Consider the following 60948-nt stretch of genomic DNA (forward strand, 5'->3'; position numbering starts at 1 on the left):
GCTAGCTAAGTCAATCCGAGCCTGAAACATTTTCAATTTTGCCGTTTTGGGCGATATTTAGGGTTTCTGTTATCAATTCCACGTTTAGTATTGCTACATGACACAAATAGATTTTTCATAATCATTACCGTGAAAGAACAATGATTAAAGAGCAAATCAATTTCTTTACAAATGCAGACAACAATTTTACGACTTTTAAAATCACTTATAGCGCAGCGAGTAAAAATCATTTAAATATTCATTTGTGTTTATGTGAATCGTATAGTAAATAAAATGTTTTTCATGGTTAATATAATTATAGAAAGAGAACTGTAGGCATACATTACTTTGCATTTGCAACGGATTCTAAAATCTGCTTTAAACTGTAGTCCTTTTTTTCGACTTGGAACTGGTGCCAGAATTGACAATTGAAGAAAAATGTAAGATTTATGTCATTCATAATAAAAATATGAACATATTTAGGTAGAGTTTTGCCTTCCGTACTCCCGGTTGTTGTAAACCTGACTTTTTAATCATGGCGTAGACGAGATAACGCCAGAAAACGAAATAGCTTGCAACTGAAGCCCGCTCTAATACAAGCAACTTCCAAGGTTATGCAAAGTGTTTGATAAAACGGCTTATAAACTAACGAAGATTCAATATTCTGTGGAAAGCTTATATTTTTCCCCGTAGACTGGTGCATAGCCCAAAGACATTGGTACAAAAATAAAATATTTACGGCTATTTTCTTTTCCGAATCGAGCAACATTTGTCTTGGAAATGATGCCGAAAATGACGTCATAGTCACGTGGTATTGCCACACTGTAATATACAAGAAAAAGAATCAAACACCGGCAATTGATACAGACGGGAATATCTAGCTCTCGGGTAACTGTTTCGCAGAAACTCGACAGAGCCTCGTTACCGCCGCAAACAATTACCCTCGAGCTAGATATTCCGGTCTGTACTGGCAGCCGGTGTAAGATTCTTCTATAACAAAACTTAATTTTGTCAAAGAATCGAAGCTACTTACAATTCAAGTCCATGATAATAATAAAGTGTTTGATGAAAATTCAACCAGAATAGTTGAATATGCTTTGAAACAATAGAATTTATATCAGACGAACATCAATCACGGATAAATGAGCTAGAAAATGGTACTTTGTAGATGGCGATAAGATATCACGCTTATATTAAAAATATTAACCAATTGAATTTCGGCAACACTTGTCCATACACAAATAAAAACAATTTCAATTTCGCGGAGGTCAATTTTGAATTTTGGTGGTAAAATTTGTGAGTATTAACAAAACTATTAGCCTGGTTGTACTATCCACTGGGAATGTAAGCCTTATCTGGCCAACCATCATATGATACAGAAAAAAATTCTGGGATAAGATAGTTATTTGTTATAGAAGCTACCATTTTTTAGATAAGAATAACGATTATCCAAACGAAATTTTAACAACATATCAAAACGAATGTTCTGTAAATAATCTCATATGAGTGGCAAACATATCTTAATACCGGGAGTGACTTTAAAACAATCAATAAAAAGTTAAAAACATATGTAAATGGTCCATTATTGCTAATGATACTAAAGTTCTATTCAATATTTATCAATTATCACACAGTAAAAGGGTAAAATTTGATAAGCATTTGCACACACATTCAAAATATCATGTTGGTTCCAAATCGTGTGCAATACTACTGGTTTTAAGGGGTCGGTATACTTTGCAGACAAGTTAAACATAGAGGGATTTTGTAGACAAACAAAGAAGGGTTTTAGATTTTGCACACAATTAAATCTCTTGTCATAAGGTTTGAATGGGAAGATACTGATTTAATTAATACATAAGAAAGTATTGTAGTATTTACAAAATCTTATATGTAAAAGAACAAAATTAATTTGTTATGCATGATAAGGGAAAATTAGGAACTTCTTCCAGTACCGTCCATGAACAGGCTCAATCAAACCGAGCCTGCAACATTTTTAATTTTGCCGTGTTGGGCTTTCTTTAGGGATTCTGTATTTCTCCAATTTATCGTCACACCCGTGTTATTTATGCCGTGTGGCGGCTGTAAAAAGTCTCCCCGTACATTTAATCAATGATGTTATATTTTCGATCCCTGAAGATCGTTCAGCACGACATTATTGTTGTGTATACATGTTTTGTTGTACTTTTAGTTTCTTCTTTTTGGCCTTTTTCAACTTGGGTGGTTCCAGTATTCCTACTTGAATACTGTATAATCACCCTTAGGATATGTTGCCTGCTTTTTAAATTTGTCTTTTGACGTTATATCTGTGACATGCAGGCTTCATAACCTCAGATCCCCATTCAAAATTCCATTTTATTTAGTTCCGCCCATTGTTTTCTCGTTTAGGGCACACGCATTTTTTTTACTTGGGGACCATATGCCGCTTTTCATGGAATGGCACTTACGTGTCACATTGAAGGTTCCATGATAACCGCCATATGAACACATCTGCGGATGTTTCAAAATTCTATATTTTACCAGTTCATGTTGAATTCTGCTTAAGCCGGTGCTAGGGGGCGTGGACGGTAACTTGCACTTTCCAGTACCGTCTATGAACAGGCTCAATCAAACCGAGCCTGCAACATTTTCAATTTTGCCGTGTTGGGCTTTCTTTAGGGATTCTGTATTTCTCTTTTTTCTTATTTTGCAGACATAATCTAGATTGATTTTTTTTTCTAAAAAGTTGCATAAGAAACAAAATATGAAATGATAGCTGAAAAAAAAAATCTATTTGAAAGACCCTGGTGAAAATGAGAAAATCGGATTTTCATTATTTCATCACTCATTTCAATTTTTTACACTATCCCAACACTGTGCTGCATGGGTCCCTGTGCATTTAAGGTATCAAAATATGTAAAAATTCATTTTGCGATACTACCGCCTGATGGCATTTAAATACCTTTAGGTTGTTATCTAAAATACTCTTCTTACTTGTATTTGGAGGCTTAGCGGGAAATAACGTAACTTGGGTGTCCAATACTTCTGATTTAAATTGTTAAACGTATGTACAATACAGTAGGTTTGAAGTAACTTGAATTGCTAATGATATATGTAAGTTAACCTTTGGTTTTGAAAATTAATATTAGCTTATTTAATTTGGCTTGAACGGTTTGATTCACTTTTACCGATTATCCAACGTAAACAAAAACGATTTACACGATTTACTGTTTTTACAGACAGTTCATCTGGAGGATAAAGATCTATATAGATCAAGCCTAATACTTTTAAGAAAATATTTAAGGACTGATCATAGACTTTCAGTTTTTGCATGATAGTTCTAACATATGTATTAAGTCTTTTAAAAAAATGAAAAGTGTACATCCCCGGGTGGTTGGGGTGGATATTTTTGGGAGATCTTTAGAAAACACTTCAGCAATGTCTTTTGTTGAATTTTTATATGTGTTCTGCACATAATATCTTTTTATCAATATTTACAGTTCAGCAGGGATAGATAAGCTGATGTATTACACCTGTTGTGTTTCAGGTGAATCAAAAGCAGGGACACACGTTTTTTAAAAGTAAAAATTTTATGTTGTAAGTGTCTATACAAAATAGAGTGAAATAAGAATCCCTAAAGAAACGCCAACGCGGCAAAATTTATAATGATGCAGGCTCGGTTTGATTGAGCCTGTTCATGGACGGTACTGTCAAGTGCAAACTACCGTCCACGCCCCCTAGCACCGGCTTAAGCAGAATTCAACATTTAACATGAACTGGTAAAATTTAGAATTTTGAAACATCCGCAGATGTGTTCATATGGCGGTTATCATGGAACCTTCAATGTGACACGTTAGTGCCATTCCATGCAAAGCAGCATATGGTCCCCAAGTAAAAAAATGCGTGTGCCCTAAACCATAAAATAATGGGCAGAACTAAATAAAATAGAATTTTAACCCCTGGTCTCATATACAGTGCAAATAATTAGAATGGATTCTGACACATGATAAATTGATTATTTGGAAAATGTGCATAAGCTGCTTCTGGTGATTTCCTATATTTTGTTGGTTTGTTTTTATTTCTTTCAGTTTTTGCTGGGTCGTGTGGGGGTTGTGTTCATTGAACGCCGCCTTCCCTTGTTGATCTTGTTTATCATACTGATTGTTCAAAGTACATAAAATATAAGGCCAAATAAAAAAATATGTCTGGTTCAGGAAACATTGGCCCAAAAATGAGGGTAGGGATTTTCATTTTTTTTTTTAAATGTCTTATTTTCCATTTTCAGATGTGTTGCTTGCATAACATACTTAAACAGAGATTGAAGCAGCTCTCGTAAATGAATCACTTTTATCAAACAAATGCCCTAAAACATGTTACTTCACCTTTCAAAATGTTGCTCCTTGGATGGCCGTTGACATTTTGAGATTGGCCAAACATTAAGTTCTACAATGCATGTACATAAAAGTTTATTTAGTAACTCATATCATATATTTGAAACAATGAACAGCAAAATTCATTGCTTTTTCATATTCAAAAATATTGAAGCTTATTAAACTTTTCGTTCCCAAAAAATTTCGTAGCAAAAATCCAAAAAAAAGTTTAGGGTAGGGGGTAAAAAAATAGGGTAGGTCGGGTTCCCTGAACCAGACATATTTTTTATTTTGGCCTAAGTCAAATTTGGGACAAATATTTTTTTGTCCCAGATACAGTGTAAATGTTAGTAGAAAGGATTCTCAATTTGACACATGATAAATTAAATTGATTATTTAAAAAATGTGCTTGTTGGTTTGTTTTTATTTATTTCATTAAATGTTTTTTTTTTACATTGGGACAGTTAAAAAGACATTGTAAAATAAAATGGCCTTTGTATTAAATGCCCATGATTTAATGTGTTTCTATTATTATTCCCCTACCGGTTTAATCGGAGGGGACTTTAGGTTTACCCTCCGTCCGTCTGTCTGTCCGTCCGTCTGTCAGTCCACAAAACTGGATCCCGCGATAACTCGAAAAGTACTAAAAATATTTTTATGAAACTTGATATATTGATAGATGGCAGTATGGAGATTATGCACATCATTTTCTTTTGTTCCTATGTTGAAAATTCTGGTTGCTATGGCAACAAATAGTCTGAAAATATGGCAAATTTAACACATAAACTGGATCCAGTGATAACTCAAAAAAGTACTGAAAATATTTTTATGAAACTTGAAATATGGGTAGATGGCAGTCTGGAGATTATGCACATCTTTTTCTTTTCTTCCTATGTTGAAAATTCTGGTTGCTATGGCAACAAATAGCCTGAATTTCAAGATTTCTGATTTAAATTTTTCAGCTTTTTCACTATAAGTTCTTTATTTCTTAAGGTGTTTACTTCAAACTTTAAATATAAGTTTCTGGTCATCAACCACATCATATGTGACAAGGTTTACAACTCTAGCACAAAAATTATCAGTATTACCTCCCTTGAACTTAGAATTTTTATGAAAAAAATATTGTCTTTTTTAAATAACTTCTTTATTTCCTAATGTATCTACTTCAAACTTCATATATATGTTTCTTATTATCACTCAACATTTTTGAGAAGGTTAAATACTCTAGCAAGACTATTTCCAGAATTATGTCCCCCTTGAACTTAGATTTTTTTCGAGAAATTGGTATTTTTTACTCCAACTTCTTCAGTCCTTATAGGATTTACTTTAAAATAGCACATCGTAATAATATGACAAGGCTGTATAAACATAATTTCCTTACTAGGCAGGGAAACTTAACACATTACTGTGATATAGACAAACTTAGAACTCAAAAGATTTAAGTTCATTCATGTCATTCATTCACTTGGTAAAATTGAATGGCAAATGGCCCATCAGAATGTTGCTGGGGTTCTAACCGGTAGGGGACTTATGGATTGCTTGCAATACTATGATAATTGCTTGTTATTATTAATTTACCCTCATGTATTTATGAGTGATATATAATTAATCTTACAAACACATATCTGGCACAAGAACTGGGATTTAGATTTTAATTTTTTATCGAGACTAGTACTACAATTCAAGTATGGAGAAAAAAGTATCATACTGTTGTTTTTTTTTACGATGATTGACAATAAAAGAAAAATAAGTAATAAAAATATATATACATTAAATTTTGTGCTCTTATTTCATGTTGCCATTCTTACCCTACAACAGAGACCTTACATTTCATTTAATATTAAAGATAACACGAAGCTCCAGTGAAGACAAAGGATTTGTTATTTATTAAAACATGTCTTTTATCTCTTTATCAGTTCAGATAATTACAATTAGCAAATAAGTAATAAACATGTGGTCCAATTAAACCCTCCGGAATGTCACATGATGCCCTAGGGGTGGTATATTGTATTTGAAAAAGATAGTAGTGATATGGAGTTAAAAGTTTACCTCTTTCCAAGTTACTGTAGCACAATGGCGCTGAAAATTGTTTCCTTGAAGGGCTTTCAGCGTTATTCATTCTTGCTGATGTATGGCTGTCGATGTTATCATTAAAAAGAGGTGAACAGCTGATGACGTTACTAAAATATTGATGACACTCCAACTTAAATACCCTATAACTTTAACAGAAAAGCGTTTTTGGAGGTATGGTTTGGAATATTTAATGACGAAATGTTGACGTTTACGAATCGTATGATAAAAAAGGATTTATTATCATGAGAAAATATAAGTTTTTGTGTCGCCTTGAAAAGGTGACATATAGGGGTTACTTTTGTCGGCGGCGTCTGTGTCGTTGTTGGCGTCGGCGTCGTTGTCAGCGTCCCCTAAAGCTTGTCCGGAGCATAACTCAGTCACTATAAGTCTGATTGACTTTAAACTTGGTATGCATGCTTCTTTCAATAACCCGAAGTGCAGTGCACAAGGACCGGTACTCTGCAGTTCTTATTTTTTTGAGTTATTGCCCTTTGTTAATTTTCATACTTTAATTTTGTCCGGGCCATTTCTCTTCAACTAAAAAAGCTATTGACTTGAAACTTCATAGGATAATAGATCTCATTAAGAAGAAGTGCAGTGCACAAGAACCGTACTCTGCACTTCCTAATTTTTTTGTTATTGCCCTTTGTTTATTTTCATACTTTATTTTTGTCTAGGACATTTCTCCTAAAGTATAAAAGCCATGGACTTGAAACTTCATAGGATGATAGGTCTCATTAAGAAGAAGTGCAGTGCACAAGAACAGTTACTCTGCATTTCTTATTTTTTGAGTTATTGCCATTTGTTAATTTTCATACTTTAATTTTGTCCTGGCCATTTCTCCTTAAGTATAAAAGCTATGGACTTGAAACTTCATAGGATGATAGATCTCATTAAGAAGAAGTGCAGTGTACAAGAATCGGTACTCTGCATTTCTTAATTTTTGAGTTATGGCCCTTTGTTAATTTTCATACTTAATTTTTGTACAGGCCATTTCTCCGAAAGTATAAAAGTTATGGACTTGAAACTTCATAGGATGATAGATCTCATGAAGAAAAAGTGCAGTGCATAAGAACTGATACTCTGCATTTCTTATTTTTTTGAGTTATTGCCCTTTGTTGATTTTCTTACTTTATTTTGTCCTGGTCATTTCTCCTCAAGTATGAAAGCTATGGACTTGAAACATCATAGAATGATAGATCTTATTGATAAGAAGTGCAGTGCACAGAAACTGCTGCTCTGCACTTATTATTTTTTTAGTTATTGCCCATTGTTATTTTTCATATTTCATTTTTGTCCTGGCCATTTCTCCTAAACTACATTGTTCACAAGGCGACACATCCGACTCGCGGAGTTCTAGTTGTGACTTAAAAATAAAAATGCCACATCTCTTCGGATAGTGTGGTTATTTTCAGACAAAATTCACGTGAAGTAAAGCTTGCACAGGGCCAGAAGTTTGTTAGTATGCTCCTTTGGATGTTGACTATGAATCCATAACATTGATTTACTCAACACAGTTGGGATATGTTAGAAATAGATGAATACTTACCGTCCGTCAATTGTGTTTCGTGCGCCGACATGAATATACTGGTACAGCTGTTGAGGTTGGAACTGCTGTCTGCCCATTTGATTGTACGGTGTGAGTAAAGTGCCCGGATATCCCACCTGACCAATTATAACCTAATATGAAATTAGGCAAAGCTTATATACGGGGAAGTCAGTTAAAATAATAGTTCATTTTTTATTTTACATTTCTGTTTTAAAGGTGGTATTCGGTATTTCAGGCACAGAAACTTGGGATTTGGAGCTCAAAACACCTTTAAAAAGCAAATAAAATGTATATATTATATACTCAACATCACTAATTCCGCGTCATCACTTATTTCATGGTAGTGGCATATTTTCATGTGACCAGTGTTAAAATTGGTCAGAATTGACATATTTTATTCATACACCTATACTACAAAGTTTTTGTGCAAAATATTTTAAATCTCTAGATTTTTACGTAAAACAGAACAACATTTTACAAATTTCTGCAAAATAGTCCATTGAATTTGTGCGTATGTCTGAAATAATCATCATTTTCTAAATGTTCTTGTTTGTTGAAAAAATAAATTTTGAGTTACAAAGTAAGGATAATTGTAATATTTAAAATCAAGCAAAATAACATGTAGAAATTTTAACTGAAACATGAAAAAACTTAAATGTAACACCATTACCGCGCATGACGCATAAGGTTGACAAGTGTGAAAAATAGCTTTTACAGTTAACACTGTTGCAGGTGTATTTCAAGGACCTAATGACAAGCAGATTTTGAGATTTTGGTGATATTTATGCGAGAAAAATTGGGGAAATCACCCCCAAGAATGATTCCTGTCAGTGTATACAATAGCATCTATCAATATATATTTCATTAAAGAAATAATTGAATCAATCTGAAAACCGCTTACATTGCAGAAATTTTGGATAGGCAATGGTAGATTGTTGTTTTATTTAATATCATACCAATTACCACACTAGAAATTAATTTGATTGATGTTAGTGATCTGTCAACATAGTTTGATAATTTGTTTTCATTGTTTACAGATAAATTTTGCAGTATAGATTGAGCAGGTACAAATTTTGTGAGAATAATGGCCTACAAAGATACTCATCGTATGTTTCTACAGTCTTTCATGTCCAGGGGAATCTTAAATGCAAATGATGTCTTCAAATTGCTAGAAAGTTGCTGTGACAAGTATGGAGGTACAAAAATAATATAAACTTTGTCATATTCCTCAGATCAAAATGAGTTTGCTTTTCATATTTATAATCAAGTTACAGGGACTGTTTCATTATTATATATAGAATTTGGGATTTATAATCTGTGAATCATTTTCATGTTGGGAGTATACATTGTATTTGACAACCTTACAGATCTATGCAGGTTCATGGTACAACTCGAGACGTGCCTGCTTGTGCCTGAGGATTTTTTCCAGGATTTTGTAAACATGACCCATACCAATTGAATTGAGAATTGTTTTGTTAAAATTTTGGGAAAAATGCATAAATTAAATTTTGCAGTGATTAAATGAATGCAAAGAATCACTGTCTAGGATGGCATCTTCAAACATTCAAGCACCATAATATGGAAGAAGACCATATTTTCAAAAAATTTAGAGTTTGTTATTCATTATTTTTAACCAGGTTTTCCAAAGGAAAAAACTGGTTATTAGATTAAGGTATGTCGGCGGGCGGGCGGGCGGGCGTAACCAATTTCTTCTGTGCGCAACTCCTTCTACATTTCTCAACTGATTTTTGACCAAACTTTCACAGAAGCTTTGTTATCAAGTGCCCTGGCGCATATTGTCAGGGTTTTTGATTGGATAATATTTGACCTAATTATGGCCCTTTGTTTTTTTTTCCTTATATAGAATATATAGTGAACAATTTCTTCTGTGCCCAACTCCTCCTACATTTCTCAATGGATTTTGACCAAACTTTCACAGAAGCTTTGTCATCAAGTGCCCTGGGGCATATTGTCGGGGTTTTGCGATTGGATAATATTTGACCTAATTATGGCCCTTTGTTTTTTTTCCTTATATAGAATATATAGTGAACAATTTCTTCTGTGCGCAACTCCTCCTAAATTTCTCAACGGATTTTAACCAAACTTTCACAGAAGCTTTGTCATCAAGTGCCCTGGGGCATATTGTCGGGTTTTGTGATTGGATAATATTTGACCTAATTATGGCCCTTTGTTTTTTTCCTTTAATAGAATATATAGTGAACAATTTCTTTCGTGCGCAACTCCTACATTTCTCAACGGATTTTGACCAAACTTTCTCAGAAGCTTTGTTATCAAGTGCCCTGGCACTTATTGTCGGGGTTTTGTGATTGGATAATATTTGACCTAATTATGGCCCTTTGTTTTTTTCCTTTAATAGAATATATAGTGAACAATTTCTTTCATGCGCAACTCCTACATTTCTCAACGGATTTTGACCAAACTTTCACAGAAGCTTTGTTATCAAGTGCCCTGGCGCATATTGTCGGGGTTTTGCGATTGGATAATATTTGACCTAATTATGGCCCTTTGTTTTTTTTCCTTATACAGAATTATCAATATATATATAGTGAACAAATTCTTCTGTGCTGAACTTGTCCTACATTTCTCAACGGATTATGTTCAAACTTTCACAGAAGCTTTGTCATCAAGTGCCCTGGCGCATATTGTCGGGGTTTTGTGATTGGATATTTTAGTCCCCTACCGGTTTAACCGGAGGGGACTTTAGGTTTACCCTCCGTCCGTCTGTCCGTCCATCTGTCTATCCGTCTGTCAGTCTGTCTGTCAGTCCGTCAGTCCGTCCACAAAACTGGATCCCGCGATAACGCAAAAAGTACTGAAAATATTTTTATGAAACTTGATATATGGATAGATGGCAGTATGGAGATTATGCACGTCTTTTTCTTTTCTTCCTATAGTGAAAATTCTGGTTGCTATAATTGGCAACAAATAGTCTGAAAATATGGCAAATTTAACACATAAACTGGATCCGGTGATAACTCAAAAAATACTGAAAATATTTTTATGAAACTTGAAATATGGGTAGATGGCAGTCTGGAGATTATGCACATCTTTTTCTTTTCTTCCTATGTTGAAAATTCTGGTTGCTATGGCAACAAATAGTCTGAAAATATGGCAAATTTAACACATAAACTGGATCCGGTGATAACTCAAAAAGTACTGAAAATATTTTTATGAAACTTGAAATATGGGTAGATGGCAGTCTGGAGATTATGCACATCTTTTTCTTTTCTTCCTATGTTGAAAATTCTGGTTGCTATGGCAACAAATAGCCTGAATTTCAAGATTTCTGATTTAAATTTTTCAGCTTTTTCTCTATTAGTTCTTTATTTCTTAAGGTGTTTACTTCAAACTTTTAATATAAGTTTCTGGTCATCAACCACATCATATGTGACAAGGTTTACAACTCTAGCACAAAAATTATCAATATTACCTCCCTTTAACTTAGAATTTTTATGAAAAAAAAATGTTTCTTTTTTTAAATAACTTCTTTATTTCCTAATGTATCTACTTCAAACTTCATATATATGTTTCTTTTTATCACTCAACATTTTTGAGAAGGTCAAATACTCTAGCAAGACTATTTCCAGAATTATGTCCACCTTGAACTTTTTTTTAAGAAATTGGTATTTTTCACTCCACCTTCTTCATTCCTTATAGGATTTACTTTAAAATCCCACATAGTAATAATATGGCAAGGTTGTATAAACATAATTTCCTTACTAGGCAGGGAAACTTAACACATTACTGTGATATAGACAAACTTAGAACTCAAAAGATTTAAGTTCATTCATGTCATTCGTTCACTGGTAAAATCGAATGGCCAATGGCCCATCAGAATGTTGCTGGGGTTCTAACCAGTAGGGGACTTATGGATTGCTTGCAATACTATGATAATTGCTTGTTTTACCTAATTATGGCCCTTTGTTTTTTTCCTTATACAGAATATATAGTGAACACTTCTTCTGTGGCAATTCCTCCTACATTATTCATGTTTTACATTGCACATAGTTACATTGTTTGTTGCTTGTATTTGTATTTCAAATACAACATATTTATCTACAATGGTGATAATTGAAAACCTGGTTTCGTGGCATTGCCAATTGTTTCTTGTTATTTTGTAACTTTCAATTGGGATTTTTTTCCTGTGGATTTGGCAAAAAATATACCATTTAAAATAATTTTCAATTCATGGGAATATGACCAAATATTGGCTAAAAATAAGCCCAAAAAATATCTCTGGGCCCTGAAATAATGCACAACTGGGCACCTTAGGTCTTCCTCCAGTAAAGCTGGAAAGACACTAGTGTTTATAATCTGTTAAACTGTTATGCTTTGTTTAAACTTAAATAATCAGATAATATAGGATCAGTTTTAATAAATGTGTCTTAATATATAATATTTTCTTGTGGGCTAAAGTTACTGGTTACTATTGGTTTCTTTTTGCATTGACAGAGGTGATTGAAGATAAAATACAGCATTTGTTGAGATATCTTCACAGCATCAATGATGTTATAAGAGTTTTTGGGATGGAAATACGAAACGTAATTGATGAAGTGGATAGTACCAAGCATTATGGTCTTGTAAGTATAAATAAATTTGTAGTTCAAGTAAACTATTATATCAGCTTTTATTTTATTATATTGACCAATATCATATGTTTAATAGGTAGACAATGGGACTGAAATCAATAATATTGAATTGGAAGGATATTATTTATAGTAACTAACGATTATTTAAAATTCGAACAAAAGTTCTAGTCACTTTAAAAAATACAAAAAAAACAACTAAAGAATAAAGAATACTTAAGTTCAAGAAAAAATGTGTATGCAACAGAATCTAGAAGAACAATTTATTTTCACGGAATGAAATTGTAGCTAGTATTTTTCTTTATATATCAGTAAAGCTGTGTTTGTTGAAATTACACTTATTATCTATTGATCAAATCAAGTTATTTGTGCTTCAATCCTAATTTTACTGTTTTGATGACGCAAAATGTGACATCATTGTTTCAGTTTTTGCACACACTCATGTTCAGCGGGCCGATTATGATAATCAGTTATTAGCACCGGGCCGCAAAATGTTAATCAGTCACATGACACTCATAATCAGTTGAAATCTTAGGCTATTTTGTTACTATATATAGTAACAAGTGTAATAATTGTTGTAAATAAATCATATTGGTGCTTATTGTTGTTATCATAGTTGTTGATAATTTTATCTTCCCAAATAGCCCTTGTTTTTGTGTAATGGATTTGCCTTTGCCCAGTATTGAATTTTGAACAGTCAGATTGAATTTTTAATTAAGGGTTTCATTCATATTAAACATTATGACATTGCATGTTTGTAACATTACTTTTCATTGGATAATCATGATGTTTATAAAGATTTATATATACATTGTACACAGCTGCTGTAAATTTTTGAAGAAATCTCCCTTTTTTTCTCTGAAAACAGATGCTTGTTGTATTATAAATTCATTATAAATATTTCTAGCAGGTTATATGGCCGTATATAAACAGTTGTTTGCAATATAACCCCACCTTGTGGCTTAGGTTATATTTCCAAACAAAGTGTATATATGGCCATAGTACTTGTCAAAAATCTTTATAACTAATAAAATACCAAACTGATCAGATTGCACATATGTGTAGGCTAACCTGGCTCTAGGCTCTATACTGATGACAATTTCACAAAGGTTATAAAACTTTTGGTTCAGAATCTTAGAAGTTAATAAGTTCATTTGTATATTTTGACAGGTTAACACCACAGAAACCAGCATTACCCTCTTAGCTTCATCATACACCGAAAACGAATTGGAATTTTTCAAGAAATTAGTAAGTCTTCTCTTATATACATGTTTAGTATTGAAAAGTTTTTGGATTTGATTCTTTGCTCATAATATACTCAACATCACTAATTCCGCGTCATCATTTATCTCACGGTAATGGCATATTTTCATGTGACCATTGTTATAATTGGTCAGAATTGACATATTTTATTCAAATACCTTAACAACAAAGTTTTTGTGCAAAATAATTTAAATCTATAGATTTTTATGTAAAACTGAACAACATTTTACAAACTTCTGCAAAAAACAACAAAAGTCAATTAAATTTGTGCATACGTCTGAAACAATCATCTTTTTCTAAATGTTCTTGTTTGTTGAAAAAATAAATTTTGAGTTACAATGTAAAAATACTTTTATTATTTAAAATTATGCAAAATAACTTACAGAAATTTTAACTGAAACATGAAAAAAAACTGAAATAAAACACCATTACCGCGAGGTAAATGATGACATACTGTTTTCAAAATGGCCGACACACGGTTTACATCTGACAAATTAAAACTAATTTTGATTGAATATATTGTTGTTTCCTTGTGTCATATAGCAGAAAAATGACTTAATGATACAGTTTATGACAGTTTTTGTAGTGTGAGTTTATTGTTTGTGTTCTTTACTGTTTTAAAGTGTTAAGTACCGTGAGCTAAGAGGAGCACAGTATAGTTGAGAGGAATATGCTGTAATTTGTAATTTTGTCAACAGTTTACTATAGTGACAGAAATATAACAACATTGTACTTAAAAAAATGATGCCAGTTATTTTACTGGAGATTAATTTTGTAAACACAATTTTCTTAGCTATTGGTCTTAAAGTATTATTAGTAGATATATGGATGCTGTTAAAAAAGTACTATGCTCATCTTGGGTAAAATACTTTTATTGCAGAAATTTATATAAATCTTAGAAATACGGATTATCATATTTTCATATTTATATACCAGTAAGAGAATATACAAACTGTGTATGGGAAGCTGCATTTCCTATTATTAGTGAAGCTAAATTTGTCCTTTTTTTGGCCTGTTTACTTATCAACATATATATTTATACTGTGTTTATCTTTAGTGTGTAGAGATTAAAATGTAACACATATTCTCTGTGTATACTCAAAAGATGTTATTTTAATTTTAAAAAGAGACTGTATAGCAATTATCAGTATTTTCAAATATAAAAATTGAGCATAATGTGATTATTGATGGTAAAAACCTTTAGTCCACAGGTGTAAGTTGCTGTCGTTAACACTGTTGACATAACTTTATTTACAGATAAGTCAGATTGTATTATCAGACAATGGTTCCATAGGATCTATGGCTGCCGTTAACATTGTTGACAGTTTAACAAAGAAAATGTCCAAAAGTGACGCAGAATATCTATTGGAAAGATTGATAAGAGATAGATGGATTGGAAAGGTAACGAATATCTGACTTTAAATATCTATTTAACATGTTGTATAATAATAGGATTCAGATTGTAATATCTAGATCTGGAACTTGTTTTTCATTTGAGTGGATTTTACTCGAATAGAATCTCACGAGTTTCACTTGCACCGCCGAGAGTGATCTGTTCTAGTAAAATCCATGAGAGCCAAGTACAAGTAACAGATCAAGGTACTCCTAAGGTAATACTTTGATTATATACCATGTTAAATTTAAACTATATATTCAATGGTCACATTATTGGCATAACACCAGCAAAACTACTCTGGTTCACACTTGAATGTGATTCAACTATCTTTTTTTTTCCAGTTGAGTCATATTTGTGCATATAGAAAAAAGTGCAGGCATATAATAAATGTTGTTTTTTTTTAAATACATATTGATTTTCCAGAAAATCAATTTCTGAGATTTGAACCATTTTGCAGCATTTATTCGCCCCATCCTTATGGACTTTGTGTCCAATTATCCATAAATTTGTCATTTATGTGCAAGATCTAGGTCTGTAGCTGTATAGTCAAGGTCACACTTTGACTTCAAAGCAAAGTTTTCACTAAAAAAAATGTCAGAACTGAGAGCATATGTGTTCACTTATGCAGAATTTTGTTTTAAGTTTATGTAATAATATTTAGAAATATTTTTAAAAAATCAAGTTGTGTGACATTGGTTTGCTGTTGGAGCACCTCAGACAATTTGCATTGTCATTCAATGAAAGCTGTGAAACAAGGTTGTCCTTGTCTGATAAGATTATATATTATTAATTAAGTTTGTATTTGTTGTTGTAGTCAGAAAATGGTCATGTGTACATTGGCACCAGAGGTGTCTTGGAACTAGAGCAGTATATACTAGAAATGTTTGAAACTGCAGTGAGGTGTAATATGTGCAAGAAACTGTGTGTTCAGGTAACCATGTATTCTTTTTAAAGATATCTTTATCAGGCCATTCTTGATTTATACTTGTGTGCAACCTTAACTTTCTATAAGAAGAGCTGTGGAAGATAGGCATTTGTTTTGTTCATCAATAAAGAACAATTAATTTAAGGGCAAAATTTTAAAAAATAAACCGAGAAGATTGATTTTGTAGTAAGTCAGGTATGTATCTGAAAACTAGCAATTTTTAAGGATGTCTTGATTATCGTTTCTTTAATATTCTTTACATATATATGTTTAAATTAATTTCAGTATTTTTTAAAATACAACAGTATTCATGTTAAGTCTGATAAGTTAATACATAATGTACAATAATTTTGGAAATGTTCATACTGTTTTAACAATTTTCATCAACATTGGGGAAAACTTGTCGGAGCTCATGAACATTGCCTGCTGTTTTAAAAAGGACATACAGTATGTCAGTATTACTCTATGACAGTATACCTTAATGCTAGGTAGTATTAAACATTTGGTTTAAGAATGATAAAGATGTTAGGGAACATTTTCTTTGCTTGGCTGTAATGGCAAGGGCTGTATTCAGTTAAAATGGATAATAATAATGTAAAGAAATACAATGATTATTGTATCAGTTTTTTCTTCCAAAAAGAGGCAATAATGCTTCATGTGATACATAAAGAATGATGCCATATACCACTATGGTATTGATCACTCTGTTCTTTATATTTTAATTTTGTTAAGTTTGACAAAGTCTTGGTGCTATGTATCATCCGTCTTAATATTAGAAATGTATACACTAAGGGGAGACAAATAGTTTATCTTAAACAGACTATATTGATGATTGGATTACTTCCCTTTTATGAAAAGATTTCAGGTTTGATTATGAAATACAGACTAATAAAATAAATAAATAGGGTTTTTGATAAAAATTATTTGCAGGGTGAAAGTTGCAGCAATTGTGAAGTAAAGATACATTATCATTGTGCTTCTAAATTCTTTAAAGATGGCTCCATGATGAAATGTCCGGAGTGTCAAAATCCATGGACAAGTATGTACTTTACTTATTTGTCACTATTAAATTATTTGTGTAATTCTGCTCATTCTTTAATATTATAGTATTTGTCATTATCATGAATAACCTCTGTAGAGTAATGCTCTTTTCTGGCAAAACTATGAATACTTGTTTGGAGCCTCCATGGCGAAGTAGCTACGGCTGCTGACTTCATTTCACATGCCCCTGATGGCTGTTGGTTCAAATCTCATCTGGAACTTTGAAGGTTTCATGTGAGAAAGCTATATAGCTAGCTTATTGAAATTCATTGGTTCTACTCAGATGCCCTCTTGTACCTGAAATAATACTCCTTAGTTGTTCCTGCGCCAGTCAAGCCGGAAAATTGCAATATAACCTATATAGCGGCTGCATGTCTAAAAAAAGCTGGGCAAAACAATCAAAGACAAACAATTGTTGTTGCCTTTTCATGTGTGAATACTCTTCTGTGAACAACTTCTCAGACTTTGTTCAAGGGATTTGATCCTTGATTTAAGGATGAAAAAACCATGAGATATTTGTAATAAAGATGGTGATACTTAGTCCATATTCGATTGTCCATTATTCTAGCACTGCCTGGTTACATCATCTGAAATTACAGGTACTTAAGATATATGGTCAGAAACATCCTTGTCTGTTTCTCTATCAAATTACTGAATATCAAAGGCCGTTGGCTCTTCAGTGGTCAGTCTAGTCAAAACTAGGAAGAAAATCCTTGAAATGGCTTTAATAGAACCAATTTTAATATATTTGACGTATGTTTTAAAATTTCATTTATTAAAATTGGAAATTCTTTGATCTCATATAGCAGTAACAAAAGCTTGAAGGTAGATTTAGGACATCTGTTGCCAAGTGTTCCTTACTGCTGGGATCCAAATCCAAGTAGGGACCTTGGATTCTGTCATGCGAGGAAACTATCCAGCTAGCTTACAGAACATCTGTGGTTCTACTCAGGTGTCTATGTCTGAAATAATCCACAGAGACCTGAGTAAAATACATAAAAGAAAGAAAAAAAAGGTAGACTAAAAGGTCAGGTGAGCAATTTCATCAATTATCTCCCTTAATAATTGCCCATCTATCAGTTTCTTACGTTTTTCAATATTTTTGATATTGCAGTTACAAGTAATTCTGCATCAACATCATCATCAGCTGCAGTGGGAGGAGCTTCTACTGAATCATCACCCCCATCATCATCTGCAGCATCATCATCACAGTCAAGGAAGAGAAAAGCTAGACATGAATGAAACAAACATTCCTATTAAATGTGTATCCCTGTCATATCCAACAGGCCACAGCAAAACCATCCATCATAATACTGTAATTGTGTTGGATTGTATGGATTTTGTGTTGATTAAATTAACTGTGGAGACTTTATTAGGTTGACTGTACAAAGTATTGTAATGGTGAGAGACTTAATTAATCACCTTGGCATAAAAAGATTATGTACAGTTACGTATTTTATTCTATTTTCTTAACATACTTAATTAGACCTACTGTCTCTTCAGACAGCCATTGTTGTTAATAAAATTAAAGATATACTATGCTCATCCTTGAGTAAAATATTTTAATCACAAAAATATATTGAAATGTATGAAAGTCTTTCTAAGTATGTCTAATTTGAATAAAAAGAGCAAATAAACTAAGGATGGGAAGCTGCGTTCCTTTTTGCAGGTTTAGTAAAGTTGACCTTTTCTTAAAAAACTGACAGTTTTTTTTATGACACTACATGTATATATTTATAAATTGTTAAAGTTTAAAGTATAATATATCTACTTTGTGTGAAGTCGAAACATGTTTATTTATATTTATAAAAGGACCATGTAGCAATTATCAAATTTGAGCATAGTATATCTTTAATTGTTTAAATTATCCTGTTAATTTTTGTTTGTTGAGAAGTTGTTACTGATATATAACATGTACATTATAATATTCCTAATTATGATTTTTGACAGGTTATATAGCCCTATATAAATGGTTGTTCAAAAAAAAAAAAGGCGAGGGTTTTAATGCAAAAAAAAGCTTACATACAGACATATAACTGTTGGAAATATTTATATCGAATTTATAATACAGCAAGCATCTTTTTTAAATCGAACAAATTTTAAGTGAGATTTCTTCATAAATTGACAACAGTCATGTAAATAAGTCTATATAATGTCATGATTATCCAATGAAAAGCTACGTTACAAACATGCAGTATTATAAACCCCTTTTATATGCATGTTTATGTTACATTTTGTCTTTGTGTAGATCTGTGTTCTTAGTTATAAGACTCGAAAGTTAAATGATCTGTCATAAGCATTGTTCTTACTGCTGTGAAAGTACAAGTCAGATTGACTTCTAATTACTGTGAATCATTATTGTGACGTCTTTACTGCAGGAGGGATATACACCAATTGGGCCTTTTACAGGGATTTATAGAAAGTCCTCCCTTTCACCAATAATTTTATTTGAAACATCACCAAACTTGGTTTATGTCATCCCTATATGGGTTTTACATATTGTGACAGCAGAGAAAGGGAAAGCGACAGAAATGTCATATTCAGATGTTCGTTCATTGGTTCATTTTTGCCGGGGTTTCATATTGTGACAACAGGGAACGTGCTTTTATGTTTGACTATGATACAAAAGAGAAAGAACACCAAAACACTTGGAAATCTGATTAATTCGGGGGCTACGCCCTCTCGTACAAATCAAATAGCCTCGTGTTTCAGTGCTCTTTCTATTACTAATTGTGTTGGATTGTATGGATTTTGTGTTGATTAAACTTTATTAATAACCATGGCATAAAAAGATTATGTACAGTAACGTATTTTATTCTTTTTTCTTAACATACTTAATTAGACCTACTGTCTCTTTAGACAGCCATTGCTGTCAATAAAATTAAAGATATACTATGCTCATCCTTGAGTAAAATATTTTTAATCACAAAAATATATTGAAATCTATGAAAGTCTTTCTAAATATGTCTAATTTGAATAAAAAGAGCAAATAAACTAAGGATTGGAATCTGCATTCCTTTTTGCAGGTTAAGTAAAGTTGACCTTTTCTTAAAAAACTGACAGTTTTTTTTATGACACTACATGTATATATTTATAAATTGTTAAAGTTTAAAGTATAATATATCTACTTTGTGTGAAGTCGAAACATGTTTATTTATATTTATAAAAGGACCATGTAGCAATTATCAAATTTGAGCATAGTATATCTTTAATTGTTTAAATTATTCTGTTAATTTTGTTTGTTGAGAAGTTGTTACTGATATATAACATGTACATTATAATGTTCCTAATTATGATTTTTGACAGGTTATATAGCCCTATATAAATGGTTGTTCGAAAAAAAAAAGGCGAGGGTTTTAATGCAAAAAAAAGCTTACATACAGACATATAACTGTTAGAAATATTTATATCGAATTTATAATACAGCAAGCTTCTTTTTTTAATCGAACAAATTTTAAGTGAGATTTCTTCATAAATTGACAACAGTCATGTAAATAAGTCTATATAATGTCATGATTATCAAATGAAAAGCTACGTTACAAACGTGCAGTATTATAAACCCCTTTTATATGCATGTTTATGTTACATTATGTCTTTGTGTAAGTCTGTGTTGTTAGTTATAAGACTCAAAAGTTAAATGATCTGTCATAAGCATTGTTCTTACTGCTGTGAAAGTACAAGTCAGATTGACTTCAAATTATTGTGAATCATTATTGTGACGTCCTTACTGCAGGAGGGATATACACCAATTGGGCCTTTTACCAGGTTACCAGAAAGTCCTCCCTTTCACCAATAATTTTATATGAAACATCACCAAACTTGGTTTATGTCATCCCTATAATTATGGTCCTTGTATTTGATAAGTTCTTTTCAGGGGTTTGAAATTGCTAAACAAATGACTTAATCACACAAAGCAATGGATCCATGTAATATAATCATTAGCATCTGTAGATGAACTTTTAGCAAATATGGTCAAATATATTTAGTTGGCTTTCATTAGGATCTGCAAGAGAAATAAGTAGTCATACATTTAATCAACCTTGTGAGAACCAGTGAAATTATACAGTCATTAGTTTAAACTGTAGTATGTTTGATGTTTAGTCATTGTACAAATAAATATGGTACACATTAATGAGCTGAAACCAGAGCTAAACAAAACATGCTAATATGACTCATTTAGGTGGCTCATTCATCTATGTTTTTGTATCTAAGGCTTTAAATTTCAGTGAACCAACACAAAAGTTTGGCATTGTACTGACTAATTCTTCAACTGTTGAATTTGTGTAATGGATCTGACAAGTTTTGATTATAAAACAGTATGTTCCAAGTTTAAGGGATCAAAAGATATTAATTAATATATTGGGCTACCAGCAATATAGAGCATGGTGGGACAGCATGGATCTGCAGGTGGGTTTGGTTCTGTACTTATGGTAAAGGCAAATCTCTTCCAGCAGGTTACCCTAAAAACATAGATATATAAGCGTTGATTATGAAAACACTAAAAACAAGCTGTGGTTATTTTAACTTAGTTTTCTTTATTTTATACATTTATTACATGATCTATAAATTAAAAAACGATATAACATCCATCAAACACAGAGTTCTTTTCCTTAAATACTTAACATACTTAATATCAGCTTAAACTCAGTAACACAATATTCTATTTTGTCAAGTCTGGAGGTTTAATAGTTATTTTTAGATTTTTTTGCACGTCGACATCTTTTATCCTTTTATGTGGTAAAAAACTTAAAATAACTTGTATAGACATATAAATAACAGGTACAAAATTATACCTTTTTTTGTCATTTTAGTGCAAACATGTCTAAAACATTTGTACACTCTGTGTTTGTACAAACATTAGCCACATTTATCCTTGTCTCCTCTTTTACCTTTAATAATGTATAAACATGAAACATAATGTAATACAAGATATTTTTACACATTTTTTATTACGTCTGTCATGTAAGGAGAAACTATAATAAGTTATAATAAGCAGGGATTTTTGGGTCACGTATGTTGCGTCATTTTGATTCGGGCCATTAGCTAACCAATAATTATGCATGTTAATAGTTATTAATTGTTTGTAATTGACAGTTGTGATTGACACACAGTTTGACAAGATAACCATCCTTATATTGATTATTCACGTTCTATATAAAAATATAACATACATGTAAACAAGGTCAAAATGTCAGGAAAAATGTATTTTTCAACTAAATTTGTGTCAAGTAATACATGAGGAGGGTTGAAATAGAGTAATTAGTGAATAACATGCTATTTTTAGAAAAGACGTACATGTGATATTTTATGATTATTGTTATGTTTTTACTACATACTGCTAAATGATATTTACATCTGTTATAAATCTCATTTTTTTCTAAATCTTTTTAAATTTATAAGTGAAAATTAAACTTCAGAGTCATCACTTCTATAGTAAAAATGTTTAACATGAAACAGAACAGGCTGCTAAGATTGTAACCTTACTCTCACTGTTAAATGCTCAATTTTGATATTTGAAAAATTAATCCTTTATGGTTAATCATACGGCAGTTATGAATGCGTTATATAGGAGATTTTAGCACTCTTAGCGTACTCAAAATTAATTGAAATCAGACGTAAAATCGTATTGTCTGTTTAATTAATATCAACTTTAGATAATTTGTGTCCATTGTTTCAAAATTTCCACCTCAAGAGTTGGAGGAGTTTTTTCATGGAATAAATAAAATGATAAGTTTGCATTTTACAACAGTGAAAAGTGTTTTTCATCGTAAATTTTATATTTGATTTAACTTCATTCAAAATGCATACAAGTGTAACCCTTTACCAGCTGGAACAGAATGTGATTAGCCTTTGTCACTAGTTGTGCTAGGTGCTGATCATCTTTAAATATTGATCCTGATACATGTATCCCCAAAATTGGTAGTGGACATTCCCGAAAATGGAAGCTGGACATAACTGTATATAAAAGTCATAAGTTTTACAGTGGGGTTAAACTTGTAGATGACCCAACTGTTTCCCGGTACACCTTGCAGTCTTTGTCAACTTTCTTTTCCATTACAAAACTTTGTGTTTCTTCCAGTAAATACTCTTTATCATCTTAGTATCTTTAAAGTGGATAGGTCTACAATGGGCACATTTTCTTTAATTTTTTCAAATATTGATAAAAACAATAGAAATGTATCTTTTCGATATTTTTATAGAAAGTTGTTTGGGAAAAAAGTTGATATTGTTCTAAGTTACTTAGAATAAACATTTATATGATGAATAATATTATTTTGTTCAGGAACAATTAATTATCTGCTATATAAATATATAATATCGGATCATTTATCTCACACTTGCAAACAACTTCCATATATAGGTCTTTTGTGGGTTTGTTGTTATGTCCAATACGAAATACTTTCACATCATTTAAGTATTATTACTTATTCATTGTATTACAAACTTTCCATCATAGACCAATTCATTTTAAAGAACAGAATAAATATTTTTTTTTAAAGAATGAATCTATTGTTAAAAGAATAAATGAATAAATGTTTTGTTTACAGAATAAATCACAATAAAACTGAACTTGTTTTTATGTTTATGACCCATCATTTGATGATTTTAATTCCACATAGTTTCTATTACAGTGGCTATTGGGAATGCTACAATTATGTATCATGATCTCTTTTTCATGACATTGTTCCGGAAGCAGTGCCTCGAAATATTCTTTGTCATATCAACAGCAGTAATTCTATATTTGGATTCAATTAAAGTATGCATATTTGAATGCATTATTGAATTATTAATCAACAATGATAAGGCTATGCCACTAATTAAGTAGAATATGTTACATCAAGAATGCTTGCTATGCTGCATTCTAATGTTATTTATTCTACATCAAATAAATTTGAAGGAAGTATTATAATCATTTGTAATTTAAATTATTATTGCTGTTTTAATCAGCATCAGCCTATTCATTGTGTTTTTTCTGAGAATATAAATATTTTGCATAAGTGTAATTGTTGGTTTTCTATGAAAACTATTTACAAAATGCTATAAGATTATGTTAGCAATGCTTTGTTAAGTCTTAATGTGTAAATCTAGTAACCTCCCTTGATGATAACATGGCCAACGATTGGTAGATAAAAGTGCAGGGAAAAACAGCAAAGTTTATGGGACATAAGGTGCTTTGATGAAAATGTTTTGTTTTGAGAATAAAAAACTAATATAGTAATTGATATTGCATCGTTTCCTTATTTTTTAGCTCACCTGTCACAAAGTGACAGGGTGAGCTTTTGTGATCGCTTTTCGTCCGTCGTCCGTCCGTTGTCCGTAAACTTTTACTTTAAATGACATCTCCTCATAAACCACAAGGCCAATTTCATCCAAACTTCACAGGAATGTTCCTTTGGTGGTCACCTTTAAAAATTGTTCAAAGAATTTAATTCCATGCAGAACTCGGGTTGCCATGGCAACCGAAAGAAAAAACTTTAAATATCTTCTTTTAAAAAACCATAAGAGCTAGAGCTTAGATATTTGGCATGAAACATCTTCTAGTGAGTGTCTACCAAGTTTGTACAAATAAAAGCCCTGGGGTCAAAATTGGCCCCGCCCCGGGGGGTCATTGATTTTCCCGGTATGCATATAGTAAAAACTTAAAAAATCTTCTTTTAAAGAACTCAAAGAGCTATGGCTAAGATATTGAGCATCAAACATGTTCTAATAGGTGTCTACCAAGTTTGTTCAAAGAAAAGCCCTGGGGTCAAAATTGGCCCCGCCCCGGGGGGTCATTGATTTTCCCTATATGCATATAGTAAAAACTTAAATAAATCTTCTTTTAAAGAACCAAAAGAGTTAGAGCTAAGATATTTAGCATGAAACATGTTCTAATAAGTGTTTACCAAGTTTGTTCAAATAAAAGCCCTGGGGTCAAAATTTTCCCCGCCCCGGGGGGTCATTGATTTTCCCTATATATGCATATAGTAAAAACTTAAAAAATCTTCTTTTAAAGAACTCAAAGAGCTATGGTTAAGATATTAAGCATCAAACATGTTCTAATAGGTGTCTACCAAGTTTGTTCAAATAAAAGCCCTGGGGTCAAAATTGGCCCCGCCCCGGGGTCATTGATTTTCCTTATATGTGTATAGCAAAAACTTAAAAAATCTTTTTTGAAAAAACCCAAATAGCTAGAGTTAAGATATTAAGCATGAAACATCTTTTAGTGAGTGTCTACAAAGTTTGTTCAAATAAAAGACATGGGGTCAAAATTGGCCCCGCCCTGGGGTCATTGATTTTCCTTATATGTGTATAGCAAAAACTTAAAATCTTCTTTGAAAAAACCCGAATAGCTAGAGTTTAGATATTAAGCATGAAACATATTCTAGTAAGTGTCTACAAAGTTTGTTCAAATAAAAACCCTGGGGTCATAACTGGCCCGGCCCCAGGAGTGTCATTGTTTTTAACTATATGTGTATAGTAAAAACTTAAAAAAATCTTCTTTTAAATAGCCCAAGGAGCTAGAGCTTAGATGTTTAGCATGAAACATCTTCTTATGGGTGTCTACCAAGTTTGTGCAAATAAAAGCCCTTTGGTTAAATTGGCCCTGCAACGTTTGGGGGGGGGGGGTGGGGGTTGGGGGGGGCCTATATACAGGTGAGCGGCCTCAGGGCCATCATGGCCCTCTTGTTTCATATTTACATTTGAAAAAAAATGTCAGTCCTGTGATCAGCAGAAAAGTTCAGAGAAAAGGGTGTATTCCTTTTTGAAGTCCTCTTGCAAAGAAATTTTGGTTGCTTACTCTTTAATGTTTTGCATTTCATTTTCCTAGAATAATTACGATGAAAAGTAATTTTAAGGTAGGTTTAGGGACCATTTCTCATAATGTAAGTCTATGGGAAAATCAGTACGATAGTCTGGGCTTAACTTGCCTGTATTCCCTACAAAATTCTAATGTTTATTGTAAGCATGTTCGTGCATTAAAGCGGATTGCCCCCAGATTTATTTTTATTTCATAAAATTTTTAAAAGTACAAAGTACAAATATTGTCAAGTGAGCAAAAAGATAAAAACAGCACTTGAAATCTACAAAAATTACCAAAAAAGGGCCTTTACTGCTTAAGTTACTGAGAAGAAATATGGTGATAAGTAATGCGCGATCTGTCATTAATTGCAAATAACATGCACATTATGTATTGAATTGTGAATATTTTAACTTTTCTTAAAGTCTTGGTACATTTTTCACAAGGTTTATTTTCTTGAAATATTTTGGCTCATCTTGAGGCTTGAAGCTTGAAACGAAACAAATGCACATTAAGGAAAGAAACTACATGTAGTTCATGAACTTTTCCGCCACTTGTAAGCAAGGTTAGAACAGTTTCAAACTTATAAATTTTCAAAGCCAATTGATTTTATTCATCTGTCTAACACTGAGAGTAGTGATGTATGCAGTTCTGTGGTATTCTCAAATTGGTTATATAATTTAAGCTGTTCTTTTAAAGGGTTGCAGCTAAAGATAAGAAATATTTATTATGGAAACATAACCCCATGCGTTAGAAAGTGTTGTTAAAGTTTATTTTAAAAAGTAAAAATTAGAATTACACCGAATCTTTGGTTCCGGCGAGCCAACATCACATGTTATAACAAACTTCTCATAGGGATTGGCTAGCGAAGAAGAACCACTGTCTAGGAGTTTGGTGTGTGTGTGTGTGTGTGTGTGTGCGTGCGTGCGTGTGTGCGTGCGTGCGTGTGTGTGTGTCCTCCAGAAGAGTATTAGTCATTTTATTTTTTGGAGGATAGTGCAATTACAGTAAGATGCCCAAATTCCAGAAGTTTCTCCTGGTTCTTTAGCGCGCCAAGTGTTAAAGCACCCATACACGGGACCTCGATTTAAAGTCTCATCCTAAAGACTGATTAGTAATTTTCGTTGGCTAGCCCGGGAATCGAACCCACAATGTCGAGATTACAAGTCTCGCGCTCTAACCGATTGAGCTATGTCGGCTGGTTTGTTTGATGTGATAACTGATATTGGCATATAAAGTGTGTGATCAGCTTTAGTAATGACCAATCAAATTTCCCAATGCCGATACGGCGTAGTGTGTACATGCCAACAATTATGGACGCTTCCTCATTGTTATTAACAATGCAAATGGACAAAGGTTGGTATTTCACCATACTTAACATATAACCTTGGTTTGTTCATCTTGTGAACTGTCTCAACCACCAGGAAAGAAGAGTAACATTGCAACAATCAAAATTATAATTAAATACTTCTCAATCACTTCTTTTTGACGAATAAATGCATGTTTAATAAAGGTGTATTATCAGAACTTAAGTTCTTAGAATGAATATATTAAATTATTAAACTATATTCCACGTAAAACCCCTGTCACACTAGGACGGCGTTCTCACGGCGTCCAAAAAAAAATTCCGAACGCCAAGGTGAGCGCAGTAAGATCGCAAACATCGCCACTGCATCGCCGTAGCATCGTAGTGGCATCGCATCGCATAGAACGCCGACCAACGGCGCGCATTTTGAACATGCTCAAAACAAACGCCGTCACTCGGCGTTCTAAAATGAGCGCAGTAGCATCGCAGTAAGGACGCCGTAGCAACTCAGTAGCATCTCCTACAACGCAACAGGAGCGCCGCGAAAGCGCAAAAGGAACGCCGAATCAACTCCGTGGTTATCCACGGCGCTTGTACGGAGATTGTGCGACGTCTTTACCGCGGTTAAACTGCGTGTGCACGGCGCTTTTACGGAGCTTTACGATTTCGACGCAGTGTGAGCGCTGCGAGAGCGTCGTATGAGCGCCGTAAATGCGCAGTGAAAGCGCAAAGAACGTCGTAGAAGCGTAGTCCGAACGTAGACAATCGTATGGAATCGCCAACTAAAACGCCGTTGAAGCTCGGTAGCATCGCCATGATCGCCGTGAAGACGCCATGAAGACGCCGTGAAGTCTTCATGACATCAACAATATCACATTTTTTATTGCGATCTCGCGGCGTTTTGTTAAATTTAACAACGCCGTGCAAACGCAGTGAAAGCGCATTCTAGTGTGACAGGGCCTTAACTGACTGAGATTCGCGCTATCATTAGTTTATAACTTAGGCATTAATTTCAAAATGCTGGTATATTTAAGGGTCTTATCATGAAAGAGACCGGTATCACCCTTTACCTGTCCCTCATTTGCTTTCTTAAAATTGTTCACCTCACATCGCAAAAAATCGACATTTATGCTATAAGTCTAAACACAAAGTTCTTTGGGTTTTTTATTTACGTATGCAAGGCTGATTTGACCCCATCTTAAACAGTTTTAACTTCTGACCAGTTTATGTACATATATATATTGTAAGATGTAGATAAGTATTTATGTCGGACTCGAATGCCGATAGTTTTTAGTCAAGATTATGACTGGACCGTGCACATGCTGTTAGTATGAACCTTTTTAACGCTTTTTCTTATATTCACACGATAAAAACTAAACAATTCTTATACACTCCCGTTTTTTCCTTGCCTATTCCCCCTTCAAACATCATAATCGTTATTAACATAATTATTTGTTATTAATTATTAGCATGCAATATAAATGGAGAAAAAAACATAAAAGCTGGACATGTATATGATAGCGATCACATCATAATTTGTATATTTTATGAGTATTTTATTCGCGTAAACAGTGGTAGTAAAGACGGAAGATAGAGCTGTCACATGGCTGATGGATGATAGGGGGGACCGATGCTCGATTATTACTCAATCTCCCGTTCTTTATCTAACCATACTTTTCAATTATCAATCTTTCTAAAATGTTATTCTTCTCGATTTTCCGCGTGATTTAGACGTTTTTTTGTGATTTCTTTTTTTCATTTCTTGATTTTTTTTTGTCTGGATTATTTTTTTTAAATAACCTTTGCTTTTTTGAGAGGAGTGATAAAGTAATAAATTTCAAATTTGTTTCCTGGTTTATGGAAAGAAAGAAGTAAAAACGAATGGTTAAATATCAGTATGACATGTAGAGAAATATTGTTGGATTAATTTACTTGGAATATTGGGAATTTATATATGTCATAAAACCAAAATGGCAGGATTTTCTGTGATTGTAAAAGCCGTTTTGAGCTTAGTGTTTTTTGTGATGTTTTTGTCACAAGCCGCTATGGTAAGTTAATTTTATAATTAATTCAAAATCCATGAAAACTTCATATTTAAATGTATTATCAATCTTTTATTTATACGTTTTAACATATTTGTTTTATATGTTATATATTAATATATTTATATCTTGCATGAGGAGATCAGACTTTTTAAGCGACTTACAGTGACATCTCTCGGACTGCACGCTAAGATTACTTTGCATATTCATTTTGTTTCGCTTGTTATTTTTTTGTGTATATGTTCCCGGATATTTCCTATTCAAAAGTTAATTTTGCAGTTGCTAAAAGAAACAAAATGAGATGTTTACACGTCTTTGTTCAAACGAAAAAGTCAACATCGAGATTTTGAATGATATTTTTTTTTAAATTGTATAGATTTCCTTATTTCGTTTATTTTGTTATGTCTTGGATCGCTTAAGGAGACAATTGACAGTTTTTTCAACATGCAGCATTGCTAGATTCTCTCTATTTAAAAGAAAATTTTAAAGGCACATTATTCCTCATAAATCCATATTTTTTTCTTAAGAAATGTCAAACATATACATGTATTTAATAATAATTCAATAATGAATTTAGAGCATATTTGATGTTAAGCAACTAAAGAAAGTACAATGAAGTAACGATGAATATGCAGTAATGTGTCGTAAAGGTAGCAAAACGTAAACAAAGTGGCATTTGACTTCCATACAAAATACTACATTTTGTAATTCAATATAATTATATCACTTGCCAATAGAGAATAAGAATTAAAAGATAGTTCATCTATATACTAAATGAGTATTATATTAAACTGTAACGAGATAGCAAAAATAAAATGCCTTTGAGAAATTAAAAATATTGCTTTAGGCATAATGGGCCTTTAAAGTGGCAATTCTTTTACAGAGATAAGTAAGGATAAGGTTAACATGGTTCACTTCAGTGTGACTTTTGTCAGGGGACAGAACTTATCTGGAATTAAAAGAGTTATGCTCACAGAAATAAGGGAAATACACGTCAGTCAAACAACTTATAAACATTTCAAGGTCTTGCAAACATATATTAACTTTCATCAAATTTTAATAACTTGTAAACAGACGGCCACAATATAACCTATGGGCAAAGCATGTAAATTTATGTTCGAAACTTTATGGTAAAATGTGGCCAATATCGTCAAAATTGACGACATGAAATTTTATTAAGGGAGTCACAATCCATATGATTCATGCACATGAAAAACTTATTTGACTGTCTTCTCGTATTGTCACACACTATACTTTAATCTATAATTTAAATAACTAAGGCTGTAAAACTTTCTGAAATACTTAGAGATCTAGAGTTGATGTACACAAACATCTTACATTAACATGCACATACCTTGGCGTGTAGGAGATAGGAAAATCAAAAAAGTATAAATGACATTTTACTACATCATACAGCAGTATGATTTTTTTTTACCTATGATTTAAATCAAAATGAAATCATTGCTAAACGGTTAAAACCCTAATAATATTTTGTTCCGGTGCATTTTATTCTGTTTACGTACAATACTCATGTGTGTTGCTTAAATAACTGTGATGTTGTTACAAATCCTTCGAGAATCAACCAACAGATGAAAACAACAAAATGTTACTGTTGATGAATTTTATAAAATATTTTTTATTTCATTAGATATAGCTTTATATCTTAAAGATACTTATAGGTACTACCATTTTGCCACGAGGTCCCCCGATGGCAATGATTATTTTCTATGTGATATGTAAAGACAGACAACCTGTCCACAAAATGTGGTGCTAAACAAAATAAAAATAGTCAGTTATCTTAATAGAAAGTAAATTCTATTCAAATCAAGCCTTCATCGTGGCTTGCCTTATGGCACACCATATCTGCACTGGATAGTAACGACAGAATAGTCAATGACATGCGATGAATATGTCGGAAGAAAGAAGAAAAAAAAGACTAACAGTTCAATAATTCATCACTACAACAAATAAAATAAATAAAATTATGTATATTAAAAAAGCAATTCTTTACAATGTCCTTGAATTATGGTAGGAAAGGTTTTTTTATCCGTGCAGTATATAAAATGTTCGACGCGGTATAACATATCTGGCTTTATACCTGATATATACAGACTTCTCAAAAAATACAATTTACTTAATGAACTAGATATATATATAAGTACCGGCATATTTCACTCAAAACAACAATGGAAAACACTATTACATCTACATGTGATAATTCCAGAGAAATTTCAGAGGAATGAAAGATTAAACCAAAACTTTTCAGACACTATATCAAATGTTGATTATTTGCCAAAGTCCGGGCACCCGTGTGATCTTTGGATTATTGCAACAGTGCATCCCATGTGTGCCGTAGCTGTTATGCTTGCCGGAAAGAGAGTTTCACGTCAGTTTACAGAACTATGTAAAAAGTGTGAAAATATTTGTGACGATGTAAATGACCATTTATTGAACTTTTGCCAAGTCAACAATTCAGTCAGACAGTCAGTATGGAACACTATAATAAATGACGTCGGCTTAAACTATTATTTGAAATGGATAAATCAAGCAAGAGCTACTCAAATGGACATGCTCTTAAACTTAACATACGCGAGTGCCAGAAAATCACGTTTTCTACTGTTGCGTCTGATTTATCAAATGTTCAGTTGATTAGGTGTAGCAACAGTGACACAATGATGCTATGTTTGTTATTATCACTTGTTTGTTCTTGTTGTTTGCGCTGTTTGTCATGCATATTTTGATCTGAATACGCTTTAATCGCTAAAGTTGTTATAACGACAACTTGTTTCATAAACGTAAACCTAAACATTTGTTTAAAGTTCAGATGGTTATCCATCATATATCATCAGTTGATAATTAATGAATAATTCTTATCTATATTTCACATACTATTTTATATTACATGTATATATATATAATTTAATATTGTAATGTCGAGTGACTGTTCGCTAAACATATATATAATAATTTATTTGATAATTACAGTTTTATGTCACTTATATTCAGATAACTTGTCTAACTTTTCGAATAATAGACAAGTGTTGTTTTTAAGTGAAGTATATATTATTCATTTACCAGAGAGAAGTTTCTAGAGTTTCGTTTCGTCTAGAACTCGCACTCTAAAAAGCTTTACAGTCACTCACAATTATGCTATATAAATTCTTTTCATATATTTAGATGTCACGAATATTTGTATTGTTACATTATGTACATTGTATGTAATTGCTGTTATTGTTTGTTCAGCTCTTCAAATATTGGAGGAAATAAAAGTATCTATCTACCCTTCCCTGAAACACATATTATGGCAACCATGAATGAATACGGTTTTTCGGTCTCACCTGCGCAAAAAAAATAAGATCATGTACACAAATAGTTAAAATAGAAAGCAAATGCTGATATTTGTTGACTTACTTAATTCCATCTTATCATGATAAGTCATCTCAAATAAAGGATACGTATATATAAAAGCAAAAGGTAGATTATTTGTGTACTTTAAAAACCGAACGTTAAAAATATGTACCCAATGACAACATTTCGGATTGCACTATATCTAAATATTCATGGGCATTTTCATATCTAAATATTCATGGGCATTTTATATCTAAATATTCATGGGCATTTTTCACTTAGTTCTGGTTGCAAGTCATATTTATCAATTTAAATTACAAAACTACATCTCTCTAATGGATGTTTAATACACAGATTCGTTTTGCATTGTATAAAGAATACACCTGCTGTCTTTTACACCAACATTAACGTGTTAGAACTACTTTAAACCCGCATTATTTCCGAGATGATTATGGATATACATTAAGGTGTTCCGAAAGGTGGTATACGCGTTCCTTAAGTAACAAAGTGGCATTTAACCTTTACGAGACTTTCAACTAACTAATGTTTAGATGTTTTATTGTTTCTATGGATTTAACAAATGAAACATCAGAAGCAAAAAGTAATAATAAAACTTGCTGTTTAATGCCAGAGTAATAAACATACATTTTATACCGAAATTTAGGTGTAAAAACTGCTCACGAACTTGTTTGATTAATGTACAAAGCTGTAACAGCAACATATTCCCGGTCAAAGTGTTAAGATAGAACACATTTAGGTCAAGCAGACGACAAATGATTTATCCAGTATCCATATTTATCATCAAACCCTGTGATTTGTTATAATTCATTTTATACAAAAAACCTAATTTATGTCAGCGTTATCAAAATGTAAGTTTTCAAGTGAATTTATGTGTTTTATGTCGGGCATGAAGATGCAACCATAACTTACTGCATGAAACAGGTGGTAAAATATAAATAATATGTCCATTGTACTAGTACTTAACTTTACTATTAGTTTACCACTGAACGATGAATATGTGAATTTAGACACAATATGTATCGCAAAAACATGTAAAGTTAAGTACTAGCATAATGGACATTCCAAACATTTTCCAGTATTTAACTTAACTATTGAACAGCATAGTAAGTATATGTAAAGTAATTCTTGGTATTCAATGCCACCTCTATAAGGACCACTGAGAGATATAGGAACATCTTAAAAACCATACTGTCTGGCCATTATTTATATTTTACCACCTGTATCATTTCATTTTTTATTACATCATGGACAAGTTGTTTTTATAGTTTGTAAATTTTCAGGCTCCAGTGCTTCTGTACTTTCTAATTAGGTTCAAACAGATCTATCAATTTTAACGACTACGTCATGGACTTATGTGTTGACTTGTTATATACATTCTAAATAAATGAAAATGATGTGACCGAATGACGATATATTATAAAATTTCTATGTGTCCTTTCATGTCATTGAGACAATTTTTTCTACACATTTTTATTGTCTGTTAAAATGTCAAGTCAACAATAAAAAGGTAGAAATTGATGCCAAATACTTACATGCATCACGCATATAGCTTTTACTTCATTACTAAATATAAAAGACAATACATAAAACTGTCAAGGATTAGACAAATAAAGCAATCTTCCGCTAGACAGCATTTTTTGTACTTACTCAAAGAATGACAGTGACGCTGCTATTGCTTTAACACTTTGTTATAGACCCGTTATGCTCCTGAAATGATTTTATTTTTATTTCTCATTTTTTTTTTGCTGTCCTCTTACAGTTGTATAAAGATTTATTTATATTTTAATCTAATTACCTTAACCATCCTTTGCTTTTGATGCTTTTTGCAAATAGTATAGTTATAGTGATGTAGTATTTGGTATTGAAGTCAAGATACTACTTTGTTTACATTTTGCTACTTTTCTGGCTTTTGATTTCACATCAGCGCTACTTTCTTCAGGTGATTATTATTTATGCTTTAAACCCGTTTTTTTTAAAGTTATTAAACTGAAGTTTACCTTTTTAAAAAGGAAAATGTGTTCATTTTTGATGCATAATGATTTGCACAGTAATGACGGTGTTCACGAAGTTCTTAATTGATTATATATACATTGTAACCTTCATTCAAAACCGGAAACATGTCGCTTTTCCAAAGCACTCTGCAGTAGCAAACTGTCTTGTAAAATCGCCTAAGAATAACTGACCGTGCTTTTTAAAAGAGATGATTGTCTCAAAATAAATTCTACATCAATTGGGTAAAAGGGCATATTTGTTGTACATTATATTCCCGAGGTCTGACATATTTATTTCCAATAAACATACGATTTGCAACGTAATTGTTTCTTTGATAAAATGCTTGTTCATTTAACTTCAATTTTTCATCGATGATGATAGGGTATTGTAATTAAGATAGATTTATACATAATAAAAATGTTTACATTCATTATAGCAAATTAGTACGAATTGATTACATGTAAAACATAGGCCGCCTCGGGACACGGAAGAAATTGAACTTGAAATTTGAAATGTACACACCTTCGCAATAAATAAATTATAAACGGTTTTATGACATGTACAAATTGAAATATGTTTGTTTCGAAGTAAATGTTATAGTGGTGGCATTTTCACCTATATAATTACTGTTTCTACCGGCAAATATTAGTCCTTTCTGTAGGAAACCTCGGTCTACATAAATGAATTACTAGTACGTAACCCTTTAGGGTGATTCACCAATTTTTCTTTCTAAATGAACAGCAACGTTCGAAATATCATGAATTGAATTGAATTTCCATTACTTATTTTTGGAATTCTAATTCTTTCGAAAGATAAGACAGAAAACAGAATTCAATGCATTTTGTTTTTACGAATACCTTTATACATTTCATCATTTTACCATACAAAGTATACATGTATTTGTAAAGAAAAGACTGCGGGAGTACTATTTTCTTTCAATTATATTACACATTAGAATTGTTTATCCCTTGTAAGTTGATTTATTCTAATTCAAAAGCAATTCAAGAATTTTTTTCTTTACCATTAATGTATTAACATTTGTTGTCCATAGCTATGTTGGGTATATTTCATTTTTGTTACTAAAATGAACATTAAATTAAATAGTAACAATTTTTTTTATCCATGTTCATATGTTATTTTGAGACCGTATTTGTTTATTTTATTTGCTCTTAACCAAAAACTAAAATACAAAATGTGTGTCACTATGCCATTTTAGTTAAACCGTGGATTTTAGTCGCGCAAAATTTAGGGCACGTGTCAAATACGGACTTCAATCAATTCTCATTTTCACGGTTTTCAACGACTGTCAAAATTGGCATTAATTCGTTCTGGACGACCGAGGAAAGTTTAAAATCTGTGATATTAATCTCGACAAGTACATTCATCAAGAGGGGTTCATATAGAAAGAAATGCATTATTTTATGTCAACTATTTAAACAGCAACAGGATTATTAACAACGTTGTAACTCATTATGAAAACAATCCATTTTTCTTAGTCATCATAAGTGATAAATGATGCACACATCTTTAGAAGCTCAAAAATACAAGTATCACAAATCATCATTTTTATCTTAATATTGTTCATCATCATCACCATCATCACTATCATCATCACCACCATCATCATCATCATCATCATCATGATCATCATCATCATTTTAATCATCATTTATTGTCATTCTTATATTCACAAAAGTTAGGTTCTCTTTCAGATAAACTTACGCTAATGAAACTTTCAAACTTTAAATAAGCGATATCTATAACATCTACAATGACCTACTAAGGAGACGTAAACAATTTTTTCTTATGATTAATTATGTTTACCGCTTATATCAATAAAATGAATTGATTTGTTTTCTTTTGAAATATATTTTATTCAAAAACAACGCTTCGTCATCTTATATCATTACATCATAAAGGACAGTTTTATAGAGCACTCAAAGTCTTACGAAATATCTCTGAACAAAATGCTGCTGTTACAAATGGTAAATTATGCAGTCCAAATTATGTAAAAGATAAAATTATGCAAAACAACACCTGTTTATTACGTGTTATTTGGTAAAGTGTGCACAAGTTCTCTATTAGAATGACCTTTTCAAGAATTTTGATGTTTGAGCATAACTGAAATAAATGATATTCATTCGCAGTCGTAACTTTCGTCCTTTTGGAGGTTTGATAAATTGAGTTTTAAATTTTGAAAACTTTTACAATAAAATGGAAATAATTTTCATTAAAACTGGAGCAGCTTTGAATTTAAATGGGTTGCTATAAATGTCTCATTGTTTTCAACAAAATGAATGATGGCCCATGTTACAAATTCAAATTAGTGCAAACGACAGTTTTTTTTTGTAATTAAAACTTTCCATGAGCAGCAACCAAGTTTATTTCATAGCATTTCATATGAGAATTATGCAATGTTTTGGGATAGCAAATATCCATAATGGCTCATTTTAATAACATTTTTATCTAACAAGTATACATGCAATTAACTGTAATATTCATTATTGAGCATTAAAGGGTATTTTGGTAGGATATATTTATTGGGTAAATTCAGTAAGGTATATTCTTATTAGAGCTTTATCGTGTAAATTCATAAAATAAACAACAATTAAAAAAAACAAACACCCCCCCCCCCCCCCCAAAAAAAAAAAAAAAAAAAAAAAAAAAAACGCACGCACACACACAACAGCAGCAGCAGCAACAACAACAAAAAACAAACCCAACAACATGACTTTACTTACAATTGACATAAGCGCTTACTTTCTTAATTTATAGCCGTTAATGAAATATTTTGTCATATGGCATTACATCTGAATCCATAGCTAGAAGCTATAGGATAACTTACTTATTTAATAATATTTTAAACAATGGTAGTTGAATAATCTTATTATAACTTTAAATTACCAGGGATACGCTGTCATACTATTGCATTGTAACATCTGCACTGTGTTGATGCCTCATACATGCATTTATTTATACACCAATTGCACCTATATACGCTTGACGAAATGCTAAGTCGACATATTAGAAAAGTGTTTTGTAGCGATGAAATGGCCAATGGAAACATTTTATTACCGCGTTAATGGTGTAAATAAATGCAAGCTTACAAATTAATATGATTATCTGTGTTCTTTTTATACACAAAATACATGATTACTTTTATTCTCCCATATTGATTATAAGAAAAATATTTTACGGTATTTCTCACTAGAAGGAAATATGAAATGCAGTTTATAGGGGTTGTGGTATTGCGCTGCTCGATGTGGGCGACTTTAATACCGGAATATACTCTAATTAAATGTCTAATTAATGAATTGATATGTGTGTGTTTGTTACTAAGTGTTTACCTAATTTGGAAAAATAACAGATGAAAATGTCAATTTTGATGACATGTCCCAGCATATCTGCTGTAATATAAGCATGCGCACTTCAGATTAAAAATAAAAATGCACGGAAAAAAGTAAAACAATATTATGCCTATGTGCTTTTCAATGGAAAAATTATTACACCAATACAATGAAACCAATGTGAATGTTACAATGTGAATTGTAACACATTTACTTTGGCTTACTATTTATCATTCTTGTACACCGACTGTGCATTATCATAATTTCAAACACTAAATTGGTTAGTGTTCATTGGTAAGCATTGGTCGATTGGCTGTGCCGTTCTTAACCAATTTAATTTGGTAAATGCTTTCTTATAAACTTATATAGAGAAAACGTATCACACTCTTGTTTATGAAATATTCCGGAAATACTTTCTCAAATCTAAAATTCAGTTTTAAACTAAATGAAAGGTAAAAGTTCTTGGACTATAATATCAATACTGACTATTTGTGACATATTGAGTTGTATTGCATTGCATTGCATTGCATTGCATTGTATTGTATTGTATTGTATTGTATTGTATTGTATTGTATTGTATTGTATTGTATTGTATTGTATTGTATTGCATTGCATTGCATTGTATGAATAGAAGCGATCGGCCTTCAAAACTCTGCCCAACGCTGTCTTTAAACAGCACAGCTCTAAATTATCATTGAATGTTTAATTTGAATGTGAATTTTTTGCTGATATCTTTTTATTATGCTTATATTCAAATGCTGTTATAAAAAAAGAAGTAATGACATCTTATGTAATAGCACGTCAAAACGTGAAAGATACCAAACTTTGTTTAAATGATAAACATACCACACAACAGGTTTCAATTATGTTCTAAAATCTAAATCGTAAAACAATTGAAACCTGTCTTATCTTAAGACTTCTTATTTCTGATGAATATATTAAATGTAATTTGTTAAATATAATTACAGGCAATATCACGGACAGTACAGCAGTCTGGAAATGATCTCTTTAAAATGCCAGTGTTCCAACAACAAGTTCATTCTGCAAAAGCTATTTATAGTCAAAATAAAGTTAATACAGGTATGTACAATATCACTATTAAATGTATGAATTAATTAACATTTTACTTCCTCTTTTAATTGCCTAGTTTAATACACAGCATGTTATAGATAGTATTATTTGACTCAGATGACATATTTAATGTGTCACGTGTCATAAACTTACATAATTATCAGTATAACAGAAAATAAAACATGCTCATTAAACGTCCAGAAGATTGTTATCAAATGTATAATGCGAATTTATATGACCAAGGAAAGATCACCATTTTATTCGCTTTCCATATTGACATACATGTTCATATTATAATGTTACTTGTTTTGCAAGAAATAAGGCAATGATTAATACTGTTTTTATTTAAGGAGTTGTAGAAGTCCTGGATTGGAGAAAAGTGTTTATTGTCTTTAATATAATATCAAGATAGTTTATTTTACTTTTAATCGGCGTGAAATAAGACAACTGAAGCCCTTATCCCGCAGAAAGATCCAAATAATGTTTTAATATAGTTAATTGACCACCTATAGTGTGTAGAATTTTAAAAATTGCTTACCTATTTTGTGTGAAGTCAAAACATATTTATTTTATATTAACAAAGAGACTGTTAAGCAATTATCAATATTTTCTAATATCAAACTTGAGCGTAGTATCTTTAACTGATTTTAACTTTATTAGCACCTTCATATACATTCAATGTCATTGACCAAAGCATGTGATACAACATGAAGAATTGTAAAGACTTCATCCCAGCAATTAACCTTCTTTCAACAACAGAAGCAATGCTTCACAATAAAGTAGGACTGTACAATACACTCAACCGCTTAAGCGCATCATCTTTAGGCAACAATACAATCTCTTTCTGGTGCCATGGCTGATAAAACACCGCTAAAATTGTAATATGAATTGTGTCTTGTTGCCTTTAGTATAAAAATCACTTACAGAACTTTGGATGGAAAGAATGGATATATTTGATATCATATATAATCTCAAACTTCAACCATAACTGGGTATCACTTTGGGCTTAGAATTAGAGAAATTAATGTAGATTGTATATTTATATCAACTATTCATGGATAAGATTATAAACTATGTACTTACTGTATTTTGTAATTTTCCGCAAAAATTTGGATTGATTTATAGTAATTGTAATTGTTGTAATTGGTAACAATCATTGAATATTGGGTTTTCAGCAAAATATCTAAAATAGATTTAAAACTGACTTCTATGAAAAAAGGAGCGCCATAACTTTCCTTTTTGTTCATAATGTTTATAAATGTTATGCAAAAGAGAAAATAAGAATCCGCAAAGGAAGTCCAAAAGGCAAAATTGAAAATGTTGCAGGCTCTGTTTGATTAAGCCTGTTCATGGGCTGTACTGTTAAGTTCAAACTACCGTCTACGCCCCCTAGCACCGCCTTCAGCAGAATTCAACATTTTAAAATGAAAATACCATATATCTTATGCTAAGATTGATGCCTTTACCAATGTCGTATTACAATCATATTGGCTATAATTTGCTGATAATAAAACTATATTTTCTTACTTTGAGCAAGGATTACATATTTCATTCGATAAATGGGTATTATTGTTGTAGAAAATGTGTAGAAAAAAATGCTGATAATGAAGTAATAAGTCCCTTAATTATATAATTGTGACGGTTAGTGTAGCAAATTTTTATGCATGTTAAAACAATTACTTGTGTAGCTGTTACACTGCCATTGAACGGACGATTTGAGCAGGATCAAAATGTACTATATGCAAAGGAATTTTAAAGGCTCTATGATACCTGAATTCACTCTTTGAAAATTTAACTCTTTATATCAATGATAATTTGAAACTTTTTATTTCGGGTGTAATTGATCTAAGATTTGTGGTAACTGTATGACAGACCATAAAACAAATTATACAACAACCAACGCTGAGTATTAAACAGCAAACATGTAGAACATATATACGGGTTAGTGTATTTTCTTTGTACATAGAATTGTAAAGCTTTGATATAAAATATACTGAAAGTATGCCTATTTTCATCAATATACCATTTAATGTTGCTACAGGGACGAAATAATACTTTGCAAAATATAGAAAATAGCTGCGCAGTCTGATCAGGATCCATGCTGTTCGCTTACAAACCCTATAACAAGTAGTGAAACTGATAGCGAACAGCATAGATCTTGATCAGACTACGCGGATGCGCAGGCTGGTCTGGAACCATGCTGATCGCAAACCAATTATGTTGGTTTTGTCGTGACTCGGCTCATTTATTAAAAGAATTTCAATTTTCTTTCTTGATGATTTGTGAAAGAATATAGATCTACGATATAAATTTTACAGTAATCATTCAGAGAATTCTCGATCAATATTTTCTACAGTGGTTAGCTCAACTGGATTCGTCACTAAATTAGACGTTTAAATGTATTATAAATTCAAGATAAACTGTATACAAGCTGGTAAATGTTGATGCTTACGAGAAAGTATTATATGATTATCTCCACGAAAACATTTACGTTTTATAGCATACAATAAATGTCATAAACTACAAAATGGCAATGTGCTCAACATGTACAGGTGACGAATAACAATTATGTATACAATACACGTTAATGACACATTATGCCTCAGAAACGTAGAAAGTTTTCCGTCTTGAAAGGAAAAACATACGTTTTATAACGCTAGATAATGATTTTATAGCATTTTAGATGCTATCATCAGATAAAAGGTGCGCTGAATGTGAAATTATTTGTCATAAAAGTAGCAAAATGTAATCAAAGCAGTAACTGACTTCCATACACAAATCTCTTTAATTGTACTTATTGCCGAAGGGAAAAATCGTTCACGTAATTGGCAATGAGTAACTTTATTGAAAGTATAATAGGGAACCAAAATTAAAATCTTTAGAAAAATAGAATGTTAATGCTTTGCAGGGGCATAATGGGTCTCTAAAAACCAAATAATTGATATATACGAGACACTGTGTATAAGACTTAAGAAATTCTATGACACGGCCCGAGAAATAAAAGATTTTGCGTGCGCAGCAATTAAGCTATTTTTTTCACATAATTAAAACTGTATGCTCTTTATAAAGAATCATTTCCCCAGTAATGATGGTAATTTATTAGAAAAATCAAAATACTATAACATTTAAAATGATGGTAATAAAAAATATGCGCCTACGCATTGTGTGCAATGGACATTTAGATTCTTCCGCATACACATGTTTTTGTTACATTTTTTGTAACTACAATAAATTCTATTAACTGCAAAAAAATCTAAATGTTCTATAGTTTTATACAGATGTATCACAGCTTCTGTCAAATTGAAATACCAATTATGGTTTTACATGACTTTCAGTATTAACAAATGTGCTGATATTATTTTTTTAATACATGCCGAATGACCGTTCTTTGTTGGGAATGGTATATACGTATAACTCTCCGCCTGCAAACCAAATATTTGAATGAAATAATATATCATAGCTATCAAATTGAAACTTTAGATATCAACTTATACTCACCTCGGTTAGATATCCATTATGTTGCTTATAGATGTATAAATATTTTTCTAAATACAAAAGTATAACGATTGGGTCGGAAGGGAAGGTACCAAATAACAAACATGAAAATTTGTTCTTTCAATTCTGACTTGCGTGCCATTCATATAGAAACCATGTTGATAAAAGATTTGTTATTGATATGAAACCATACCATAGAATTCTGAACGCACTTATACTCGTACAATGACGTCAAACATAAAACATGATTCGTAACTTAAACAAAGATAATGAGAGGGTAATATGACGAACGCACGCACGGACGAACGAACGAACGTTTCTTTAATTAATCATTTAGTGTAAGATCAAATTGACAACAGAAGAAACTAGGTTAAATTTTTATTTCCATACGCAATGATTTTATCATATACAAGTTAACGTTTTCCCTAACAATGACAAATTGCACTTTCCATCACATTTATGGGGTTCACAAAGGTTAAAATAACTCGCAATTAAACACATACCTTGGAAACAATATATTGCTTTTGTTTTCAACTCAGCAACCAAGAATAGAAAAAGCCACGTTTGTGGTATGATACATACATTTAGAAATATATTTTTATATGCATAAAACGACATTTTTAGAATTTAACAAAAAATAAATTTTCAGATAAAAAAATGTATTTAGATGTATTTTATGACTCAATACTTCTTATTATAACGATATAACAATTATATTTGTACTTATTGTTAACAATGTATCTACTGTTGTATGGGATAGCCATTTAATTTGTTAAAGGCATGTCTGTTGATTTTCCTATTTGCAAACAAATACTTGCAGAAATACAAAGACGGTCTCCTGTACCCTTCCACGAAAATATCTCAAAGTAGACATCTAAATTAGTGACAATGACATATCGAGACAATATTGTTTACTTATATATCAAATATTCGTGTTGTTTCACCGTTTAGTACATATTTTACATATGTACATATTTTACATATAATTTTAAACAATTTTTTTTTATTTCCTTATAGCAACAGTTCTAATTATATGTTATTTTTTATTTAGCACCACCATTTATCTGATCATACAAATATTACAAATATTTTGATATTCACAAAAATGTTTTATTTTTCAAGTTAAATTAATATTGTTTAAAATACAATTTTATTTAGGTATAGATTTTTGCAACGTATGGCTGTTTCTTTTTTATGTAAATAAGGTAGAAATAATAAGAAAACAGTATTAAATCAAAGCAAAAGAAAATCTGCATTTATTAGCTATTATACAGCAATGATGAAATAAGTATTGATGTATTTATTTCTGGTTTTAGTATCACGTTAATAGATATAAATGTGTATATATATTCATTGTATATATATATATATTAAGACATACAGAGGTCAGGCCGGTCTGTGGGGTCAAGTCGTAAAGTGATGGATCACTGACCGCTCACAATTAATGAGATATTTTTATTTTTGTCTTTCGGTAGCTTTAAATTATGTTCACGCCCACAGACGAGCCATTAAAATACATTACAAAAATAGCCGTAAGTGAAAATGCGATTTAATAAAATATTTTATTGGAAAAAACCTTCAGTGGGCTCTGCCCTTTTGTGACAAACTATTATTGAAAGCTTCTTTTATTGACGTCTACTTCGTATTAAACATATTTGTTAAATAAGAAAAGAAAAACTTTATACAAGCAACCTCATCAAATATAATTGCATTAATTACTTTTTTCTGTTTTATATAGAACTTAGATCAGTATTAAAATGCAATAAAACAATTCAGAATTGAATATAAACCCACGCAATGTCAACAGTAAATCAAACCAAAAACAAAAAGCACTTAAATATTTTGAAGACGGTTTCGACTGACACTACCAATATATTTGCCCTTGCACAATAAGCATAGAACTTTATTTGGTATTTATGCATTTTAAGTTTATGAATATCATTCAAACATATTTTAACAAAGAACAGAAGCTGACATTGACAAAATATCTTCTAGCAATGCAGTACATATTAAATAGATGCACAACAATGATATTCATTATTCTTCCTTTTTTCTTTGATCTTTTGTTATATGTAATTAGCCTGTAAATACTTCACCTATCGATACACATTATAAACATATTATGAATATAATTTTGGTATTATTCAAAGCTCCGTGTCTAGACCGGCATTGGTTTAAACAATATTTATTTCTTCATCAATATTTACAGACAATATTACAATATATAAATTTCATTCAGGATTGAGTAGAAAGCTTGGAGCTTATATGAAACTCTCTCCTGTAAAAAAACATATCTACAATTTATTTTAGTAACAACATGACATAGCAAAAGTTCATTGTACCTGCATTTAATTCCTTCCATATATTACAAGAAGATAATAAATACCTACTATTTTGTAAAGGATTATAAAGAGGAGCTGAACATGTCAAATGTGTAATGCAATGCCTGTATCAAATTTAAATAATTTCTCGACATGGGGGAAAGGGAGATAAATAGACAAAAAAGAAAAAAAGAGATCAGAATAGAGACAAAAAGTGGAGTAAAGGGGGGGGGGGGGAGTCACTGTAATATAATGGAAAGTGTAGGTCCTATTTAAGAATATTACAAGAATTAATTTTTTTTGCCCCTTCTCTTATTTCTCTACGAATTAGCTTGACTCACTTTTTGTAGTGATGATAGGAACAAATATAATACATTACTAAATCATTTGTAACAATCTTATATGCGAATTAATCAACGATGGACAAACGTGTGTTGGAAATATTTCCTTCTGTTCTCAAAACTATACGTATGCGCCAAAATAAAAAGTGTGATACGTGAAATGTAATGCGCAACTTTATTAAAGTTTAATATATTTGATTTGACATAAAATCATAGAGAAAAAGTGCATAAAATTATAATTGTTGTTTGTTTTCTTTTCGTAGATCTATATGATCTTAGTGTAATTTTTTAGAACACCATATAACAAAAAATCACCAATTTAACATGTAATATTTGATTAGTTTGAGTCTGCTTTTTAAAAGCAATTGATTTTTGCAGCATTCGTCAACCATATTGTCATAAAGCCAAAAGATCACCTTGTAACACAAAATCAGCTTACCGACGAATTTGATAGAATACGAAACATTTGTTAAGTGTTCATTGAAACGATTGCTAAATAAATTTAAAGCCCCGGCTTATCGTCGAATACAAACATTTTTTATAACGTTAAACAAATTACCATACATGACTGCTTTGTCCCTTGTTTTCAGGTGAAAATAAAATGCATTCAAAAATATGCACCGTACAATTTATGCCTAAATAATTCATAAATATGACATTTATAATAAATCCTTTTATCTTATTTGACTGTTATCTTTGTAATTGTTATTCATTACGGAACACAGTTTTTCCACATGTTTGAACACATGATGTAGGAATCATCATTCTTGTGAAAGATTAATTATTTCAAATCATCTTAACTTCATATAGATCTAATTATATTCTAAATACTCGGGTCACGAATTGTGCGTATTTACAATCGGTAAGATGTTTAGTTCAAACAAAAATAAAATTATGTATGAATATAAATTCATTCTAGTCTCACTTCCTTGTAGGAAACATGTTATTAAAATAATATTGCAATGTAATAATACAGAACGTCTATGTTAAAGGAGCAAATAAAGTGTTCAATGAGTACAAATTTCATGTCTTTGCTGTATACAACCAGCAAAAACTATTTTAATAAATATATTAAGTCTTTACAAGCACTACATATGATGTTATTAAAAACTACATGTAGCAACATTTGATTTACAATGAAACAAGACATAACAGCATACACCTTTTTCAGTTTTAAAAGTTTTCCTTACTGTACGTAGAAAGGGTATATGATCTTTCCAACAGACATGTGTATATACAGCTTGACAAATGACATTAATTCATAATTCAAGGAATGTGATATCTAAGTAATGTTTTTGTTCATTTCAGGTTCAACAAATGACCAGCATCCAGCCGATATATCTGTGTTTGGTGACCCTTTAAAAGACAGTGATATTTCAATTAAAATACAGACACCTATTCAAACATATAATTTAAATCTTGAAAGACTTAATAATACTTTACTCCATAAAGACTTTACAGTTTTAAATGTATTCACGGATCCAACTGGGAAAACCGTTTTTCACGAAGACTCAGTGAAGGTAACTTATAAAGTTTCTCATATGTATAACATCTTCCGGTTCCCAATCAATATCTGAATAATTAATATTAGTATTACTAGTATATTTATTTGTAGTATTCTTTCATTAGATGCAATTTTTTTATCACATTTTATCTTTACCTTTTAAGTAAAAAAAAATCTAACCAACTGTGCAAAACTCTTGGTGTAAAAAATCTTGTCTGGCATTATTTGTTTCATTGATGCTCTTTTTGATTTAAAGTGTGCGTTTTAAAAAATCCTTTTCTAGGCTTAAAGTGTACTATTAATGTAACTCAATCGTGTTTGTTCTTTTATTGTACTTATATTTTTGTATTGAAAGCAAATCTTGATAGTTCATAGACAATATATGCACAATCTTATCTAATTTTTTATCGTTTGTGCTGGATATACAAAAGAGAGACAACTCGTTATATTTTAAAATAATTATCTGCATTAGTTGTCCATGTTTTAATTTGTTCTGTTCTCTTATTCTTTAATATCTAAAACTACATGTTCAACAGGGAAATAAATGCAAATTTCATATTAAAGCATACAATGTACAGGTCACTGAGCGCAAAAAATAGAGGAATATCACTATAATAATACATCATTAAAACCCAGACTGTAATTTATACAATACTGTCTTGAATACTAATTAGCAAAAGAATGTATATATCATAAAAAACTATATTATCTCTTACAGCATAAATTGCACGACAAATCAAAAGAGCTTAACTTTTACCACGATCCATTATCTGGTACGCTAGTAAGCGTCCGAGCCAATCATAAACCATCTACAGACAATCTCAAACATTTTGTGGTAAGAAAGCTGTGTTTTATCACCTTTATTCTATGTTTATATATATTTTATCATTCACCTGACACCTCGATCAATCAACGTGGCAATTAGAAATGGTATAGTATTGTGTTTTTGGGAATTATCGATTGGTCGAAATGGTCCCCGCACCAATTACGTGAGGATAGTGCTGTACTATGGTTGTGGACGAATATCCTATTTCTACAAACAACATCCATGAACATGTCTAGACAATCCCAGTCCGGAGCATTTCAATTTTGTCATGTTGTGCGATCTTGAAAGTCAACTGCATTTCATTTGAAAATAAAAACCCAAAGCAGTTAAATAATGTTACCTTGCAAGATTTAAGCTGATTTTAATGTTCAAATTTGTGTTATACAAAACTCTCGAAAGATAAAGAACTATCTATTTTCCTTAGACTGTGTCCAGAACTCCGATATTGATCAAACAAGTCAGTTTATTTTGATAGCTTCGTTTTCTTCCATGATTCATTTCCCTTTTTACGAATTTTCTTATAACAGCATCTTGTCCTGAAAGGGAAATGTTTTCAATACCTTCAGGGTTGAATTGTTCTGTTGCACCTTTTCCCCCTTTTCATTTATTTACACAATAAACATAGATAAAACCGAGTTTGCGTTTGTTTATTCGTATTTTCGTTGCTTGTACATTTATTAAATAACATCAAAAGAAAATTGAAATTCTGTTATTTTGGTTAAGATTAATATTACGTCGATATATTCTTTACAAGATGTAAGATGTTCATATGCATAGTCTATATATAAACATTCAAATGTTATTTAATTGCAGGAAGGAATTATTCATGATGACGTCATAATAGCACCACCAGTTGCTCACAAACGTCATAAAAGATCATTACATCAACACACACATACCATGTGGAGAAAAGCTCCAGAAATTCATAATTTTATTGATGATGAACTGTTTGGTATAACTTTTTCGTTTATATATAGATATTTACATTAATCCATAATGATTTTCTTAAACATTGTTATAAACATTTCATATAGAATTGATCAACAAGGGACAACAAAGTTCATCACATTATTCAGCCACTTCGGCTGAATGGAAATGTACTCAGAGTGAAGAACAATACTTATTTATTTAGTATTATCTAAAAATGAACAAAATGTGTGTGTTTTATCACTACTTAAGAAATTTGTAACAATAATACATTTTGTATTTTTAGTTATAGAATCTACAGTATTTGATTTTTTCCAATTGCAGTTCCACCAAATATAGACAAATTAAAATTCCCTACAACTATTACACCACTCGGACCTACATCTTACGACAACGTTCCATATACACATGTTAACAGAACTAAACGTCAGGTGACACTGACGTCATCAAAAATTGAACCGGAACTTCTTTTATTTTGTGATAACGCTATGGTTCAACAATTTGAAGGGGACACAGACGAACTTCTTGAATATCTTCTACATTTCTGGCACGCAGTAAGAAAAAAAGTGATAAATATATCGAATTTAACCAATGATTGTTCTCAGACAAGGAGGTGGTGGCGTCAGGGCAATTATTATAAATTTTCCCTACTGGCATGCGAGCAGTTCCCGTACAAAAATCGTAGTTACTTAAACATTATTTTTTATTACACTCGCTCACCAAAATTTGAATGTTACACGTCACTATTCGGCTCGTCACACAAATCATGGAAATTCCATCATGTTCTAAACATAGAATAACCCTTAGTTATGAGGCCTCATATGGGGTACCGAAATTATCCTTTATTTTGTATGAAGAGAAGTAGTTCCCGTACATAAAATTTAACCCATTATAATTATACAATTTTGTTATATCGGACCTATTTTTCAATTATAATTGTTGAACAGACCATTTTCTAAGAGATAAATAGATGTAATTCAGGAAATAGAGCGTAGACTAAACGCTGGTATCTATTACCCGGTACCGTTACCCCAACGCATTCTCATACAATGGCATGCTTGAATGCATGATATTTTACGCATCAAAGCCATAAAATTATTTAATATAGTAATATTGATCAAAATTCTGATAATTAAACAAGTTTTCATCACATTGCCTACTTATCTGTAAACAGGTGGTATTAGTGGAAAACCCTTTAACAGGCCTCACGTGTAAGTATTTTAGCGCATGCGCGCAAGGACGGAATCCCCCAGAGAAAACAAGGTCACGTTTTGACAACGCACAGGTGAAAGTGATTTAAAATGAGACTTTTATACGAACTGCCGAACTGACACTTAGATTTTGTCTCTTTTATGCATCTGCTTGATTTGAAATGAATTTTTGAAGATTGCAAGTAAAAATCAAGCGTTTAAATGAAAAATACGGGTACTGCTTCTGTACGGGAACTGCTCGCATGCCAGTACTTTACTGCCAGACTTATTTAAAATATTTTGTCATCAAATAATAATTTCTAGCAATATAGTTTTATGCGATTTATTTGCACCAAGAAAAGACGCTCTATTTAGCACTGTTCACACATACTGGAATTTCATGAGTAAGATTATAGTGGATAGGTCTACAATAGGCGCAATTTTCGTATTTTTATTTCAGATAAATACTATAGGGTAAACAGTGTCCTTATACAGTGCTAAAGGCACGTGTTTCATTTGCTATATGAACGCATCGTAAAAAAATATATTTCAGATTTCCTAACAAAACATTTTATTACAATGTATATCAAATTGTGTTTTTTAGTTATGTCAGAACAGCTAGTGGCTAATATGATTATTCAATGCCTTAAAAATCTGACCATGATGAATAAAGTCAAATTATTTATTTCTTCAATGTTTAATTTTTAAGTTATCATTTTCAGGTTAACTGGAAATTTCTAACAATATCACTACAAAGACAGTGGCCACATATAGATCTCAAGATTCGAGAAATAGGGGTATTTCGAGACCCGTCAGCCCAGCCATTTATAGAGGAGAATCGTATACGACGTGGCAGTAGGTTGTTCTCCCTGTATGACGCCATGGACAGTCTACAAAGATGGCTTGTCAAGTACGAAACTGTCCTTCCATTACATGATGCTGCATTTCTGCAAACAGGGTAAATAGTTTACAACAGAATTTGATAAGCACATACAAATCATTGTATTAAATTATTACAGTTTATGTGAAATATGAAATGAATGAATCTTATTTAAAATACTTTATAATCCCTTTTAATACAATTTCCAAGGTTTGTTCAAGGTTTATAGTTCAATTTTGGAAATGAAGGTAGTTTATCAGTTTTTGTTTTCTAGGTTTACAAATGCAGTTTTGTTAAAAATGATTAGTGTATATTTTATTCAACTTTAGTAATTATGCTCTAGATGCCTTTTCTGAAGAGTATTCATTTTCAGTGAGGACACAGAGTTTCGATAGCGCGTGGGTTCAAACCCCAGAATGATTTTTTTCATTTTTTTTCTTTCTGCTTTTGTTGGTTACAATACAAGAATACAAGATATGATTTTTTTCCAGAAATGATGCCTGTAGAATGACAAGTCATACACGACGGTTTAAAGACAGTAGATTTACGAGTGATGAAGATGAAGAGGAAATAGATGGTTGTGTAGCAGGAACAGCAGGTGAGACTGGTCAACTTGACGAGCTGAAATATAATCTTCTTGATCAGAGATTATTTAAGTGTGAACAACTAAAACTTGTTGACAATTTAGAAAAAAAACCTTTCATTGTTTTGTAGAAAAAATGAAGACATCATAGAGACATTACATTGTATAAAGAAAACGTCAAAAAGATTTGAAATGGCGAAGATAACATTCACGCGGATGGAAGAAAATGTACAGACTTATCAATATTCAACATTGCATTGTTATCTTGTAAATTTCATCTACGAGTAATATAATAAATTGATATACATTACTTATGTAGTTCATAGTGTGTATATGTTTGATTAGCTGAATGATTATGAAATCAGATCACGTGATTATTTATGCAATCAAATGTCAATTTCAATCGGTCAGAGATAATTACCCAGCGAACATTAAAAACAGCTGCTTCGTTATAGTAATGATATGAAACATTTATAAATAAAAGTTCAATGTAATCATTTAAAACTAGAGACAATTGTCGCTTGACTACCACACTATCATTTATATCACATACAGGCCAGTATTTATCTGCCTGGCATATAACCCACGTGATAGAAAAGACTCTGCAAATGTCATACATAAAACGTGGAATTATTAATTTATCTCTATAAGGTCATATATTGTACTCTAATTAGTCTGGTCATAAAGACGTTATATTTACTCGCACAATGGAGGACGTGATATCTTTAAGTCAACATAACAGTTTAAACATTAATCCTTTTGATGTTATTTTTTTACAAAAAATAAAATATCGGTCAAATTAAAATCACGATATAAAGCATAAATAAAATGAACATTTTTTTTTCATTCCTGTGGAATGACGAAATATATGTTATATAATATTGTGGTCATGGATTAAGAGCATGTGAAAAGCTTATTGCCTGAAAGAAATAACGCTCAATGTAACATAATATGTCATGAGAGTAGCAAAACGTATGTATACAACGTTGTGATTTGACTTCCATTCAAAATACTTAATTACGATAACTTTACGAATTACGAAAACCCAAAAGTTGCAAAAGTTTGCTTACCTATGTGGCCAATGAGTAACGTTTTTGAAACCTATTCGTAACAATATCAAAGGGTTACTTAACGGTCTAGCAAAATATATAACCTGCATGAATTTTCTAATCGTACGTATTTGGAAAAGTCATAATTCGATTAAAAAATGTTTTAAAATCATCACTTCACAAAATTGTAAGTTGGTCAGTCCAGTCTGAAGTATAGAGCGTTATTAGATTACACGACTGAGTTGATTGGACAAAATGTTATCTATATTACATCATTGTTAGAGTTAGATAGCAGAATATAATATTACAGACTATAATATTACAGTAGAAATCTATATTATATGCGCTAAGCGCAGCATTTTGATTAAAACTGATTACTGTTCACGTTTGGATATGATGAACTATCATAATTATAGACAATACATATATACATGATCTAAAAACAAGCACGCATTTACGTTTCTATCATGTTTGTCATGCTAGATATTTTAAAACCTGCAATATAATTATACAATTAAAGAAATTCTGCTTTTTCGAATAATTTAAATATAAGTAAGGAAACTGATTTCCTTTTAATGGCATGATTAATCAAATCATTTCCTTACAAGGCCTATTTCTAAAGGTCAGACATAATTTAATTACTTTTGAGTACTAATTTGATTTTTTTTATAAATAGAATGAGATGGCAAAACATAACTTCGAAAGAAATCATCGATAATTATATTATGTACGTTCGAACGTGTAAAAATGTAACATAGGTTTGACTCAGTTTTTATATCACCTGCACTAAAGTAATCGACTATGTTTGACTATTAAGCAAACATTATTTCCTTTGTGAGTCATGGTTATAAACAGAAAATGTTAATAATTTACATTGAGCAATATATCTGGAACACAAAATATCTGGTGTACACAGACTTCAGTTGAACAGAAAAATAACCATGCTCATCAGATTTATTGAAACTCCCCCCCCCCCGCCCCCCCCCACCTCCTGTTATCATGCTGTATGATACTGCAATACTTTCCTTGATACAAGCTCTACTAAAATCTATGTACAAATACATATACTAATAAGGTCTATGAATAAATTTTATTAATGTTATCACATCATCGATAAGACTTTTCACTTATATCCACTTTCTTTATTTTTTCAATCTGTTACAGCAATATTTCAATTTCAGTTGTGGCAGATAACATTTTTTGGTTCTCATCATTTTCCCCTGTTTCTGAACAGTTGTGTTTTATTTTCAGGCGTTGCTTACGTCAGAGGGTCTTGCTTGTCGGCACCATACTTTCGAAAACTTGCTTACAACTTTGGTATTGGAGAAGCATCAACAAGTTTTAATGGTGTAATCATTGCCGCTCATGAAGTTGGACACTTGTAAGAGTTCCATTTATTCATTATCAACTTTATCAAAGTTATTTCATTTTGTGAACAGTAAAAATGTCTCTCTTTGAGGGATTTATTTAAAGTATCTGACGCATCTTTTACTTAGTTGTTCTTTATTAAATGCAAAGTTCTTGATAAATTAAAAATAGACATGGTTTATTTTAAAAACGGATTACAATTAATCCAACTGGTACTGCACAATCAAACTTATAAGTAACTATTCCCAAAAGTAGAACATAAAGATAATACAAATGTAACAATACAAACAAACACTTTTAGATCCATTCCAAGAGATCACTTCATAGGGTTTATAGGCTATATAGTTACAGTGACCTTTAAGTTAAATTAATTTAGGAATAGACAGTTTCAGTTTTTGAAGAATATCAAATGGTGATATTAGACGTTACAGATCGTGATTGAAGCATTGAGGCAATAACTCAACTGATTAATATCTGAAACTGTCATATTCGTATTCTATATAAATCATGATCTTTGAGTTTAAGCTGCTCTATCAATGGATTAAACACGAGGCAAGACTGGTGTGTCTATCTAAATAAAACACATGGTCCTCACTGACGCACAAACACAAAACAAATTGTCGCCTTAGTGCAATAACGGAATAAGTCCTTCTTAATGTAATAACAGTTAATCAGTTATTGCACTAAAGTGACGAAATAGAATGTCTTAGCAAAGCAATTAGTTATTCTCATTTGATCATGCATTGACTGATAATTTTACAATGTCAATTAAATGTCAAATAAAACATAACACTCACTGTCTGATACTATTTAGCAAACTATACTTCCATTGTGAGTCATTGTCTACAATGGTATTACATTTAGCAAAATATCGGGAATACAAAATATAGGTTTCAGTTAGAGCATTGCAGTGCTACCATGGAGAAAATTTATCACGTTCATCAAATTTATTGAAAGTTTTTTTTTTTCTGTTAACATGCTATCATTATGATAGTGAATACTTCCCTTGATTCTAGCACAACTACAAAAGTCTATGTACAAATATTATACATCATTTGTATACGCCCATCTATATCTAATATGACGTCATCCGGTCCATAAATCGCATACAGACAGGCTACCCAGTCCATAATTCTTATATGGACTGGATGACGTCATATTAAATATAGAATGGCGTTATATGCAAATCATGTATAGTATTATATTTATTTTGTTGTTAAATGATTCGTTTTACTGAATTTATTGCTATGTTTCACATGAATCTATTACATGTTGATCAAAAGTCATAATTTGTTTTTAATTTGATTATAAATTTTATCTATACAGTTTGTGAAATTCTTAAAGTCCTGTTTTTTTGCCTAGTAACATCAAATATTTAGTTTGATTAACAAAAATGGAATATTAAAAGAAGAGCATGATTTATTGCTGCATCGTTTGAAAATGATAAATTAAAATCCGACAAGGGTTTGAGATATTTGACACACTGAACAAATAAAATTGTTATTATTATTTTAAACAAATTATAATAAAAATGACAGCAACAAAAGGGGTGAAAGGATTTAGATTCGGTATAATATAACAAATAAAACATGGCCTTGAGAGCAATATGCAAGTTTACGGACTGGTTGGTCAGACCTCGGAAGGTATACGGCCCTCAGCTGCGCTTCGGGCCGTAAACCTTCCTCAGTCTGACCAGCCAGTCCTCAAGGCCATGTTTTATTTGTTAATTGTACATTTACATATACCATAAAGGTCTTTGAATGAATTAATTTATCATCTTCCATGTTTTACTCGTTTATAACATATCTTCAATATGTCGCATTATTCATCGAGATACATTTACAGTTAACGTCCGAATTGTAAAATTAAGACAAACAACATATGTTTCACTGCACTTCATGCACAAATTATTTGTATGGAATAATGTTACTCATATTAGAATATTCATAAAAGTTCTGATCTAATCATTACCATTCTAATATATGTTGTAGAGACATTTGTGCATGAATAACTACATGCCAGAATGTCATTGTCATGCAATATGTATTCACGTTTGCATCATATTTGCATGCTTTCATGTATCGAAAGAAATAAAGATTATGTTATGTTATGTTAAGTTGCGTTATGTTATGTTTTTGTTATGTTATGTTATGTTATGTTATGTTATGTTATGTTATGTTATGTTATGTTATGTTATGTTATGTTATGTTATGTTATGTTATAGCCTGACATAATAGAGTTGTGAAGAGTTTTGTCTTACCTTTAATCTGTTAGTAACCTGGGTTCCAGTCTGTCGATTTTTATGGTTTTGTTTGGCAAATCGACACTATCGACGTTGATACTATCAAAACGACGAACGAATACGGAAATATGCTATGAATAAAGCAAAAAATGTTATAAATAAGCAAAAACTATCAACGCCTGACTCCCAGACTAATCTGTTAGGTTTAAGACAATAAAAGTATGTTTTGTTTTCTATTTGTTATATTCAGACTAGGCGCATATCACGACGGTGAGGCAGAGGCCCGAGGGTGTGCCAGTAATTCTGGCTACATTATGAGTTATTCCAGGGAAGATGCCTATAAATTCAGCCGGTTTTCACCATGCTCTATATCAAGCTTTCAAAACTTTCTCAAGTATGTGAACAAACATGTGTCTCAAATAAAATCTATTATTAGTCTTCATACCATTTTTTGTTTCAAAACAAAAAAGCACAAGTGCAATATTTTTCAATGTTGTTGTTTTTACAACAAAAACGAAACTTTCTTTCTATAAAAAAAAGAATACAAATTTGTCATATGCGCATGTTACACTTAAGTAATTTGATTTAACTATGTTACAATTTAATCCGGGCATGTCAAAATATCGCCAAATATAAATGTGTGTGTGTTTCAAATGAATCAAATAAAGCACGCATTAATTATGGGGTACATGTATATCAGCTATAATAACTATATATATAACTATAAATCAGTCTAGTAAATCGACTGTTAATAAAAATAATTGCGCCATTCTTGACCAATTAAATTTTTGTACTAATGGCCACTAATCATAAATATCTATAATTTTTAGTATGGATCGTTCTGCATGCCTCAGACAAAGGGCAAGCAATGAAATTATGAAATTTCCGACGTCATTTCCTGGAACATACATGTCTATAAATGAGCAATGCCGAAGATTTACCGGTGGACCACCTTGCGAGGTAAAACACTCATTAATAATGAAATAATTTGATGGTTTAAGACATTTTTTCTATGAAAGCATCTTTCTGTTTTATGATAGATCCCTTTTCTGACCTTTTATTTGAATAACAATATATTTAACCACATACATTAATATATGCTCTTTTGTTAACAAAAATGTTCTTGTGAAATTCTTATTGTATCCACAAATCTGATAATTAGAATTAGACAGGTCAGGGATTCAATGCATAAAGTATTTTAACAATAACAATGATTATGAACAGTTAAAAATAAATCTTAAACATTTTTATGCCCCCACAAAGTGGGGGGGGGGCATATAGCGTTGCACTTGTCCGTCCGTCCGTCCGTACGTCTGTCTGTTCGTACGTCTGTCCGTACGTCCCGAAATCTTGTGAACGCAACTCCTCTTAAACCGGATGGCAGATTTTGCTTAAACTTCCAGTGATGAACAACCTTAATGTGAAGATGGTAGTAAAAGAAGGAATTTTTGCTGCGACCAAATTTAACAGAATTATGGCCCTTTGTTGATTTTTTCACTATATACCATATAGAAATTTTGTGAACACTCCTCTTAAACCGGATGGCAGATTTTGCTTAAACTTCCAGGGATGAACAACCTTAATGTGTAGATGGTAGTAAAAGAAGGAATTTTTGCTGCGACCAAATTTAACAGAATTATGGCCCTTTGTTGATTTTTTCACTATATACTATGTAGAAATTTTGTGAACGCAACTCCTCTTAAACCGGATGGCAGATTTTGCTTAAACTTCCAGGGATGAACAACCTTAATGTGTAGATGGTAATAAAAGAAGAAATTTTCGCTGCGACCAAATTTAACAGAATTATGGCCCTTTGCTATTTTTTTCACTATATACCATATATATGTTGTCGGTGGGGGGGGGGGGGCATCCGTGTCCTTTGGACACAGTTCTAGTTCGTTTTTCTTTTAAGGCCTACTGTAAGTACTGCAAAGAAATTTGCATTTTTTTAAGACTGCTCTAATCAACATTGGACCTTTCTTAGTTTGATGTTTGATGTTTCATGCATGTCTTTTCCTTGTAATAGAGCTTATCGAACTAGATAAAATGATAAAAAAGGAAAGGTATGATAACAGATTTTGTACAAGATCATTGTTATTTGATTTTTTTAAGATTGGACCTAAGCAATGTGAGCATCTATGTTGTGATGATGCCAAGGGTCAGTGGAGATATACGCGTTCGGAACCAGCTGTTGATGGGACTTCTTGTGGTAAAAGAAATGTAAGAGTTGGTCAAATGTATATTTACTCCATTTAAACAAGTTGCTATGTATTTACTTGGTCCTCTGTAAAATGTATTACAAAATTGATTTTACCTCTTGCATAAAATTGGATCGTCTTTTCATCTTTCAGAACTTATGGTATCACCTATAAATTTTTAAAAGCTTTATATAAGATCTGATGTTACTGTCATTATTTGCTTTGGCATTGACGAATGTTAAAACTGTATATGTAATAGATTTAAATGTGTCTATTACTAACTATAAGTGGCCCTTTCCGAAATTATTGACTCGCGCTTCATTTTTATCTATATTATTTTTATTTGCAGGTATGTTTGAATGGTCAATGTATTTCATTAGCGTCATTTGGATAATTGTTTATGTGTATGTATACATATTTGATATATGAATAAATCTTAATCTTAGATTGCATATTCGTACTGGCGGCATGCTTTTATAAACACAGTAGTATGCATCTATCTTAAAAATAATTCAACCAGACCAGAAGTTGGTTCGGTCACCTGTACCAAGTTTGGTGCTGTTGTCCAAAGTAAGAGTAACCGAAAATAATTTGTTTTCATCGGGACTTAGTTTGAACATATCTGAAACATCCCAGTGCAGTTATATATAAAAAGTCATTTGCTGATCTAAACATGATTTTAAGATCTTTCATTACAATTATGTCCATGCTGATTGCGTGAATTATTGTATCATAGCTAATTCTTTGAACATTACAGGTACTTTATTTATTTCTGCCACATCGACACAATATTTGTGAAGGGAGGAAGAACTGTGATGCGCTACCAGCCTTTCTGGAAAGTTATTTATAATATATGATTCAACAGATCGTTGATATAACCTATGGAGTGTAAACATTACCACTGTCAGTTTTAGATGTCATCCATATGTGTTAAGAACAAAGTGTTATTCAGCTGTTCATATACTTCTGAAAATATCATAATTGTTTTAGTTTGGAGCAATAAGCGCAGTTTTTTTTCCTTTGATTTTAACTGGAAATCTAAAACATTGTTCCACATATTATCATACATCGATCTTCTAATCGGACAAATTGAATTCCAGTCGCATTAAAAAAGGTAAAAACTATAACAGTTAACGTGAAACTAAACATGTTTGTGGTTAATAGTTTACATGAAACTATTTTCTTCCCGTAACAACGTTTATGGCTTCTGAAGAATCATTGTATTTTAAAAGGTTTCAGAAATTCAAACAGAATGATTAATTTCTTCATTCGGATATAAAATCCCTTTTCCTTGTTTTTGTTTATCTATTTATTCTGTAAATAATGTGAATTACACTTTGTGATATGTAATGTTGTCCATCTATTATTTGTTAAATGCTGTTGTTAAACTGGGCACTAAACTTACTATACAATAAATTAATAATTCTATATTTGTAACATTACTTCAACTCACTCTTAATAACATTAATTCAATTATATATCTTTTTTAAAATAACTCCAAACAATCAAAACACACAAGAAGGGTTATTTTATGTGAAAAGATATTTCACAAACAAACTATCAAGGTGTTAATGAAAACATCAAAACCATTTCTGTTACATCAATTTGATTATAATGTTTATGTCTATTTCACACAGAATATTGTCATTAGTACATGTTATAACTTAATAAAATGTTTTTATTTGATGAACGACTCTCTTTTGTCTATGGTTATGGGATCGTGTATAACATTCCTGTGTTATAAAATAGGGTTTAACGTATAAGTATTTATGTAAAAAGTGATACCTATCAATATTGTTTCTGTAAACAGAAAGATATCTGTTAGTTTTCTTGATTTGAAGCAAGAAGAATCTTTAAAAAAGATACTTGGCCGTGATAAATTTGCTTTTACATAAACTTGCAAAAATCATTTCTTTAAAGATATGACAGCAATGCCTGTTAAATGATGAAATAATGACATTTATAACTTGTGCAAATTAAGTTAAAATTTGCAAACAGTAATGCAGGGTTGTCAGTAGTGTTAGTACGAGTTGATATACTGTGCTATTTTATGTGTTGGTAAAATATCTCCCCTTTACGACATAGAAGTGATATTCCGATCCAGAAAAAGTATGTCAGTCAGAATCTAGCTTTGCATGTTGAAATATTTTGACTTTCAGGTGGTACTCAATCACTCGATTCAATTACTCCTCGATCAAAGTTTTCATGAGTCAAATAAAATGAGATTTCTAGATATCAGTTTGTAATTTTAAAATGACCCATGGAAATGATTTTAGACGGTCTTTGGTTGAAACAAAAACCGTATCTGCTTTAGAGTTTGGTGTGTGGTATCGACTCTAACCCCTCGACCACGGAGGCGGTCGCATTGTGTATCTACTGCTTGTATACAATAAAATGGTCATTGATAGACGTTTTAATCCCACATAAACTAGCTGTTTAGGGCAATTTTATCCATGGAAATGAATATGAATAATGCTTTGAAAATAAAAGCAACCTTGTTGACAAAGTAACTACAAAATGCAGTCAAACTTCAACGTTTTTTTTTATAACTTATGATTATTTACATTTACGATACCAAATATGAGCAGAATACAGAGATTATCAAAGATTTAATAAACATTGAGAAAAAATATACGACAAATGATTTGATAAGTGATTTATTTAAAAGAAATGTGTAACAAATTATCAGGTTGTAACATACATGCATTATTATGATTATTTTACATATATTTAAATCATGATCAAATTTGTACTATTATATAAGTATATAACAATTATTTAAATCAACGTGGTTTAAAACAAGTTAACCTAACACAATTTACATTTTACTCACATGCAACCTATTGATAAGAAATATAAAGCAGAATAGTATCAAATGTCACGGGGTCAGTTAGCATCGTATAAATTGATAAATGAATGAATTAAAGAAATTACGT

The 60948-nt window shown here is 31.4% G+C and overlaps 2 protein-coding genes across 2 annotated transcripts; both read left to right on the forward strand.

The window, feature by feature from the left end:
- Nucleotides 1-2983: 2983 nt before the first annotated feature.
- LOC132743084 (non-structural maintenance of chromosomes element 1 homolog) lies at nt 2984-23749 on the forward strand (the record flags this gene model as incomplete). Its single annotated transcript, XM_060731594.1, is given in 8 exon segments — nt 2984-3069; nt 8985-9143; nt 12421-12548; nt 13725-13802; nt 15075-15218; nt 16028-16144; nt 17069-17177; nt 18294-23749. Coding segments are annotated over 7 exon segments (816 nt in total). The 3' UTR covers nt 18422-23749.
- A 5107-nt stretch (nt 23750-28856) lies between these two features.
- Nucleotides 28857-59698, forward strand: LOC132743085 (A disintegrin and metalloproteinase with thrombospondin motifs like). The gene is made up of 14 exons (XM_060731595.1): nt 28857-29315; nt 38986-39097; nt 46554-46765; nt 47468-47584; nt 48389-48527; nt 48827-49056; nt 50415-50650; nt 51064-51170; nt 53456-53585; nt 56065-56208; nt 56645-56774; nt 57927-58034; nt 58362-58416; nt 58770-59698. The coding sequence occupies exons 1-13, from the start codon at nt 29238-29240 to the stop codon at nt 58404-58406; spliced, it is 1788 nt and encodes a 595-aa protein (XP_060587578.1). The 5' UTR covers nt 28857-29237; the 3' UTR covers nt 58407-58416; nt 58770-59698.
- The last annotated feature ends 1250 nt before the right edge of the window (nt 59699-60948 follow it).

This window comes from Ruditapes philippinarum, unplaced genomic scaffold (genome assembly GCF_026571515.1).
Source record: "Ruditapes philippinarum isolate M1 unplaced genomic scaffold, ASM2657151v2 ctg9111_1_1_1_1, whole genome shotgun sequence".
Lineage (NCBI taxonomy): Eukaryota > Metazoa > Mollusca > Bivalvia > Venerida > Veneridae > Ruditapes > Ruditapes philippinarum.

Bases quoted from the DNA above. Each gene is read 5' to 3' on its own strand.
- LOC132743085 (XM_060731595.1), top strand. From the start codon at position 29,238: ATGGCAGGATTTTCTGTGATTGTAAAAGCCGTTTTGAGCTTAGTGTTT. The intron at 39,098-46,553 runs GTATGTACAATA...TGTTCATTTCAG, and splicing joins TCAAAATAAAGTTAATACAG to GTTCAACAAATGACCAGCAT. The intron at 56,209-56,644 runs GTATGTGAACAA...TATAATTTTTAG, and splicing joins AGCTTTCAAAACTTTCTCAA to TATGGATCGTTCTGCATGCC.